The sequence below is a fragment of the Panthera onca genome, chromosome A1 (genome assembly GCF_046562875.1).
Source record: "Panthera onca isolate mPanOnc1 chromosome A1, mPanOnc1 haplotype 2, whole genome shotgun sequence".
In the NCBI taxonomy this organism is placed as follows: Eukaryota; Metazoa; Chordata; class Mammalia; order Carnivora; family Felidae; genus Panthera; species Panthera onca.
The window spans coordinates 32,871,703-32,924,173 of NC_138339.1; the positions used below are offsets into that span (position 1 = coordinate 32,871,703).

At 37.9% G+C, this 52,471-nt stretch overlaps 1 protein-coding gene across 6 annotated transcripts; it reads right to left on the minus strand.

Annotated features, from left to right (window-relative positions):
- Positions 1-1,812: 1,812 nt before the first annotated feature.
- On the minus strand, positions 1,813-47,535 carry PRKAA1 (protein kinase AMP-activated catalytic subunit alpha 1). Of its 6 annotated transcripts, XM_060637657.3 has the most exons (12): positions 47,424-47,535; positions 36,769-36,892; positions 36,381-36,471; positions 20,869-21,010; positions 19,164-19,257; positions 18,686-18,730; positions 15,082-15,226; positions 12,722-12,809; positions 10,911-11,135; positions 9,122-9,608; positions 8,883-9,009; positions 1,813-4,746 (listed from the first exon to the last, which is right to left on the minus strand). In XM_060637657.3, exons 3-12 carry the CDS (start codon positions 36,391-36,393, stop codon positions 4,502-4,504), a joined length of 1,611 nt encoding a protein of 536 aa, XP_060493640.1. In that variant the 5' UTR covers positions 36,394-36,471; positions 36,769-36,892; positions 47,424-47,535; the 3' UTR covers positions 1,813-4,501. The 6 variants fall into 6 exon arrangements, with proteins under 6 accessions (XP_060493640.1, XP_078301245.1, XP_060493638.1 ...); XM_078445119.2 differs by lacking the exons at positions 36,381-36,471; positions 36,769-36,892; XM_060637655.3 differs by lacking the exons at positions 36,381-36,471; positions 36,769-36,892; positions 47,424-47,535 and adding an exon at positions 38,322-38,470.
- Positions 47,536-52,471: the final 4,936 nt, after the last annotated feature.

Here is a 52,471-nt window from a genome sequence, read left to right on the forward strand (position 1 = left end):
AATTGTGAGATCGCATTATAAACTGAGGTATACACTTTTTTTGTGTGGGATGCAACTCTTATTTAGAAAACAGCCAGCAGTCCAGCTGGTTATTCAGGATTGGGTATGTGACAGGCCTTATGAAAATGAACAAAAGGAGCCTGTTACTTCAGGAAAACAATGGACAGTGTTGCCAATTATACTGTCCTATCATAGAAGTGTTATCATTTGCAGTATATAACTTCTGACATTAATTATAAAAGATACAAAGGTAGTAGAATGTTTCTTAAGAAGGGTAGAGGTTTACATGACTGTGTTCACTGCAAACCTAAATCAGTGACAATTCAAGTCAAATATTTATGATTTGCACACTTTTCTGTAATGCTTCTTCAAGCCTTTAAAACACATGTGTCTCTCGGACAAGACATTCAGCAGGATTTATGCCTTTATAGTCACATTCTTAGTGCTTGGTTCATAGTAGCTATATGAGGGGATATAATTTGTAGAGTGAATAATTAAGCGGTGCTTAAAGCTGTACTCCTTTCTAGGGGTCTTTCCCAAATCTCCCAAATAACTTTACTCTGATAAAGGCTACCTCCAACACTGAGTTTTCACACTTCACCCACCACTTCCCTACTTACTTTGTCCTATGAACTTGATGTACTTATTAATATATTTAATACATTTCTCAGGCTATTTATTGACAATATGATCTTCCAAGTTGCTAGAAATCCTCTAAATTTATCAGACTTAACATTTATTGGCATTCACAATAAATAGAACAGTCTATTTGCCTACAATAGAACAGTTCAATAAATATTGATTTTTCAAACAAGAGCATTTATTGTACAGTTTTATACAGTCAGGGTAAATAAATATCTAGAGCAATTTATAAGTTCCCTAAAGAACAATCTTATGTGCTATTCATAACATTCTTTAGTACTGTTTTCTTTTGTTACAATTATCAACCTATTTTAACGATTTGGAATGCCAACAATCTGGCACAAGGCCTAACAGTGCCATACGGGATATAAGATTTCATTACAGTTGAATTCTAACAGTAGTGGAATTCTAACCAAATCTAATGTTAGCAACCAAGGAAAACTGGTAACCACTTTGGCTTTTATCGTATATATCTTAATATTTTGTTCAGGTGGTTAACTTTTAGATGAAATCAAAACTCAGTAATTTAGTTGACACAAAAATCACACGTCTGAGTGTTAAAATTTGTTTAAGTACTATATTTTATATTTAGGCACACTGTCAAAAAGGTGCACACATGGTCAGCTAGGAATAAGTGCTTTTTATTTAATTTTTCCGAAAGTTAAAAATTTAAGCACACTGTAACAGGAAAAATTATGTTTTCATCATCCACTTTCTAAATCAAAGTATTTTAAATTATATACCTAAATATACCCTGGTCGAAACATATGCGAACACATCTCAGAAATACTGTACCACAAAGATTGATCTCTACCCTATTACCAATTTATAGTTATGTTGTATGTGGAATTTCATTCATCTTGTCAGGAGAATTCACAATGAAAATAAGACTTCTGCTGTGTATGGAGGAGATGGACAAGAATTAAGGGGAAAAGATTTAAACAGCACACCATTTGTTTTTCATTCCAAGGATGCCAGTCCAAGCATAGATGCATGGAGTCCTACATCTAGCCACAGTCCACCAAGCATTCATTGAGTGTGAATGGTAAAACTACAAGGTCAAAAAGCAGGGATTGGAGGGGGGATGGGGAAGGTGAAAGCACAGGACTTTTTATATAAAATCATTTAAAACTCTGAAAAACTACAAAAGCATCTCAAGAGAAAATATAATCAAAGTAAAAGCAATGGAATTTATTTCAGTGAAATTATTTTAAATTAGATATATTAAGCTCCCATATCCCCCAACCTGGTAGAAAATTTCCTCTTGGTGAGAAATCATTTATTTTAATGGCAAAATTTTTACATATCAGTAAAATCTGTTATATTTAAAACTATGTATACAGTACATTTCTGGCAAAAACCTTATACATCTTTCAGTTGTCAAGACAAAGTAAAAATATGGTTGCATAAATCACAAAAAATATAAATTGCTGAAAAGATAATAAAAAAAGATTAAAAATCATTTGTATTGACTCCCTTACATCTTCAGTTAGTAAGAATTTGCAAACTACAATAAATTTTTGAAAATTCTGATGCAGCCTCGACATATTCAACCAAAAGTTGTCATTTCAAATATCCCAGCTTAAAAAAGAATCTGCTGCAATAATCTGTGCGTTTATCATACTATTTGTACAAGTGCAATATTTAAATATCTTCAAAATAAAACTCAGTAACTAAAAGGAATCACAATAACTTAACAAGCAGCAAAGTTTACAAAATTAACAATTTTTAGAAGGTCCTATTTAATTGGTTCCTCCTTTCAATCCCCCCCCCCCCCGCCCCACCACCTCCCCACAACAGCTTATAGAGACATTCTGACAATGTCTTAGTTCTATGTACAAATCTGTAACTTTTCAAAAATACAGTCTTCTGTTCTTAACATCAGGAACATAATGCTGCATTTAGAGACCCTACATTAAATCAATATCCCAAAAATGCAGGGCCACATACAAGTTATACAGTTTTGAACTTAGTATTTAAGTTGCACTCCTATTATTTTATACAGCTTTCAGATTCTAAGTTGAATAGATAAGTCCTGGACATAAGCAAGATTTTTCTTTTGAATTCACTGCATGTTTCTAGGGGTACTGGAACAAATCTACAACTATAGTTAACTGTGCAAGCTATCAAGACACTTGAGTATATTACTGTCTGGTTACAAAGGTGTTCACTGTATTTGCCAAAAATAGTCCTATAATACAAAAGTATTAAATGAGAAATAAGATAGCTCTTCTGCAATGGAAAAATGATTGATACCAAAGAAAATCAATACCTTGAAGTTAAAATAGTATAAGGCAATTATGGGTGATATAGTACTTTTATTTTTTATTAGCATACACAGGACACCAATTTTAACTGAAGTGACTTTAAATCTTCATTTACAACTATTATGGAATGCTACTAGGAAAAAGGAAGGATCAAGGAAAAGAAAGTATAGAGATCTTACAAAGATTAATTAAGCATCTTTAGGCAGTTCCCATAATGCTACTTTTTAAAAAATGATTAAAATCTAAAACAAATGTGACCATTTAGAAGCACTAACTGATTCGTTCCATTATTTTATTGAAGTAATAATGTCATACCTGGCAATGTCTAAATTTTCACTGAATCCTGGTTTGAAATAGTCAGCTATAAAAGAAATTTGGAAGACAACTGGGGAAACCTAAATATGCATGATTAGATGACTTTAGGGAATTACTAATCTGATAATAGTATTATGTTTTTTTAGGAAAATGTTATTTTTTTTTAGGAGATGCTTGAAATGTTGAGGGTGATAAGTATGTCAGCAACATCCAAACGGTTCAAGGAGAAAAAAACATATATATCTATATACACGTACATATGTACACTATGTCTATATACATACATAGATATAAAGCAAATGTGGCAAAATGTTAACCAGTGTTGAATCTAAGTGGTAGATACACATGTGATCACCCTATAGCCTTTTTATTTTTGTTTTTAAAAATGGTCACGATAAAATTTGGGAGAAAAAGTCTTATCTGAGCATTTAAATGGTAGGAAATATTCTGTGTGCTAAATCAATTTAAAAGATACATAATTGAATGACTAGAAATTTTTGTATACATTCAATACTGACGGACATGAGCAGCGGAATTTGTGAGATTGACAAAAACATGATTTATTTATAGCATATGCAACTCAGCTCTTGGGACAAAAAGAGAAATTTATGTACAGAATATAGTGAGACAAATTTTAAGATTTAACTTAGTGCCTAGAGTATCTGAATATGTAAGTTCTGTGTGTTTTTGGATTTATCAAGCTAAAGAAAAAATTTTAATTATGTCTAATTTAATCTTTGATATGCTTACCGTATACTAAAGAATATTAAGGGAAGAGATATGGAAGAGTTGTCCAGCCTGTCACTACTGGAAAATACCTGCTATGTAAGAAGTTCAGGATCCCCCCAAAACAAATCACCTATAAAGGTCTCTGGGGATTCTAGGCAAATATTTATTGAATAAATTTATGAAGCAATTATAGAACATATCAACTTGTAATAATACATGAAGGCCTTTATGGTAAATTAATATTCTACAAAGCCCTGTATACATTAAATATAAAACAGCCAAAAATCAAGTGAGCCTGAGAGACCTATAATTCATTGTGAAAATTACATTATGCTATATGCCTACTGAACAATGAACAAAATTATCTTAATTCATTTTTGCACGTTAGGCTTTTAACTATTAATCATGTTCCAATTCCTGTGCAAATTGCATTCCAAAAGGCCAATCCTCAGTTATAATTATGTATAACTTGATTATAAATGGAAGCATTTGGCTATGATTTTTTATGCATGCTTATTGCTATCAAAGAAATAAGCAAAGTTTTAGGTTTACTGTGCAAGAATTTTAATTAGATTCGCACACATTTCAAAAAATTCTATCGTGTGACTTCCAGGTCTTGGAGTTAAGTCAACAGGAGAAGAGTCAAGTGAGGTCACAGATGAGGTAAGTGAAGCTTCTGAGGATTTTCCTTGAGCATCAGCATCTGAATCATTCCTTTGGCAAGATCGATAGTTGCTAACTGATCCTGATCTCTGTGGAGTAGCAGTCCCTGATTTGGCTTCAGTAATTTCATCTGGGTAAAAAAAAATTTCAATTTATTATAATCCATTACACCCCATAATTTTTATTCTTTTAAGTTTTGTTTATTTTGAGAGAGAGCGCGCGCACGCATGAGGGAGGGGAGGAGGGGCAGAGAGAGAGGGAGAGAGAATCCCAAGCAGGCCCCATGCTGCCAGTGCAGACACAGCCCAACACAGGGCTCAATCTCACAAACCGTGAGATCATGACCTGAGCAGAAATCAAGAGTTGGATGCTTAACCGACTGATCCACCCAGGTGCGCTCCCACCCGCCAACAAAAGTTGAATAGTATTTAATTTGCTTCTTTGAGTGAGACCACTGACCACCTATCAAGAGCACATTTATTTTGAAAACGTTCTAAAATAGAGGTGATGAATCTGTGTTAAACCATTTGTCTTCTTTACATACAGTACGTATTCTCCTCATGCCTAATCAACATTGGGTATAGCACATAGCTACTCATCAGTATGTAGCTACTCATCAGACTTACACTCCAAAATTAATAGCCCAATAAACTAATAACATGGGGCTCAATAAACATCCTTCCCTAGCAATAAAAATTCATTTCTCTATATTAAAATCATAGAATAAATGCACTTAAAATTTGGAAGAAATCTTGGAAACCACCTCATCCAATGTTCATTCTATTGATAAGAAAACATAAACCTCAAAAAGTGTAGTGACTTGCCATAGGTAATAAAGAGGTAAATCTAGAACCTCCTTTGCCTGTCATCTCACTGCTTTTCACTCTCCCACTTTCTCTTTGTATTTAAGATCTCATGAAATGATTCCAATAAACAAATTAAGGAAAAACTAAAGTTGAAAATACAGTACACAAAAACAGTAAATGTTCATTCAACTGGCAAACCCAGGGGCTAATAAACCTAAGGTTATAAATTTGAGGCCAGTACATTACCACTCAAACCTGTGCCTTTCTGACACTAAGTAGGTACTATTCTTTTGTTTATGAAGAAGACAAAAAATTCATAGGTAAATCTAATAATTCCATAGGATCTTAGATACACAAAAGTGGTAACAGATCTTAATGGAGATGGCCAATGAAGAACTGCTAAAAACTTGTACTTAATTAAAGGCTCTGTTTATGAGAAAACATTTATATATACAGTTATACTCTTGAAATGCTAGGATAGAGTATTTACTTGATATTATGAGTCAAGTGTGCTCTGTCAGGCTTTTTAATAGATAGTGTTAAATTCGTTTTGAGAGTGTATGCATATGAGAAATCTGAATTAATATAAATTTCAAACCATGTTATAGTATCATATCATTTACTAAAAGCCTATTATAGTCTACTCATACAAACATTGGCATAAAGATATTTTTCCCATTTAAAAATAAAAATAAAGTAATCCCTATCAAAATAGCACACTACTGTTCACTGAACTAGAACAAACAATCCTAAAATTTGTATGGAACCACAAAAGACCCCAAGTAGCCAAAGCAGTCCTGAAAAAGAAAACCAAAGCTGGAAACATCACAATTCTGGACTTCAAGCTATATTACAAAGCTATAATCTTCAAGACAGTATGGTATTGGCACAAGATCATTGGAACAGAATAGAGAACCCAGAAATGGACCCACAAACATATGGCCAACTAATCTTTGACAAAGCAGGAAAGAATATCCAATGGAAAAAAGACAGTCTCTTCAGCAAATGGTGTTGGGAAAACTGGACAGCAACATGCAGAAGAATGAACCTGAACCACTTTCTTATACCATACACAAAAATAAACTCAAAATGGATGAAAGACCTAAACATAAGACAGGAAGCTATCAAAATACTAGAGAAAACAGGCAACAACCTCTTTGACCTGAGCCACAACAACTTCTTACTTGACCTGTCTCCCAAAGCAAGGGAAACAAAAGCAAAAATGAACTACTGAGACCTTATCAAGATAAAAAGCTTCTGCATTGCAAAGGAAATAATCAACAAAACTAAAAGGCAACTGATGGAATGGGAGAAGACATTTGCAAATGACATATCAGATAAAGGGTTAGTATCCAAAATCTATAAGGAACTTATCAAACTCAACACCAAAAAACAAATAATCCAGTGAAGAAATGGGCAAAAGACATGAATAGACACTTTTCCAAAGAAGACATCCAGATGGCTAGGAGACACATAAAAAGATGCTCAACATCACTCATCATCAGAAAAATACAAATCAAAAACAACAATGAGATACCATCTCTCACCTGTCAGAATGGTTAAAATTAACAACTCAGGAAGCAACAGATGTTGATGAGGATGCAGAGAAGAGGGAACCCTTTTGCACTGCTGGTGGAAATGCAAACTGATGCAGCCACTCAGGAAAACAGTATGCAAGTGCCTCAAAAAACAGAACTACCCTATGACCCAGCAATTGCACTACTAGGTACTTATGCAAGGGATACAAGAATGCTGATTCGAAGGGGCACATGCACCCCAAAGTTTATAGTACCACTCTTGGCTATAGCCAAAGTATGGAAAGAGCCCAATGTCCATTGACTGATGAATAAAGAAGATGTGGGGTGTGAGTGTGTATGTACACACACACACACACACACACACACACACACACACACACTGGAATATTACTCGGCATTCAAAAAGGATGAAATCTTGCCATTTGCAACAATGTGGATGGAACTAGAATGTATTATGCTAAGCGAAGTAAGTCAGAGAAAGACAAGTATCATATGATTTCGTTCATATGTGGAATTTAAGACAAAACAGAAGAACATAAGGGAAGGGAAGCAAAAATAATATAAAAACAGAAAAAGAGACAAACCATAAGAGACTCTTAAATGCAGAAAACAAACAGAGGGTTGGTGGTGGGGTGTTAGGTGGGAGGGAGGGCTAAAAACGGGTGAGAGGCATTAAGGAAGACATTTCGGATGAGCACTGGGTGCTCATGTTATATGTAAGTGATAAATCACTAAATCCTATTCCTGGAATTATTATTACACTGTATGTTAACTAACTTGGATTTAAATTTAATAAACAAACAATAACAAAAATGTCTGCTTTCTGCAATTAATAATTTACCTCAACTTAATCAATATAAATAGTTAAGATATTCTGGCAAACTATACATAATGGTAATCAGAGATATATTTTCTAAGTATAGGTTTTCACTTTCTAACTATTAAAACAGTAAACCAATACTTATCATAATTTAATGTTTCTTTAAAAATATTCAAGGAGGTACTTTTAAGATTTTATACTGAAGTAAATCATTATTTTGATGACCAATTAAAATACACCTAACTTAAGAAGTCTGAATATTTCAATTTGATCATCAGGCTGTCTCTGATTGTTTATGACTGTAGGTAAATAGAAATGCACAGCAATCTAAAATTAAGGTTAACAATGTCACTTTAACGAATTATGATCATTATCTTGAACATTATCTTTAGTCCCAGGAATCCCTATATCATGCTTTCATACAAAAGTGGTCTATTATTTAAGAACACTTTATTAAGAGATAAAATTGGAATCATGTAACTCACAAAACTAATACAGGATGCATACCTCTGATATGTCTCTAGTGTCAGGCTGGGAGCAAAAGGCTGGATGAGAGGAGAAAACTAATCATTAAGTCCCTTACCTATCCAAAACATTTCTCTCTCAGTCCCCTGTAAGAAACCTTACTTGACAAATGATTTCTTGTCCTATGAGCTACTAATCAAATCTATTCACACTGCCTTATCAATCAACTCTAAAAGGTAATAACTGTACTCTAATTCTTAAATGAAAAAAAAATTTATTAAATATCAGATATAAAAAAATTTAATAAAAAGTCAACATTTATTTCTAAATAAAACATTTTATCTTACCAAAATGAACCACACCAAAAAACAGAAATGTGGCAGAAACTATCATTTTAGGATCGGACTGCATCTGGCTTTAAGGTAATCATAAAAGGACAATACACTGTAAGATTACAGCAAACCTAAGATTCACAAATGCTGACATCACAGAGGCACCAAATCTCACATTTAATGTTCTTTTGCTATTGAATTACTAGGAACAGTTCAAGAAGCTTCGAAAGAATCAAAGACTAAAAAGCCAAGTTAGGTAACAAAGTCTAGTTTGTCAACTAAGTTGTTTTGTGGAAGGTACATACCATCAATACTACGGAAATCCAGTAAGTACGTTCTACTATCCACTTGGTATAACTGTAGACTCATTTTGGAGTATGTACTTGTTACAGGATTCTTCCTTCGAACACGCAAATAATATGGGTTTACAACCTAGTGTGTGGTATGGACAAAAAGAAAGTCAAAAGCAGTTCTTCTATAAAACATTTTATAGACTACAGGTTTAGCAAATGTGCTTAAAGTCAGAATGCCCTTTCTTTTTTACCTTCCATTCGTAATCCAGTTGTTTAATTGCTCTACAAACTTCTGCCATGATATCATTCGGTCGACTTTGACTTCTAATTCCCAAATGCCATTTTGCTTTCCTTACACCTTGGTGTTTTGATTTCTGTGGGTTTAATTCATCGAGGGTGTGGCGTGCCCTTGGCGTTTCAGCAACCAAGAATGGTACTCTTTCAGGATGGGGCCGAGTCAAATGATGATCATCGAGAAAAGAATCAGGTGGGCTTGTTGCCAAGTAAAAATCTTTGGCCTCATTCATTATCCTCCTGTTATCTATTATGAGGTGATAGGCAACTGCCAACGGGTCCTGGTGATTTCTATTATAAAGGCAGCTGAGAACCTCCTCTTCTGAGCATTCAAATTTTTCACACACTTCTTTTAAGGCTTCATCATCAATCATGGTTGAACTATATGATGGATCCTCAGGAAAGAGATATTTTGGAAGATCCTGTTTAAACCATTCATGCTCCCTGAGACAAAGTTAGGAGGTGAGACTGTAAGTAACAGTTTGGGGGATTTAGGATATGAATTCATTTCTATTTATACACATAGGGTATTTTCATTTTTTTTAAACTGAGACTTTCTTCTGGCTCACATTTCATTGTATATATTGGGGGAAATGCTCCAACCTCCCTCAGATTTTAAGAGGGAAAAAGCAGTGCTGCACTAACTGGAAAAGAAATGTCTTCACTTTTATTTAAAGTTTTGGCACAAATGACAATGACAAACAAATGACCAAGACCAGCTTATTTCCAGTTCAGAAAAAAGAATATATTCTGTGGCTTCATTATTATAATATTCTTGATACAATGTTAGGTGAAAAAAACAACAAAGACAACTATCATTCACTGAACGCTTACTCTGTGGTAGATTTTAGGCTAAATACTTCGTATACATTATCTCACCTTATAAAACAACTCTATGAAGATAACAACTCTTCAAATATAAAAGGGTATGTTTGACCTAAACTATGTCAAAGACTGCTAAAACTAAAAACATCATGAAAGGAAAAGAACAACAATTATCTTCTGGGTGATGGAATTAAAGATCATTTTCTGGTGATTTTTTTTTTATTTTGGTTTTGTTTTGTTTTGTTTTTGGTGTTTTCTAAGTCTTCTAATTGTCACATATTGCATTTAAATTGGAAAAAAAACCATGTAAAACACAAATAAAAGCACCTTTCACTTAGATATTTTAAATTTTAAAGAATGATTTATCCTTTTCCACTGGTGGTAAAAGCATGCCCTTCCATATGAAACTTACAAATCAGTAATTCCACATGTGATTCAATGTATAGTACCCAAAAAACAAAAGCATGTCATTGATTAAATTAAAAATTCCTCATTACTTGAGATGAACAAAAGGAAAAAAGGGAGTAATTTATGAGATAGAACTCAAATAGTAACACACAAATTTACTACTGAAAAGCATTAATCCTAATGAGAATGCATAAAAGTCAAATACGAAGCATACCACAGAAAATCTTAAAGAGCCACTACAAAATTTAACATCCCACCAGGGTCTATTTTTATTTTCTTTCAAAAGAAAGACGTGTAAGTGAAAAGTAAAAGCCCTCCCTCCTACTAATCTTCCTTCCCTAAGGTAACCAGTTTACTGTGTATTTTTAAATACGAAAACAAATGTGCCTATATACTGTATTTTTTAACATACAAATGACATGACATTATACATACTGTCCTGCAACTCTTTCTTTCACTTAATTTAAATCATTGAAGCTATTAGATCTGATAATCTCCAAGTTGCATTATTACCTGATATCTTTGATTGTGGCCCTCTTCATGGGATCCACCTGTAGCATATGTTTCAAAAGGCTAATCACAGATGGATTTAAATACTGAGGGGTATAAAAGATCCCATCACATATCTTCTTAAAAAGAGTTGGCACATGATCATCATCAAACGGAAGGGTTCCACATAATAAAGCATAGAGAATAACCCCACTGCTCCATATGTCTACCTCTGGACCTGCATACAATCTGTAACAGGAAATACCAATTGGATTAAATAATCATTAGTAACTTGAGAGTCAATTAACCAAAAGTTTTAAATATGGATACTTTATAAAGAATTATTAGAGTATGGTTTCTACAGTCATTGCTTTACACTATACAGAAAGATTCTATATAATTCTATCATCATTATCTTTGAAAACAAAAGTTAAAAATTTTTTTAGGTTAGACTATAGCTATAATTCTGTTCTTACTCCTTTACTTTGTTCCTCATGATATCAATTAAGAATGTTCTTTAGTGATGAACCCTAAACCCACTCTCCCCCCAAAACCCAAGACTTCCTACCAAGGTAAAAGGGGCCTGAGGCTGTGAAAGAAAGCCAAGCTGACTGGTTCACAAAGAAGATCCTAAACTGGTATTTACAATACACTGTAGCCAACTGACTTAACTACTGCAGACTGTTAGCACAAAGTCTGGCTTTGGGGAAAGGATGTCTGTAAACTGATCAAATAAACTGTTGAACTAATCCATAAATAGTGCTTTGAATACAAGTTCCCACTCATCCAGGGCTCACAGAAAGACCTTTCCAAACTGGAAAATTAGACTTCAGAAATGGCCCATGCATATATGCATATTTCCATTTCTTTCTTTTATTTTTTTTTAAATTAACATTGCCCCCAGAATTGTTTTTTTCCAAAAGAATTTAGATGGCACAAATGAAATAATTTAAAAACATTCTTTGAACATTAAGCTGATCTAAAAAAATAATGATGAAGCTTGATAAATCTAAAATTAGGTACTTCTGCCTTAATCATAGCCATGACTTTACCCAAATATAATTTCTCTGAGCAGGCCAGGCAAGCAAGGTTATGAAAACAGAGAGAAAATACTATACTATTTCTGCATTCTGAATTAGGATATGACACATTCAAACAAAGAAACATGGTTTGAGTGAAACGTTATTAAAAGGTAATTATAAAGACTAGTAACAAACTTAGCCATCTGTTTTCAATTTCAGTAGTACAGTGAAAAACAATTACTCTTTAAAAATTAAATTTTCCTGTCATCTAATCTATTCAAAAAGCTGCACTGTATAAAGATCCTCATGTTCTCAATGCCGGTGGTCAGTAAATTGAGAGATTAGAATTCTTATAATACTGCAGTCTCCAGAAAATAAATGAAGTCTAAAGATTTTATCATACTTCAGTCCAATCCCCCAATCACCTTATCATAAAACAAAAAGCTACTACAAAATGTCTTCTATCTGAAAAATTAAAGGTACACATTATACTTTTAACCCTTCATCTAAGTAAACCATTTCTAAATAGTAGGTATTCCTGTATAATGCAAGTTTTTAATGTCTGACCTACCTTTAAAACTTGCTAGTTTTAAACCTTCAATTTCTTCCACCACGGGGAAAAAAGAATTCTCTTCTATAAATGGAATCCTTAATTCTTATGTTTTATCCCTAAAATATAACACTTTCTGGATAAGAAAAGAATAAGCCCTAAATGTCTTTCCTTTCACTACAATATGACACCACAGACAGACAAAATCTAGGGAAAAAAAGATAATTACAAATGTATTAGTGTGGGAGGGTGTCAAATACTACCTTCCTGAAATTACTTCTGGTGCAGCATAGTTGGGTGAGCCACAGCTTGTTCTTAAAAATTCACCATCTGACATCATGTTTGAAAGACCTGAAAATGTACAAAAAATCAACTATTCAAGATTTCCCAAGGAAATAAAAACAAAACTCCATTAAACAATAAAATTGGGTTTGCATTAAAGTGATAAATCATCACTATATTCTTTGCTTAAACAAATCCTAGTCTTTACTGTTCCCAAATATTTTGTCATTATGCCCTAAAATTTGTAATCTATTTCAGCATTTAAGGTTAGTGCATTATTTGGGGGCAGCTGAGTGCCTCAGTCACTTAAGTATCCAACTCTTGATTTTGGCTCAGGCCATAATCTCACAGTGAGATCCAGCCCTGAGTTGGGCTCTGTGCTGGCAGCTAGGAGCCTGCTTGGGATTCTCTGTCTCCCTCTCTCTGCCCCTCCTCTGACTTGTTCTTTCTCGCTCTCTCCCTCCCTCTCCCTCTTCCTCTCCCTCTCTCTCTCCCCGCAACCTGTCCTCAAAAATAAACAAACATTAGGAAAATTAAGTTAGTGTACTACTGGAAGTTAATGAGTATATATTAAGCTATTTGTTGTTCTGTTTATTAGAATAAACTCGGCATGTTTAAATTTATTAATAAAGAAATTACTAGAAAAAATGTAGATGAGTAGAAAAATTAAAATTCAAAGAGTCTATGACCCTGTTCTGATTCTTTTTTTTTTTTTTTTTTAATTTTTTTTTTTAACGTTTATTTATTTTTGAGACAGAGAGAGACAGAGCATGAACGGGGGAGGGTCAGAGAGAGAGGGACACACAGAATCTGAAACAGGCTCCAGGCTCTGAGCTGTCAGCACAGAGCCCGACGCGGGGCTCGAACTCACGGACCGCGAGATCATGACCTGAGCCGAAGTCAGACACTTAACCGACTGAGCCACCCAGGCGCCCCCCTGTTCTGATTCTTTAAAAAACAAAACAGTAACTCTGAATATCAAAGCTCCCTCCCGCATAGTTTTACTCCAAAAAGAAACCTCTGCCTTCTCAAAAATGTACTAGATAAAAATAATCATGAAAGGAGTGCCTCGCTGGCTCAGTTGCCAGCATGCAGCTCTTGATCTCAGGGTTGTGAGTTTGAGCCCCATGTTGGGTATAGAGATTACTTAAAAATAAAATCTTAAAAAAATAATCATGACAATTAAGGAATAAGGAAGTCAAGTAATTTAGTCAGTTACAACAACAACAATAGCAAATCAGTAGCTCAGAGTTGACTGGCACTGCTTAGTGAATCTCTATAGATTAAAATACATATATTCAAATCTGAGAAAAATACTTATGAAATCACCTCTGATTAGAACTTAAGCTAAGCAAAATTGAGCTGCAGAGATTAATTTTTCTTAAATTTAATAAAATAATATCAATGGCAACTTATATAGAACATAAAAGGAAAATAAATTCATTTTTGACAATGTTCTTCCCAAGGTGAAATTATGCTTTTCTATCATGTAAAATATTTTACTAGTTTTTTTTTAAATAATTCTGTTCATGGGGCACCTGGGTGGCTCAGTCGGTTAGGCATCTGACTCTTGATTTCAGTCCAGGTCATGATCTTACAGTGGCATGATTGAGAGCGCCGGGCTCCAAGCTGAGCATGCAGCCTGCTTAAGATTCTCGCTCTCTCTCTGCCTCTCCCCAACTTGAGTGCGTGCACTCTCTCTCTCCAAATAAAGAAATAAACTTCTTAAAAATAAATGAATGAATGACTGATTTTGTTCATACAGTTTACCTTCTGGCTTTCAGAGTTTGTATAACTCCATTCAGTCTCTTTCATCTTGCTCCATACTTGATCAAAAGAACATACTGGAGGGGAACCTAGGTGGTTTCATTGGTTACGCATGACTCTGGATTTGGGTTCAGGTCATGAGTTCAAGCCTCAGGGCGGGCTCTGCACTGGCATCTCAGAGCCTGCTTATAATTCATTTTCATTCTCTCCCTCTCTCTCTCTGCCCCCCACCCCCCACTTATGCTCTCTCTCTCTCAAAATAAACTTTAAGAAAAAAAAAAAAAACTGGAAATAAAGTTGCTAACTTCTCCTTCACAAATAATAGTCTCTATTCAAATGATGTCTCTAATGCTGCCAATTTATTTACCTATTGTCCTAAAACTAAATTTTAAAGACATAAAGTTAAGAAGAGAATTCATCACTTCTTCTCCTTTCTGTATGCTCATAGGCAAAATGGTGAGGATACACTATTTTGGGATACTTTAGTCCATTGCATAGAAGTAAAACTTATCTGAAGAATGCTTTGATGTTCATTAAACATAATGAATATTCGAAACTATAAAAATCTCCTTACCAAAATCAGCTATCTTTGCATTCATGTGTGCATCAAGCAGGACATTTTCAGGTTTCAAATCTCTATGGACCACCATATGCCTGTGACAGTAATCCACACCAGAAAGGATTTGTTGAAACAGACGCCGACTTTCTTTTTCATCCAGCTACGAAAAGTAGAGAGGCATTTTAAAGGTGTGCTTTTCAGAAGAAATTTTTCTACCTACAACTCTCCAACCTATAAAACCATCAAAACGCATGAAACCTTCCAAATGAAACTCATCCTGAGATACTTTTGAAATGGGGAGATGGGTACAATCAGCACAAAGCCAAAATGCTAAGAGGATCTTGGAACTCAACTTTCTGTTACCACTCTTGTGACTACATTGCTTTCCCCTGTATTTCATGAGCTATTTCAAATAGTTTCAACTTCTCCTTGAAACTAGGTATGTTTTCTCCTATACACTGGAAACATTTAATCCTTCATTCCTTTAACAAATATTTATTGAACATCTTTAGTGTGCCAAGCAGTTCTAGGCACTCAAGATACAGCAATGAATAAAACAAAGGCTCTTAATCTAGTTGATGAAAATAGACAATAAAGAAATAAAGAGACCATTAAGGAGTATTTTAAGAAAAATAAAGCAGAATAAGGGCACAGAATTATGTTGGGGTGGGTGATACTATTTTAGACTATATGAGGAAGTAACATTCAAGACTGTTAATGAATTAGCAAGCAATCAAGTTATATGTCCTGAAATAAAGACTTTTTAGTTTTAACAAAAGAAAAACCTTAATTCATTTGTTTTATAAAATATAAAAACATGTATCTTTAGTCTGTTTTCTTAAAAAATTATCTTATGCAGGAACTAACATTTTAAAAAATATTCTTTAAGAACTTCCATTTATCCATTTATCCATATTGTCTTGTTTTAGGATTTTTTTCCCCAAAGCTATAACCATTATTTGGATGAGCCTGTACCCATGAAGTCATATTTAATAAATAGCCTATTAATTCTCTATAATATGCAATTTTCTAACAGAGGTCACAAATTAGCATTCTGAAGCCAGACTTCTACACTTTAAATGGCATGGACAATCTGGGAGAAAAGGTGAACTAGTAATTTCTTTTGAAAGCAAAATTAAAACTAATGAAGTACAATGAGACACCCTTCCTCTAGAGAAAATAACCTGCTAATAATCTAACACATTTATTTCTAGAAGAAATGTAGGTTCACTTTTTTTAACACAACTTTATATTAAATATACTAAATGAAAAAAAGAATGTGTTCTAAATGTGAAATAAAACTTAATTGATTAAACAAAATATAATAGGTAAATTAACTAAACAGACTACAAAAATGAAAATTATACCATATTAACAATAAATACAGTACAAAAGATGAAAAAGGAGAAGTCTCCAAAGGAAAGTTAGAAGAGTTAAAGCATATTTGCAGTTAAACATGGTAGACTGAATCTTTTGTCTCCACACCTTCAAACATCACTAAAAGGACATTAGCATAAAAAGACGAAAAGAGCAAGAAAAGTGACAACAGAAAATCAGAAGGAGTCACCAAGCTATAGAGTGGATGAACGATGAAGACTTGACCAAACAGAGAAAGCGGAAACCTTAAGCCTGCAGGGTGGAAACCAATAATAAACTAGCCTGCACACAGAACTCTGGAAAAGCTTAGAAATTAGAAACCTTGGAAATTCGTGAAGGGAGAAATGAGAGGTGGACCGAAAGCAGGACAATTGGTTGAAGTTTTAAATTCACCCCTACGGGGGATTAAGACCCATGATTTGCTCTTGAGTAAGACCAAACCAGCTCTGTTCTCAAGGACACCAAGGCAGGCATGAGGCGCCCGAAGGAAAACACAGGGATTAAGTGAAAGTCAACATACTAACTACTGAGACTTGCAGGCCTCTTCCCAATTCAGCTCTCAGAGAACTGCAAGCTAAGCTAATACCCTCAAGGAAATTGGAACATTGCTTCCAGAGCAACCCTCTGATCTAAGGAAAACTATTTGAAATTACTGGTATTTGGTGCACCCTAACAAAATGGACAGATCCCTACCTATTCCACCTATGGGAAGGCTCACCAATCATTAAGTTCCACCTACATGAGCTTGGCATTTAGTACCTCACTCAAATATAAGTGGACAACCAAGAATCACCAGATATCTGAGGAAGGGCCTTTACAAAAGACAGAGACCAATAAAATGAACAGGAAAAAAAAAAAAAAAAAAAAAAAGAACAGGGAGCACAAAAGGTACAGTAACAATGCAGGGAACAGAGGAAAACTTAAATAATAAATAAATAAATAAATAAATAAATAAATAAGTAAATAAATAAGTAAGTAAGTAAGTAAGTAACAACTGTTGACTCTTAGCTACAGAGAACAAACTGATGGTTACCAGAGGTGGGAGGAATGGGTGAAAGTGTGATGGGGATTAAGAGTACACTTATGTTGAGCACTGATTAAGTAAGGTACAGAATTGTTGAATCACTGTATTTTACACCTGAAACAAATATAACACTGCATGTTAACTACATTGGAATTAAAATTAAAACCTTAAAAAAAAAAAACAACTAATTATTATCCTTAGACAGATAAGGTTATTATATCTGTGGAGCAGAACTGGCTATTTAAAAAAGAAAATTTCAGAGGCGCCTAGATGGCTCAGTCAGTTAAGCGTCCAAGTCTTGATTTCAGCTCAGGTCAAGATCTCACTCATCAGGCTCCATGAAACCTGCTTAGGATTCTCTCTCTCCCTCTCTCTCTCTGCCCCTCCCACATGTGCATACCTGCACACTTGCTCTCTCTCTCAAAATAAATAAATAAACTTTAAAAAAAAATCTAAAGAAAAAAGAAAATTTCAGAAAACAAGATCTTTGAAATAGAAAATATGACAGCTGAAATTTAAAATTTTTTAAATGTTTATTTATTTTTGAGAGAGAGGCAGAGACACAGCGTGAGTGGGGGAGGGGCAGAGAGAGACACAATCATAAGCAGGCTCCAGGCTCTGAGCTATCAGCACAGAGTCCGATGTGCGGCTCAAACTAACCAGCTACAAGACCATGACCTGAGCCAAAGTCGGACACAACTGACTGAGCCACTCAGGCACCCCAACAGCTGAAATTTTAATATACCACAGAAGAAAAATGACCAAGAAATGACAAATGGAAAAGATAAGAAAACAAGATACCAATCCAACTTGTGCCTGTTTCCATTTTTCCAGGCATAGCATAGCATGGGGGGAGGGGGTACACTGTATAGAGAAGTGGAATACCTGAAAATTGAAATGAACCATGTTAAAAAATGGTAAAATCAAAATTAACTTGGTTAATGAGTTTGATTTTGATGAAAGTAAATAGATATGCTACATAGAACAAATGAGTGAATGATATAAAGAACTTTAGATTGAGAGGGAAAAAAAAATGGCTTCTCACTGCTAGACACAGCTCTTCTAGAAAGAGGTTTTAGCCATACCACATAACCTGGGTATGAGAAAAACATGGGCAGGAGGGGCAGTGTTTACTTTTTATGTCCGTAACTTAAGAAACTGTTCAAAATATCTTCTAAAGTTCCTTCCAACTCTAAATTCTTTAAGTCTAATTCCTACCTCCTTCATGGAGCCTGTTCTTACTACTCCAGGTACATCAGATTTCTGAAACCAAAAAATGAATGCAATTTAAATGTGGCTAGGGTTGACTAGCAAGGCCTAGATCTTTAATATGTTTTGTAAGGATTAAATATATACTTCAAGATATATATTACAAGTATTTGTATACCCCAACAGCATGAGTTGGAGGATCATGAGTTCTGGGGTCTCAATCCAATTCTGTCATTAATAAATCATGTGACCTTGAGTAAATCTATAAATCGTAAGTCTCAGCTTCCACTTCCATGTAAGTAGACTAAGGAAATAGTCTTTAAGGTCTTTTCTAACTCTAAATCGTCTATGATTCTAGACAAATATATGACTAAGGAAACTGGTTATTAAGTAGACCTCTTAACAAAATTGCTCTCTGACATCTTGAAGCTAGTAAGGAATAAGGGGAGTTACAAAATATATACAGGATTAAATCAGAACTGCTTACCCTTCCATTTTTACAGATATAATCAAATAGCTCTCCTCCTGAGACATATTCCATCACCATGAAAATATCAGATGGTGTACTGATGACCTGGTACCTGGTGAGAGAAAACATTTATCTACCAATATTAAAACATGTATATTCATCATTCAGTAAATATTTACTAAGTGCCTATAATATAGCAGGCACTGTGCTAGAATCCGGGAAAAGCTGCAGGGAACAAAACAAATTCTCTGCCTTCATGGAGTTCATGTTCCAGGAGCCAGGAAACAGACACTAAATAAATAAGCAATATCTCAGGTGGTAGAACTTGCTATGAAGAGAAATAAAACAAACTACGAGGAACCTCTCACACAGGGCATTTAAGGAAGGACTACTGTCCAATAAAGTAACATTTGAGCAGAACCTGATGGAAGGGAGCAAACCATACCACAATCTAGGAAGAAGGTGAGCCAGCAAGTGCAAAGGCCCCGAGGTACAAGTCTGTCTGGCATGTTTGAGGAATGGTAAGACGGCTAGAGCAGAGTGAGCTGGCAGAAAGAAATAGGATGTGGACTCAAAAAGCTAACTGGAGACCAGAGGACAGAACCTTACAAACCACGATGAGGCCTGACTTCTACTCTAAGGGAGATGCAAAGCTATTAAAGGTTTTAAGCAAAGTAGTCATGTGATCTGATCTCTTAAAAAGGAAACTTTAATTTATGGCAACAACATGAAGAACTGATGGGATGGCAAACGTGGAAGCAATAGTCTACTGCAGGAGTCTGTGACAGAGATGACAGTGGCTCAAACTAGGCTGATGGTAATGAAGGAATTGAGGAACACTCGGATTCTAGATAGATTTTGAAGAAAGAAATGGAATGGATGACAGGAAGTTCAGGATGGTTCCTAAGTCTCTGCCCTAAGGAACTGGATATTCACAGAGGGTGACAGCTGTGGGAAGAGCAGGCTTGGTGGAGGGTAACAGAAAGTTCAGCTCTAGCATCCCCATGGGGATGTGAAGTACGCAGTGAGTGAGGGATCTGGAGTTAGGGGAAGAGGTAACAAAGCAGGAGATGTGTATGGAGAAGTCATCAGCATATGGACAGCACTTAAAACTACAGCACCTCAGCAAATGAGAAGAGAGGAGAGTGAAACAAATTTTGAGTCAGCTCATTCAGTACAAAAGCTAAGCAGTTGTCACTGACAGCCCGCATGAGAAAACGGAGCAATAAGTAAGTTATATGGAGACCCTACAATTGGCCACTGTAAAACAACCATAATATCACTGCCCTTCTGAAATACTGGAGTCCTAAAATTTTATCGGTCATTATTTGTTTTCTGAGATATAAGCAGTACAGGGGAACACCCTTTCTACTGGCTAAGTGACATCATGTGGAAATTTGGATGTCAAGAGTTTTTACTAGCAAATCATTGTTGGTTCTACAGCAACAGGGACACAGAAAGTTATCTATCAGAAAGGCATGTCCAGAAGACAAGAAAGAATGAGAAAGGTAACAGCTGATAAGCACAAGGGCAAAACATGAACACAGGCTTAGGTGACCAAGAACAGGGTTAGATATAGATAAATACATGAACAGGCAAAAATCTTTAAATCTTGAGGGAAGATTCAAGAAATGTCAGTCATCCTTCTCACTTGTCAGAGTAAGTTGGTTAACAAAAATTATTTTAAAATGATATGACTACATTTCATACAATCAGTTCTTACAGTTTAATTATATGAGGATGCCTGAAAAGCTTGAGGTTCTGAATTTCTCTGCGGATTTTTCCTACCACATCAAGGCTTCGAATCTTCTGTCGATTGAGTATCTTCACAGCAACTTTGTGCCCAGTCAATTCATGTTTGCCAACTGTAGGAGAAATAATTTTACCAGTTAGTGCCAGGCTTGATTAATAACATATTTACATGTATTCGAAGAGTTTGCACTCTCAGAAAATACTGAGCAAATTTAAGTTCCTTTCAATTCTACCTGATTTGCCTCTAAATGTTGTTTACATGTTCAAGAGTGATTAAGTGGGAGAATACATAAGAAACTGGCAACAGTGGTTTCTTCCAGAAAGGAAAACTGGAAAGCTAACACAGAGAGAAAGAAGAGACTTCCTTTTTGCTATATACTTTTTTGCACTTTTAAATTCTGATTTTTTAATTCTTAAGCTATCATACATACAACCTGAACTTTAAAAAAAAAAAAAAACTGAACTTTTTGCTTTTGGTGAACAGTTCTATGAAGTTGAACATATAGTAACTGGTAAAGCCACCATTAGAATCAAATACAGAATAGTTCCACCATCCCCCAAAATGCCCTCATGCCACAAACACACTCCCCCTCCCTCTCCATAACCCCTTGAACCATTCAAATTTCAGTTCATGAGCATGCCATTTCTATTTTTAAGAATAAAATTTAAAAAAAATGTTAATGTTTTTATTTTTGAGAGAGAGAGAAAGTGTGCACAGGGGCGGGGCAGAGAGAGAGAGGGAGACACAGAATTTGAAGCAGGCTCCAGGCTCAGAGCTGTCCGCACAGAGCCCAACACAGGGCTCAAACTCATAAACCATGAGATCATGACCTGAGCCAAAGTTGGACGCTTAACCAACTGAGCTACCCAAGTGCCCCAAGAATAAAAAATTTCAGTGATTTTATTTCAATTCTGAATGCTATGCCCAGATAATCAATGGTAATAATAGGATTTAGTCTCCAAAATTTTAGCTTTTATTTACCCTTTCCCTAGAACCTACTAGAGAATATATATTCTATCAAAATTAGGAAGAAAATGAAGAAAGATAATATCCACTAAAGAAGGGATCAAATATAGGAGAAAAACTAAGAGATCTCCAATATGGTAATGAAGCAAAGTCCTAGGTAACAGATGTGTAGAAGGCCTAGAGGCAACAAATCCAGACAGAAATGTGACAGAGGAGCCAAGATCGGGGCGGGGGGGGGGGGGGGGTGGGGGGGAGGGGGCAGATAAATTATTTTATAGGTTTGAAAGTTTGGAATGCTGTATTGAGAGAGATTTTACAAAAGCATTTGAAGATACAGGAAATTTAGCCTCAGGTTTAAAGAAAACTAAGAAAATGGACAAACCAAGGTTAACTTAATAACTCCAGGAAAAATGAAAAGTAATGTAAGAAAATATAGTCACAGGGCACCTGGGTGGCTCAGTTGAGCATCCAACTCTTGATATCAGCTCAGGTCATGATCTTGGGGTCATAAGATCAAGCCCCACAATGGACTCCACACCGAGCATGAAAACTGCTTGGGATTCTCTGTCTCCCTCTCTCTCTCTACCAGCCCCCTCTCAAAATAAATGAACATTTAAAAAATATATATAGTCACAGTATTGCCTTGGCAATAGTTTTTACACAGTCACAATTATGAAATGCTAAATGTAGGGTTTTTTAACTATGATATAATTATTAGGAGAATGAGGGTGTAGAGGAAAAGGTGTAAGAGAACTGAAATCCATATCTACTCTAACAGAAACTCAACAACAACAATAAAAATCTGACAAGAATTAAGAAATAGTTAGTACACATTCATGGATCAATTTGAAATATGGAGGTTTAAAAAAAAACAACAACCTAGAGATAAATACAAGAAAAAACAGCTAAGAGTTGAGAGTGTGGGTAAGGAATTGTTTTATAAATACACCTCTTAGCACTATTTGACTTTTTGAAATATACATGTATCAATTTTTTTTTTAATAAGTGGTTTAGGGTTTTAGCTTTTTAGGAAGAAAATGCTGTCTTCTAAAGTAGAACATAGTTTGTAAGACCAAGACCAATAGCTGAGAGCTTTCCCTGGTGATCTTGGTAATTACCAACTGAAAGGCAAAGGTAATGATAAATAAGAAATTCCTTCTTAGTTATTTATGTATGTTATGTGCTGAATTGTGTCTCCCCCCGAAATTCATGTTGGAACCCTCCCTCTCAGAATGTGACAGTACGTGGAAATAGGGCCTGTAAAAAAGTGACTGTTGAAATAGATCAGGTAGGTCTGAATACCCCCTGACTGGTGTATCTTTATAAGAGTAAATCTGTACACAGAGAGAGAGAGAGAGAGAGCAGGGGTTCACACGGGAAACCCTGGGAGGACACAGGGAAGAGGCAGCCATCTGCAAGCTAAGGAGAAAGCCTCAGAAGGCATCAACCCTTCTGAAACCTTGATCTCCAATGTTTAGCCTCCAGACTGTAAGAAAATAAACTGCTGTTCAAGCCATTCTGGCTGAGGTATTTTGTTATGGCAGCCCTTAGCAGGTAATTATGATATTTTTTATCATTTCCAAGTTGAAAACTCAATATTGATAATTTAAACTTCTTGTGTTTAGGGGTGCCTGGGTGGCAGTCGGTCAAACACCTGACTCTCGATTTCAGCTCAGGTTGTGATCTCAAGATCGTGGGATCGAGCCCCACCTTGGGTTCTGCACTGACAGCATGGAGCCTGCTTGGGATTCTCTCTCTCCCTCTCTCTCTCTGCCTCTCCCCTGCTCATGCATGCACACATGAGCGTGTGTTCTCTCTCTCAAACTAAATAAGTTTTTTTAAAAAAGATTTAAACTTCTTGTGTTTAAAACATTATTTTAAACAAAGACTTTTTCTCACTATTCCAATCTAAATAGGCTTTCCTGCTTGATCTGGGATTTGGGATGGAGTTGAGCTTGCCCACCCTTTAGAAACCCTCAAGGATTATGAACCACTGCATGTTTTTAAGCAGGGGAGCAACAAGATAATTAAATTAGCTTTCTAAAGACAAAACTCACTGATTGCTCCTCACTTAATAGGTGCTCTTGGTGACTTAACAATAAAATTTTAGAACTAAAGAGAACTTTACAGATCATCTAGTCCAATGGTTTTCAATAATTCAACATCTTCCCCCCACCAGGCCAACCAAGACAATGAGTGATGGGCTTCTCTGCCCCCCACGCTCCCTTCAGTTGAGAAGGTCAGGGGATGGGGTAGTTTCTAATTACTTCGAATTTTTTTAAGCATTTGCTATTTTCCTTAAATGTTTTAATTAATAATATTAAATCCAAGGTAAGTTATACAGGTATTTCACACTTGCAGAAAAAAGCATTAAGACTCCAAGAAAACTGTTTAAGTCACAGTAAGTCTCAGTCCTTCTCAAAAATACAATTTATCACCTAAATTCACCTCCTACTTTGTCCAGATTCTTTAACCTGCACAATACCTCTGGAATGTACATCTTCCCAGCAAGTGAACAAATATACAACTGCAACATAGTCTACCCTAACCCAAAGCATTATCACAGAATCAAAAATGCCAGTTTCAAACTACTACAATGTAAATGGAATCTCTAAATTTTCTTATAACCACCATTTGTATAGCTTGACTAATCTCAAAACCACCCACGGCTAAGAAAATATAGAACTTTCCTGAAAGATGGTAGAATAGGAATACACTGGACATACTTCCATCAAAAACTAATTAAAATACACATGAAATCAGTAACAAAGAAAAACCTATAATCACAGCTGAAATGGGACTGAAAATTGGAAGCACATTCTAATTTTGGATAAGGCTTTCTCCAATCTCCTACACCAATCAGATGTGATTAAGTGCAGTCAAATTGACTGTTAAACCCTAATTCAGGAAGTATCTTAGTTTGTTGAGACCTAGTTTATTGATACCTGAAGTAGTAATCTCATCTGTCTGAACTACCCCCAAAATCTCCAAGCAATGGCTTAGTAGAAACTCTCTCCCATTAACTGCATAGCTGAAACAGGACTGGGAAATAGCCACAATACTGGATACTACTGGCAGACTCTGAATCAGAAGGAATGTTAAAGCAGAATCCATTTGGGACTGAACTCCCAATTCATCACAAATTAACCAGTCTCCTCTCATAGGATACCCTGCTCAACTTAATCTCAACCCAGATTAACTATGCAACAACAGAGTCTTTTTTTTTTTTTTTTAAAGAGAGCATGCACAAAGTAGAGGGGCTGAGGAAGACGGGGAGAGAATCTTAAGCAGACTTCACACTCAGTATGGAACCTGACGCAAGGCTTGATCCCATGTCAGGGATCCCATGACCCTGGGATCATGACCTGAGCCAAAATCAAGAGTAGGTCACTCAACCAACTGAGCCACCCAGGCACCCAAAAAACAATGGGTCTTATCAAAACTCCAGATGTGCATTCTATCATTAAAGAAGGAACTGCAATAGAGACTCAAAGTATTCTTTCAAATTCATTTCATGTACTGAACATCTGCTACATACCAGTTAACATTGCCACAGAAAACAGAACTGACCAAAAGCAACCTGGGTCCCTGGGACCTTCCTGGCCTCTGAAGATGACCAAAATAACTGTAAGGTAGGAAAAACCAAAAAGTTTTTTAAAGTACAAAAGAATAAAGCAAGAAGAACAGACATTAATTAAAACATGAACATTTAAAACATGAACCCAAGAATACATGAATGTTGTAGAAAAAATGAACTATCACAAGGTGATAAGAAATACAGAAGTTACAGAGCATCTGGCTGGCTCAGTCAGTAGAGCATGCGCCTCTTGATCTCAGGGTTGTAAGTTCGAACCCACATTGGGTGTAGAAATTACTCAAACATTTATGTTTACATTATTTTAAAAGATTTTAATCTTTTAAGGAGTGCCTGGGTGGCTCAGTCAGTTAAGCGTCCTACTCTCCATCTCAGATCAGGTCTTGATCTCAGGGTTTTAAGTTCAAGCCCTGCACTGGGCTCTGCACTGGGCGTTAAGCCCATTTAAAAAAAATAAAAATAAAGGGGCGCCTAGGTGGCTCAGTCAGTTAAGCGTCTTACTTCAGCTCAGGTCATGATCTCACAGTTTGCAGGTTGGAACTCCACCTTGGGCTCTGTGCTGACAGCTCAGAGCCTGGAGCCTGCTTCAGACTGTGTCTCCCTCTCTCTCTGTTCCTCCACCGAGACATTCTGTCTCTCTATCTCTCAAAAACAAATATTTTTAAAAATTTTAATAAATAAAATAAAATATTTTAAACAAAAAAGGAAATATAAAAGGAAGAGCAGAGCAAGATGAATTTTACAACAATTAGAAAGCAGTAAGTTGTAAAAATATGAGAAAATTTTATTGTAAACATACCAAAAATTAGGAAGAAATCAAAATTAGCACTCAAAGGATAGATGCTGATAGACAAAGAACAGGAAATCAAGTGAAATTCAACTCATGAGTAATAGCGAGTAGAGAATAAATACTATTCCACCTATGAATAATAGAAGTCCCTCCCCAGTAAAAGAAGAGTAAGTAAACAGAACGAAATCAATAACCAAAGTACGACTAAAGACATTGTTCTAATACCTGAGCATTTCATCAAATTAGAGATTACTTAGAAGAAATAGAGGCATATCTTCATTTCTGAAACAACAGAAATCACAGAAGTATGACTGTACAAATAGTATTCAAACAAAAATTGAACAGTAACAGGGAGGAGAAAGGTGTCGTAACAGCCACCGTAGAGATCAAATTCAACCTCTCTGTCTCTCTCTCTCTCACACACACACACACAGCTAAGTAAATAAGCAGGGTACACGATCAGTTTGTTTTTTTAAGGGAAAATTAGTGCACTAATTCCTTTTTCATGGCTGGCAAACCAATAGAAACATTTCAGGGGAAGAAAAAGACAGCTGATATACTAGACGGCATTAAGAGTGATTTTGGGGCACCTGGGTGGCTCAGTTGGTTAAGCGTCCGAGTTTGGCTCAGGTCATGATCTCACGGTTTGTAGGTCTGAGCCCTGCGTCAGGCTCTATGCTGATAACTCAGAACCTGGAGCCTGCTTGGGATTCTGGGTCTCCCTCTCTCTCTGCCCCTCCCCCACTCATGCTCTATCTCAAGAATGAACATTTAAAAAAAATTTTTTTTTTTAATTTTTTTTTTCAACGTTTTTTATTTATTTTTGGGACAGAGAGAGAGAGAGCATGAACGGGGGAGGGGCAGAGAGAGAGGGAGACACAGAATCGGAAACAGGCTCCAGGCTCCAAGCCATCAGCCCAGAGCCTGACGCGGGGCTCGAACTCACGGACCGCGAGATCGTGACCTGGCTGAAGTCTGACGCTTAACCGACTGCGCCACCCAGGCGCCCCTAAAAAAAATTTTTTAAGAGAAAGAGTGATATATATATTTTTATATAGTTCCTCGGAATTTAACTTAGAATTAAGTACATTTTAACATGTACATAATTATTTTTATTATAGTGTTTTATTTAAGAAAAGACTAAATGACCAATTTTAGAGAACAGTTTAATACATTGTTATTCCAACTCTCTCTCAGAGGAAGACTATAGAAAATGTTCTTATAATCATGAAAAGAGCAAACAAAAACATATGTATTCTACATTGTCTACCTATACCAAAAATATTTCTATGAAAATGACAATGTGCCTGGAAATGCAAGCTGGTGCAGCCACTCTGGAAAACAGTATGGAGGTTCCTCAAAAAATTAAAAATAGAACTACCCTACGACCCAGCAATTGCACTACTAGGCATTTATCCAAGGGATACAGGTATGCTGTTTTGAAGGGGCACGTGCACCCCAATGTTTACAGCAGCACTACCAACAATAGCCAAAGTATGGAAAGAGCCCAAATGGCCATCGATGGATGAATGGATAAAGAAGATGTGGTATATATACACAATGGAAGATTACTCGGCAATCAAAAAAATGAAATCTTGCCATTTGCAACTACGTGGATGGAACTGGAGGGTATGATGCTAAGTGAAATTAGTCAGAGAAAGACAAAAATCATATGACTTCACTCATATGAGGACTTTAAGAGACAAAACAGATGGACACAAGGGAAGGGAAACAAAAATAATATAAAAACAGGGAGGGGGACAAAACATAAGAGACTCTTAAATATGGAGAACAAACTGAGGGTTACTGGAGGGGTTGTGGGAGGCAGGGGTGGGCTAAATGGGTAGGGGGCATTAAGGAAGCTACTCCTGAAATCACTGTTTCACTATATGCTAACTAATTTGGATGTACATTTTAAAAAATAAAAAAGAAAATTAAAAAAAAAGAAAATGATAATGTACCAAAATTAAAAGTTATTCTATAGTGTTTTTTTTTTCATATTTTACGTACTGTTTTATATTCTTTACAATTCAAAAATCCCAAAGGGAAGAAAAAAAAGAAAAAACGATGGGTGTTAGATTCACATTTTTCAGTAACAGGTTGAATGCCCCATTCTCCTTTCACATAAGAAGGCAGTCTGTGTACAAAGCATAGACTTTGTAGTCACACAGACCTGGGTTCTGTGTATGAAGGTATTTACTAAATGTTTGACCTGGGAAAGTTAAGTAACTTCAACCTTCTATTCAGTTGTCTGTAAAAATAAGAATACCACATACACAAGGGTGACTATAAGGAATACATGAGGTAGGGTTTGTAAAGCACTTTCCATAGTGTCCAGCACAGTAAATGCTTGATGAATAAATGGTGGCTATTACCATTTAGGGCTACTTATTTTCAATCGCTCCCAGACCTGCCCCCTCTACCTATCTAATCAGCTCTAAAGTTTCTGGTTTAATCCACACACGGCCAATTATCTCAGCTCTTTGATTTGTGCCCCTTATCCACTTAGAGTCAGTAGCATCCCTTTAAGCACATAAGTGCTAAATAATTAATAGCTATGATTTCTATCCATCTAGCTCCCATCTTCATAAGCTTCAATTCCACCAACCTGCTCCATCCTTCCCCCTTCCATCAACCATCAATCCTGAGATTTCTAGCTTCCAAAGTTCGACCCTTTCCTGACTTTGGTTAATTTTCAACATATTAGTGCTAGACATATACACTTGGCACCAAGTCCTTGACGGTGATTTCACCTAATACCTAAAAACTATAGGAACGCTTATTCAGTCATAGAAGAGCGCAGAGTAATTTGACTCAGCTTAAATCACATTTTTGTAAACAAATACTATTTTTAAATATAAATCTAATTGATTTTCAACACATAACAATTTAATTAAGATACACAACTTAGTAATTAATAGGCATGATGACACAGCCACTTTGTGTCCAAACCTACTGACCCTCTAACTCTAACCAACTCTGGAAGACTGATATTATTAGCAACACTTGACAGGTAACTGAGGCACAGGAAGATGAAATAACTTGCCCAAAGGCCTATAGCTGGTGGTTAGTAAAATCAAAACATGAACCCAGATCTAGCTCAAAAACTTGTGCTTTCCCCAAAACAGTAAGTGAAATGTGATAACTTTTTAATTTTTTTATAAAGCTATTTTTAAATTTTTTTAAAATGTTTATGTATTGTTGAGAGACAGACAGAAAGACAGACTGTGAGCTGGGGAGGAACAGAGAGGGAGGGAGACACAGAATATGAAGCAGGCTCCAAGCTCTTAGCTGTGAGCACAGAGCCCGACGTGGGGCTCGAATCCAGGAACCGTCAGATCATGACCTGAGCCGAAGTCGGACACTTAACCAACTGAGCCATCCAGGTACCCCATGATAACTTTTTTAAAAAGATAATCCTTTTTTTAAATTTATTGTTTTATTTATTTTTGAGAGAGAGAGAGCGAGCATGAGCAGGGGAGGGGCAGAGAGAGAGAGGGAGGAAGACACAGAATCCTAAGCAGGCTCCAGGCTCTGAGCTGTCAGCACAGAGCCCAACGCAGGCTGGAATTCACAGACTGCAAGATCATGACCTGAGCTGAAGTCGGACGCTTAACCAACTGACCCACCCAAGCACCCCTAAAAAGATAATCCTAAAAGGGCATTACATAGTATAATAATACAGATACAGATATCCTTTTAATAAAGGATAAGTCTAAGAAGTTGAACATATCAGAGGAATCCTTAATTTATAGGCTCACAGTTTTGAAAAGAATAATAGACTGAATTCTCACATGCCAATAAGAGTTATTCTAAAACTTTGTTCATTAAGAAATAGTTGAGTACCACTCAACATGTCTCTGGAGGCAAGGGAAACAAAAGCAAAAATGAACTATTGGGACCTCATTAAAATAAAAAGCTTCTGCACAGCGAAGGAAACAATCAGCAAAACTAAAAGGCAACCAACGGAATGGGAGAAGACATTTCAAACAACATATCAGATGAAGGGTTAGTATCCAAAATCTGTAAAGAACTTCTCAAACTCAACACCCAAAAAACAAATAATCCAGTGAAGAAATGGGCAGAAGACATGAATAGACACTTCTATACAGAAGACATCCAGATGGCCAACCAACACAAGAAAAAATGCTCAACATCACTCATCATCAGGGAAACACAAATCAAAACCACAATGAGATACCACCTCACACCAGTCAGAATGGCTAACATTAACAACTCAGTCAACAACAGATGTTGGCAAGGATGCAGAGAAAGAGGATCTCTTTTGCACTGCTGGTGGGAATGAAAACTGGTGCAACTACTCTGGAAAACAGTATGGAGGTTCCTCAAAAAATTAAAAATAGAACTACCCTACGACCCAGCAATTGCACTACTAGGTATTTATCCAAGGGATACAGATATGCTGTTTCGAAGGGACACGTGCACCCCCATGTTTATAGCAGCACTATCAACAAGAGCCAAAGTATGGAAAGAGCCCAAATGGCCATCGATGGATGAATGGATAAAGAAGATGTGGTATATTTGTACAATGGAGTATTACTCAGCAATCAGAAAGAATGAAATCTTGCCATTTGCAACTACGTAGATGGAACTGGAGGGTATTATGCTAAGGGAAATTAGTCAGTCAGAGAAAGACAAAAATCGTATGACCTCACTCATCTGAGAACTTTAAGAGACAAAACAGATGAACGTAAGGGAAGGGAAGCAAAAATAATATAAAAACAGGGAAGGGGACAAAAACATAAGAGACTCATAAATACGGAGAACAAACTAAGGGTTGTGGGAGGGGGGATGGGCTAAATGGGTAAGGGGCATTAAGGAATCTACTCCTGAAATCATTGTTGCACTATATGATAACTAACTTGGAGGTAAATTTAAAAAATAAATAAAAAATTAAAAAAAGAAGAAATAGTTGAGTACCTGCACCTACTATGTGTCTGGCACCGCTCCTGTGATCTTTTTCCTGTACTAGAAAATTAATTCAGTCTACCAAAAACCTGCCTCATCAATTTCAACATTTTAAGACAAGATACCAAGAACACACTTTATTCATTCTAGCAAACCAATTGAAAGTTTCTCAAAAACTGAGGCACCTGGGTGGCTCAGTCAGTTAAGCGTCCGACTCTTGATTTTGGCTCAGGTCATGATCTCAGTTTGTAACATCAAGCCCCACGTTGGGCTCTGTGCTGACAGCATGGAGCCTGCTTGGGATTCTTTCTGCCCCTCCCCTGCTCACAAGAGCACACGAACACGTGTGTGCTCGCTCACACGCGCACTCTCTCTCTCTCAAAATAAATAAATAAACATTGTTTTCAAAAAGTTTTAAAAAGTCTCTCAAACATTAAAGTATTATAAGGGAGAAACCAAGATCATAAAACCAAAAGCATATAAAATGGCAAGTGTAGTGGGTTGAATAGTGCCCCTACAGCCCAGAATGTGATCTTATGTGGAAATAGGGTATTTGCAAATGTAATCAGGTGTGGATCTCAAAATGAAATCATCCTAGCTTTAGAGTGGGTTCTGTATTTAATGAATGTTGTCCTAAATAAGAAGAGAGAACACAGACACACCTACAGGAGGCCACTGGAAGACAAAGGCAGAGACTACAGTTTTGCTACCACAAGCTAAGAAACACCAGGAGCCACCAAAAGCTGGAAAAGGCAAGGAAAAGGTTCTCACCAAGAGCCTTCAGAAGGAGTATAACCCTACAAACCCCTTAATTTCGGACTTTAGGCCTCCAGAACTATGAAAGAATAAATTTCTGTTGTTCTAAACCACTCAGTTTGTGGTACTTTGTTACTGCAGCCCTAGGAAACGAATAGTTTTTTCTCATATTTGAAATTCACCATTAAAATTAACAAGTTAACAAAAGTAATCTTTTCTGAAAACAGGTTTTCTAATCTGTACTACACATGCCCAGAATTCTTAAATGGGATACACTGTACAAAATGAATGGGAACCAAGCAAATGTTCACCTTGTATGAGCGTCATTTACTCCCCTGTGCCTTCACACAGTGACATCTGTGGGAGTTAGCAGGATAGGACTTCTTACTCCTAGGCTATTTGTTCCAGCTCCATGGTTTTCTGCATTTTGAAGTTGTGTCCTCCCCTTCACAGCCTATCAGGAGTCAACTCTTACAGCCCCCTCTCCAATGTTCTAATTTGGGAATTTGAATTTTCTATAGGCTAGAAAAATCATAAAACTAAAATTATCACAATGAATTTTATGAAGTATGCCCTACAATATACTAGGACAGAAGACACATTTGGGACAGGATGTATGTTCTCCCTTTTGGGAAAGCACTATGAATATTAACACAATAATGGCTCTGAAGCACCGGGTAGAGAAACCAATTAAACATTTTTAATCTGTCTTCTTTGGATACAGGCTTTTCCCTCTGAGGTTTTCAAATAATGTCCCAACACTGATGACTCAAATATTTTCTCTTTTAGAGTAGGCAATAGCCCTTCTGAATATTGTCTTTCTTCCTCTTTCTTCCCAGCAAAAGCTTGGTAATTTAAAGCTATGATACGGTAATCTGTTCTTTTCCTTAATTATGGGAACAAATATTTGCCTTGAACCCAATTACCAACAAACTTCAATATTAGAACTTCAGTAGCATAAAACTTTTGAAAATATAGTATATAACAGCTTAGGAAAAAAACACATTATCACATTTGAGCCTCACAACAAACCTATGATACAGGTAATTAGGAGGCTCTGAGCGATTATGTAATTCGATGAAGTAAAGCTATTATAGGATCAAGTTGGGATAGGTCTTCTGACTCCGAGTCTTAAGACCTACGTATTCTACCATCTATCTCTGCAGAACTGGGAAAAAGGTTTGGCACAGTATCAAACTCTGAACTGCTTTCTCAAAACTAAGCAAAAGATTCTGCATTGACTAAACTCAGTTGCAGCCAAATTAACTGCTGCTACACAGTCAGTCAACAGTAACAAGCGGACCCTATTGTCGGCAAAATAGGCATCAAGTCAACCACACCCCCCTCCCAAAGCTCAAAATTTGCTCTTGAGACTGTCACTGCTTTCCAGTAGTGCTAAGATACCGTTTTTGAACAAAATGGAAACAGGTATTTCTGCCATGGAAGGCTTGTAGGCTCCCAGAATTCACATCTCCCTCACACGAACAGCAGATTCGTCAACGATTAGCTACCAACTCTAAAATTCTAAGAGTCAGAAAATCTCGTATCTTAAAGCAGAAGGGAAATAATCCTAGAGAGGAGTGAGTTTTAAAAGGTGGAAATGTGAGAAAGGTAGGTTTTCTTAACAAAACACTTCAAGCATCCCAAACGGCAAACCAGATGTCCGCCATGTGCCACCCACCACCAGTCGGCCAACACAACACTGCAAAAATGCAAATGCAGGAGAAGCTCTGAACTCCTCCTCCTAGATCCCTTGCTCCTCTCCCCCTTCCCAGAGGTAACCACTACCTTAAATGTTTGTCTGCTCCACATACAGGAACACATAAACAATATTTTAACAATGTTTTCCCTATGTTTATTTCTACAAATTTTATACATTCTTTTCAAAACGTAATACCTGCACCAGACCATTAAACACTACAAAAGGATATACAGTGAAATGTCCCCCTGCTACCTAATGTAGCTGTTTTATGTGTATCTAATATAATGTAACTGACCAACTAATGTAACTGTTTTACGTGTATCTTTAAAGGAACACCCCACACATATGCAAGTAGTTACACTTAAATACCTTTTGGCTCCTGTTTTTTTATACACAAATGGTAGGTATACTATACACATTTGTTTGACTAGCCGTATTTCTCCCCCTAAAAATACACCTTAGAAATTGTTCCCGAAATTATATAAAGTCTCCTGCTTTTGTTTTTAACGTTTGCAGGATGTATCACTGCACAGCTAACCATAATTTAACTACTATCCTATTAGAAAAGTTACTTTCAACCTCTTGTATCTATAAACAATATATCAATGAATAACTCATTATTTCACACAGGAGTGTATCTATAAGATGAATTCCTAGAAGTTGAATTGGTGGGTTAACTTTAATAAACACTGTACCAATTTACTCGCATTAGGAATGTCTGAGTGTTTTTGCATGACTTTAAAATTTATATGGGGAGCCTGAGTGGCTCAGTCGGTAGAGCATCCAACTTAGGCTCAGGTCATGATCTCACAGTTCGTGGGTTCAAGCCCCAAGTCAGGCTCTGTGCTGACAGCTAGGAGCCTGGAGCCTACTTCGGATTCTGTGTCTCCCTCTCTGCCCCTCCTCTGCTCGTGCTCTCTCTCTCTCAAAAATAAACAAATACCCCCAAAAAAGAATTTAAAAAAATTATATAAACAGCATGACTGTACATGTTCTTCTACTTCTTTGTTTTTTGTGGCCTACCCTTATAAACTTGAGATCTACCGATGCTGGGGTGTGTGTGTGTGTGTGTGTGTGTGTGTGTATACATATATATGTTCTTTGTCCTTAAAGATTTTTTTTTTAGTAAGCTCCATACCAATGTAGGGCCTTAAACTCATGACCCCAAGATTAAGAGTTACAGCAGACACACCCTCCTTAAATTTTTAAATAACTTCTACTGTGATTCATTCACAAAGTGAACAGTGGCCTATTTACCTGAAACTGCAGTTTTATGTAGAAAAATACCAACTTAATTAATAGATTATATGTATAAACAACTCATTTGCTAGAGACCACCTACACCACTAAAAAGACCATCTTCTCTTCTCTTGGAAAACTTAACAGAAAGTGCCATTTTAATTTACTGCAACAATAACATGACTGTGCTCATCTGTGCTTTTATAATGGTTGTACCTGGGGAAAAGTGAGTGGACTCTGTGCGGGAATGGAGACTAACACCTTGACAACCAGGAAAAAGAAAGAAAAAAAAGAGAACTTGGAAATAAAAAAGATAATTCAAGCGTAATCCCAAACCAGCCCGAGTTGTCTGTTTAAACCTTCCCCTCAAAATGCTGGCATTAAGTTACCAAAGGACTTTTTTAGACTGTAATAAGAAACAAAATAATCACTGCAAATTCACAGTCCCTCTAAGCATGAAATATCATATCAGGAATTTTTCTGCATATCAGTATCACATCTTCTATTAGATTCCTTTTCTATGTTAAATTTACCAGAGTGTATAACTAATTTTAAAAGCTGCATATACTCTGAATTAACTCCATTGAAATATATGGCTAATTGTAGCAGTCATAAAAATTCTTGTCAAATTAAGGCTAGTGAAAGTTGCCAACATCGCCACTGTCATAGGTTATTTCTGCCTGCTCCCTGAGCATCTAGGCCCCCTTTTCTTTCTCCTAACAATTAATACCCATTTCTGTGTAAAGTATTTATTCTGTCTCCCAATAAGTACTTCAGAAGAAGATAAGAAGATGCCCCCACCACACACACACACACACACACACACACACACACACACACATATCTAACAGTGGGCCACGGTCCTCCCAAGAGTAATGCTATCTCCCTTGCTGGTACCTACTTAGGAACACAAGCACCTGGCATCCCCGACCCCAGGGACTGTATGAGCCAATGAGACTCATGAGAGGTAGGCTGAGGTTTCCTTGCTTTGGAGAGAGAACACAGAAAGAGAGTGGCTCAGTCAGTTAAGCATCTGACTTCAGCTCAGATCATCGTGATCTTATGGTTCGCGAGTTCGAGTCCTGCAATGCGTGAGCTTGAGCCCTGCTTCAGGTGCCCCGCTTTGGGTAAAAAAAAAAATCACAGGCCCACTTCGGATGAGTCCTGCTTCTCTTTTCTCTCTCTCTCTCTCTCTCTCTCTCTCTCTCTCTCTCTCTCTCTCTCCCCTCCTTTCTCTGCCCATCACTCATTTATGCCCACTCTCTCTCTTAAAAAAAAAAAAAAAAAGAAAAGAAAAAAGCACTGGTTGAAGATTTTGACTAATATCAACTTATATATTTATGAACAAATTTAACCCTATCTATGAGACATGTGATTGTTTGACTAATACTGGCCTTTCTACATTTGGCCAATATTAGTCCATTTGGAGAGGCTGACTTGGGACAGTATTTTGTACTTCAAGACAGGCACATGTGAGAGAGTGAAGGATAAAGAACAGCACTCACTGGAGGGATTCATGTTACAGCCACATCACAGATCAAATCCAGAACATGAACATTTTCCTCTTGCTCTCCTATCTGCCATGCCAAAAGCCATCTAGCAAATAAGAAAATGAGAACTGACGTTGCACAGTTCTACATTAGAATGATGAGCATCCTAATCCAAGCAGAGTCCTGGGAGGAGTGAGGGTATCAAGACTATTTTGGGGCATTAATGACCATGTCTTACAAATACTTGAAAAGGAAAAGCAGTTTGCGATTGCTAACAAGTAAAGAAACAGCATAGCCCAAAATAAGTAACTTCAAGGGCACAGAGACATCTTACTGGCCTAATACAGACCCACCCTGATGGCTGTTGTTACCCTATTCTGGCATTTGCTTCTTACTTTCTTACATTGTTGGCCTTGCTGATTTTCATAAGAAGACTTAGGCAGTTGCTTCCCTGTGGGCTATACAGCAATTTTCCAGTTCTATGACTCAGAAAGGGCAAGAGAAGGAAGGGTTCTCCTCTTCCATCCCTAGATAAAATCAGAAAATGTTTATTTTAGCTCCGGTAAAGCAAGGCTCAGTTAGTTAATTCACTGCACAGACTTTCACAACTTTTTTTTTCTTTCAACTCAAATATTTACCAAGAGCTCAGTATATGCAAGTCACAGGTTATTATCTATCCAAAGCCAATGCATGAATTATATTTATCAGTTCCATGCTTTCTTCCTCTACCTCCCTAATAACAAAGTCAAATATTTTAAAGAAAAAAAAACTTATGTCTCACAAGGTTTGCAATTAAACTTTTTGTGCCATGGGCACCTGGGTGGCTCCATCAGTTAAGGGACTCACTCTTGATTCCACCTCAGGTCATGATGTCAGGTTTGCATGGAGCACGTGGCTCTGTACTGACAGCGTGGAGCCGGCTTGGGATTCTCTCTCCCCGTGTCTCTCTCTCTCTCTCTCTCTCTCTGCCCCTCAAAATAGATAAATAAACTTAAAAAGAAAAAACAAAACAAAACACTTTTTGTGCCAGAATTGGTGGGTTGGAGATCAAGTTTGTTATTTCCAGAATATTGTGCTGAAACACAAGGATAAGAGATTCCACTTTCCTTAAAAAAGTTCAAATGATGGGCACTAAGTTGTTAAAAATATCCTGTGCAAATAAATGGAAACGAACTACATTAATGAGCTAATAAATACTATCTGCAGGCAACATCTGCACTACCTACCAGGTTTGGCACACAGAGACTGCAAAACTGATAAATCAGAAACACTAAAGGCACGGAGTCTGCATTCAAAACATAAACCATGCATCGCAAATACAGGACCAGTTTATATTCATTAACTGCTTCGAAAAAAATTAGTCATCCTTCCGGACGAGATGGCCCTCTTTTTTGAATTCCGTAAGCTAAGCCCAAAGCAAGCTTAGCTGGGAGGGGGCGGGGGCGGAGGAAGGCGGGGAACGACACATTTCACACTTGAGAATCAGCCGGGGCAGGTAAGTCGAGAACCTCCTAAAGAGGACGGAAATACGGACAATACCGAGGACTCCTGGGGAAACGATGGGCCGGCCCTGAGCCCGGGGAGCACAGCCCCAGCGAACAGGAGGCCCTCTCGCCCGGGCTCGGCGCCGAGACCCCGGCGCCTGCACCCAGCGCCAGACTGCCCCACCTGGGAAAGTTCGCACCTCCGCATCCCCGCCCCTCGCACGGGCGAGCCCCTCCGGCCGCGGCGCCGTCGCCATGGCGACCGGTCCCCTCCCCACCCCCACCCCGCCGGGGAGGGTCGCGCCGCAGTCCCGCGGCGGGGCCGCGGGCTCCGCTCCCGCTGGAGCCCGGACGGGGGCTGCCGAGCCCGGCAGAGGAGGAACGCCGGGGCGGGGGGAGGATGAAGAGGCGAGGAAGGCGGAAGTGGCCCGGATCGCGGGCCGGGGCCCGCCCTTGCCGCGGGGGTCCTCACCCTTCACTTTGCCGAAGGTGCCGACCCCCAGCGTGTCCCCCAGGATGTAGTGGCCGATCTTCACCCGCCCGTCGTGTTTCTGCTTCTCGGCTGTCGCCATCTTTCTCCAGGAACTGAGTCTGCGCATGGCGCCGCGGGAGGGGGCGGAGGGGGCGGGCAGGGCCGCGCCGGGGGCGGGCGGGGCGGGGGGTGGGGACGCGGGAGGGCAGCCGCGCCGCGGGGCCGCCGCCCAGCGCCGCCCGCCGGGTCCCTGCCGCCGGCCGTCGGGCACAGACGCTCCCCCTGGCGGGGCGGGCGGGGGTCGCTGCGAGGGCCGCCGGGACCCCCTGCCTCGCGCGGCTTCGTTTGGGCCTGGGGCGCCCGCCCACCTGCGCGCGGGCGAGGGCCTCCTGAGCTGCAGGGGCGGGCGGCAGCCCCTCGGCTCCGCGGCGGAGTTTTGCCGGCAGCGGTCTCCCCCGGTCGTTCCTCCTGGGCAGGGGGACCGATCTCCTCGTGATTCCGAGGGGAGAGTTGGGCGCTGAGGAAGCCCGCCCTGGTGAAGCAGTTGCGTGGCTCGTTACTAGCGCAGCGTGAATTGAAACATGGCAGGGGACACCGCCCTGCCACTGCTTTCTAACCTTTTCATTTTTCCTGTTCGGATGGAATCTAAAAGCCGCTGGGAGTTGTCAGTTGCATCTTTGATGGAGTTTCCCGTTTCTCCACCCACCTCCCCTTGCTCTTTGTTGTTGTTGTTGTTGTTACTTTAAACCAGTAAGTTGTTACTGGGCACCTCGACAGCTCAAGTAGCGTTGTTGGTCTTTCCTCCTTCTGGATGCTTTTTCTGAAATTTCCTTCCCCAAAGCAAGCTCTGTTGGAAGGGATTAGGTTGCGAATATTGTGAATGTGTGTTTGCTCAGGAATGGGATGTTACAGACATAGGAATTAATATTTTTCGGGTGTCGGTAAAATGTAGACTCTGAACTGAAAAAAGGCTTACAGTTGCATCAACCAGATCAGTCGACAAATATGCATTGTACCTGCAATGAGTAAAATTTACTCTATTATCTATACAGACGTGATCGTGCCATATCACAGAGGAAGTAGAGAAAGTATGCTTATTCATATTAAAATTGTTAAGCCAGTTCACTACTCAGTTGTATTCTGCTGACACGGGCAAAATCAAATGTCTAAAAAAACAAGATATCTCAATTTTGCAGAGTCATAGCATTTGGGCCAGTGTCAGTGGGCAAAGAGTTGAGCTCTTCAAGAAAATAATATAAAAAAGTAAGACTAAAAATGTTATCCTTTTTCTTCCTAACCAAAGCTACCCGGTTCCTCAGATTTTTATATGCTATTTATGAAATCAAAGTAACATGCATTAAGCACGGCTTTGTTCCAACCGAGGCACCGCAGAAGAAGCAAAAGCTTAAGCTTAGATCAGATAAACAGAATAGTTAACAACTAGCCCTGGATAAATTTTTATGGACAGTACATATTCTGAAGGACCAGAAACTTGAGAAGTCTTTGACTATGACATATTTGTGGGGTGGGCAGTGGTCACAGTTGTAATTTTTGCTGTCTGGTTTCTTCACCTTTACTTGTTTGCCTTGTGAGTTTCTGCAGCTCAGACATTTTGGATCTTTACAAAGCAGAAATAGTTTGCTGGATTCTCTCAGGGAAAACACACACACACACACACACCAAAAAACTTTAATCCCCTACCCTGAAATATCATCTTAAATTACTTTAAATTTGCATCATGTCTAGAATTCAGCCTAGCAAAATTCTGTTATTTCTTTTAACCTAAAAGAAAAAAATCACAAAGTACCTCAGCCCTTTGTGGTTAAGCCACAGAGGATCTTACAAGGGAGCAAACTGAAGCTGAATTTTGCAAACCAATTGTCAATCTCCACAAAACTATGAAAACCCAATTTAAAAAGTAATACAAACTTTTTTTTAACAGAAAAATCAGTTTGTTTCTGCTATAATGTTTTAGATTATAATTTTATTTAATAAATATTCATTAAATGCCACTGTTTACTCAAAAGCATTGTTGGGGAAAAAAAACCTAACATCTTAGATCAAAGAATCGAATAGGAACTTAGAGGTCGCCTTATTTGGTCTCCCATAGTCTCTGTTTAAGCAGCTTTTATTGCTGGGTTGTTGTTTTTTTGTTTTTTTTTCTTTCCTTATGTTGAGTTAAACACTGAATTCAGTTAAGTTTCTAAGAAAGTAAATAATAAGTCTCCTTTAATCCTTTGGTTTTTCTCTTTCCTTCATTCCTTTTAAAAAGTTTTTTGTCACCTTTTCTTCCACCCTCTCTTCCTTTGATTCTCCCATTGATCCATCCACAAACCCTCCTCCTTTCTTTCTTCAAGCACTGCCACACGGTGGATAAATACAAAATGAAAATCCGTGGCCCCTACCCTTGAGCTCATAGTCTAGGGTAACAGTTCTCTATATTTCTCCCACCCAAGACAGAAAATATTCACATGCTCAATCAACATTGTCACAGGGTAGAAGTGAAGATAAGGCAAACTGTGGCTCACCCCCAGTTTCCAAACCCATCAGTTGTAACTCTGCCCCTATTGTCAGCAGAGTATATTGGAATATAAGTGGACAGGAGTGACTTTACAGGAGCAACCTTGATTCCGCACTAGTTTAAGAGGGAGGGAAAAGTAAATTGTTTTCCGATTTCAGTACTTCAGCTTTTATTAGTACAAACAAGTTGCATACATCTCGGCACTGATGAAGACACACCACAATGACCCAACACCACGGTGGAGAACCGCTGGTATAAGGAAGCTAAGTAATTGTCGACTGTTTCCTTTTTGGCACTTTGGAGAGTCTAAGGGAGCTGTGCATTCTCTTGGTCTTTTCTTAAGGCCATCACAGTGTTAGTAAACCATACACTGTCAGGTGGATATTACACTTCTTCAATCTCTTTCTCTAAATATGGTGGCCAGGGGGGGCCTGGGTGGCTCAGTCAGTTAAGCGTCTGACTTCGGCTTAGGTCATGATCTCACGGTTCGTGGGTTCAAGCCCCACATCGGGCTCTGTGCTGCCGGCCCAGAACCTGGATCCTGCTTCAGAGTCTTATGTCTCCCTCTCTCTTGCCCCTCCCCTGCGCACGCTCTCTCTTTCTCTCAAAATAAACAAATAAGCAAACAAACAAACATTAAAATTAATTAAAATTAAAAATTAAAAAGTGAATATGATAGCCAGAAATAAAAATTCTAAGACCACACTTCTATTAATGCAGCCTAATATGTCCTTAGTTTACTTGTAGTTATACTGTAACTAATATTCAATAACAGCTAGGTATTAGTTTGCTAAACTCTGAGGACTCAAAAAACAAAGGAACACTGTACTGCCTTCAACAAGGCAATGTGATAGGTGCTATAATAAAAACACATACATATATTTCTTTTTTAAAAAGGTTTTTTTGGGGTTATTTTGAGAGAGAGCGTGTATGTGCACACGCAAACGGGGAAGGAGCAGAGGGAGAGAGGGAGAAAGAGAATCTTAAGCAGGCCCCACCCTCAACACAGAGCCTGACGCGGGGCTCTGTCTCTTGGCTGTGAGATTGTGACCTGAGCTGAAATCAAGAGTCAGTCATTTAACCAACTGAGCCACCCAGGCACCCCAAAGATTTTATTTTTAAGTAATCTCTACACCCAACATAGAGCTTAAACTCACAACCCCAAGATCAAGAGTCGCATGCTCCACCAACTGAGCCAGCCAGGTGCCCCTGTATATGGTCCTTTCAAAAGAGTTTCATCAAGGGAAGGCATACATAACCTTTATCTTTGCAGGTTCACAAAGGCTTCAGCCTGAATATAGTTAGGGGAATAGTAAGGGATATTGCACTACACTCAAAGAAGGGTGGCGTTGTGTGGGGGAGCATGGGGATCCCAGGTAGGGGGAAGAGCATAAGTAAAATCACAGACGGAAAGAAGCCTTAGGCTTTTGGAGAAGAACAAAGTAGTTACAGGGGATGAAATCGACATGTACAGAGGGACTTACTAGAAGAAACAAAAGAGAAACAGGAGTAAATCCTGAAAGACCTCATTTGCACTTCTCAATTTGGACATTATGATGAGGCACAGAAGATGTGAAGTAGATGCATTTTAGAATTACTTTCTTTACCAAAGAAATTGATGGCTATCTGTACCTTTGGTAGGAGGGTGACCAAGAAGTCAGGTGTAAGGGGCACCCTTTTCCCTCTGTACCCTTCTCAACTTTTTGTTTTTGAACCTTATGCATACATTACAGAGTCGAAAACTTTAACTGTTAGAAAAAAATTGTAAAGTCTGAATTCAGTGTGGAGGATGGATTGGAAAAGAGCAAGACCAAAGTGGTGATAAAACAGTAGAATTGGTGATTATCTGGTGAAGAAGTGATGAGATAGGCACTATTATGAAAAGGGGAAAACTCCAGACACATGTAGACATGAAATGAGCAATGTACAGAGAGATTGGTGTGGACAGAGAGGATAAGGAAGGAATCTTAGTTACCTCCTAGGCTTCTGGAGGGATTATTAGGGGACTGGGATGTTACAATTCTATTTGTAACATTAGGGCATCCAAAGACATTCAGGTAAAGATATCCAGGGTGATACTGGTAATGTACGCCTATTACTGCAAAGAAAGGTCAGTCTAGAGATATAGATGGGGTGTCATCACTAAACAAATGGCAGATGAAGTAGGGCAATGAGTATGACAGAGATCTCCCCAGTTTGTAGAATTAAGAGATCTAAGGACAGAAGACTTACTAAGATAGAATATGGATAATTACAAGGCTCCAGAAGCAATATAAGCCTATGGGAGAGACAGAAAGAAGAGCAGTCAATTTATATTAGAAGCTCCCAAGAAGTTACAGTGATTAAAATTAGTTTGTGGATAATTATCCCGTTTATGTAGGGTAGATGATTCCTAACTCCTAGTTAGAAACTTTTTAGGCAAAAATGTCTCTCTCATGAGAAATTTTAAGCTTCAGTTACCCTTGTAGATATAGGCCCAGAACAGTTTTCTAGGGAAAATCTTGGTACTCTTTGCAAGGACTCACTTGGCCCATCTCTATGTACAGGTGGTTGGTTGATCCTTGTTGGATTACTTACTATTAATGAGAAAACATCAGCCCTGCCCACCTCCAAGTTGATTCTCTTGAGTACCAGGCGTGTGGATCTATTCATGATCAGCAGCATAAAGTGCATTCATTCACCAAGAAATGTAACTCCAAACTTTGTTGCCCTATTCTTATCAGTTAAGGGAAATAATATCCTTGGGAATATTAGGGAGAGAGAAAGAGATAATTGGACTGTCCTGTTTTTGGTCACTATTAGACTTGTTTTTACTCAATTTGCTAATACAAGGAGCTGATAAACACTTGGATATCTTGAATGGGCTAATAATTTGGCTCTCCATTCAGACTACTCATTTGGTTCCCCTCAAAACGATATTCTTTAAAAATATATTTGACATTGGGGCACCTAGCTGGCTCAGTCAGAAAAGCGTGCCACTCTTGATCTTGGAATTGTGAGCTCCAGCCCCATGATGGATGTAGAGATTACTTAAAAAAATAACAAAATCTTAAAAAAAAATTTTTTGTGGAACATTCACCTAAGTGGAAGGGTACAAAATAGAAGATTGCTGGAACAATGTTCCAGGGAGCAAAGACACTGCCGTTCCCAGACCCTCACTTCTTAGCAGTCAACAGACCGACCAAGCACACATTCTGTAGGGTGGGGGTCTTCTCCCACCCCAAGTAATTTATCAAAGTAGTTCTTTTTCACCATCCCTTTCCAAGAAGCGCTCAGATAGACAAAAGTTTGAGTGATGTCTTGGCACCCCAGAGATGTGCAGTATCCCTTACAGACTGAGTCCTGTGCAGCTGCCCAGCTTAGATCCCTCTAATCTTGTGCTACCAACCTGTCCTCAGTGCAGATGTAGTGTAAGAACGTAAGGGATGCGATAAGAAGCAGACATACAAAGCCTCTTCACTTCTGCTTGTCCAGATTTACAGCCTGCCTCTAACAAAGATAGTTACTAAAGGTGTGCACTTTAGCGTTCTAACCTCATACCTGGGCTTGTCATATTTGTCATATGTCATAACACATATTTCCCCTGTGTGCCTTATTCTTCGGTTATTTATTCTTTACTTTCAGGGAAATATTACTCTTTAGGCTCCCCAGATGCTTTTTTTAGATTTTTTTTAAGCTATAAAATGTGGTTGATAGAATCTTATTTTTTTTTTAATTTATTTATTTAAATTCAGGTTAGTTGACATACAGTGTAGTCTTGGCTTCAGGAGTAGAATCCAGTGATTCACCACTTACATATAAGACCCAGGGCTCATCCCAACAAGTGCCCTCCTTAATGCCCATCATCCATTTAGCCCCTCCCCCCCACCCATCTCCCCTCCAGCAGCCCTCAGTTTGTTCTCTGTATTTAAGAGTCTCTTATGGTTTGCTTCCCTCTGCTTTTATCTTATTTTTCCTTCCCTTCCCCTATGTTCATCTGGTATGTTTCTTAAATTCCACATGAGTGAAATCATGTGATACTTGTCTTTCTCTGATTTATTTTGCATAGCATAATACACTCTAGTTCCATCCACATTGTTGCAAATAGCAAGATTTCTTTCTTTTTGATTGCCAAGTAATATTCCATTGCATATATATATATATATATATATATATATATATATATATATATACCACATCTTCTTTATCCATTCATCCATCGATGGACATTTGAGTTCTTTCCATAGTTTGGCTATTGTTGATAGCACTGCTATAAACATTGGGGTACATGTGCCCCTTTGAATCAGCACTCCTGTATCCTTTGGATAAATTCCAAATAGTACAATTGCTGGGTCATAGGGTAGTTCTATTTTTAATTTTTTGAAGAACCTCCATACTATTTTCCAGAGTGGCTGCACCAGTTTGCATTCCCACAAACAGTGCAAGAGTGTTCCCTTTTCTCTGCATCCTTACCAACATCTGTTGTTTCCTGAGTTGTTAATTTTAACCATTCTGACAGGTGTGAGATGGTATCTCATTGTCGTTTTTGATTTGTATTTCCCTGATGATGAGTGATGTGGAGCATCTTTTCATGTGTCTGTTAGCCATCTGGATGTCTTCTTTGGAAAAGTATTCATGTCTTCTGCCCATTTCTTCACTAAATAATTTTTTTTGGGGCGTTGACTTTGACAAGTTCTTTATAGATTTTGGATATTAACCCTTTATCCAATATGTCATTTGCAAATATCTTCTCCCATTCTGTTGGTTGCCTTTTAGTTTTGTTGATTGTTTCCTTTGGTGTGCAGAAGTTTTTACCTTGATGAGGTCCCAGTAGTTCATTTTTGCTTTTATTTTCCTTGCCTCCAGAGACATGAGTAGTTTTTAAACAAAAAATTTTTTAAGTTTATTTAAGTAATCTCTACACCCAATGTGGGGCTCAAACTCACTACCCTGAAATGAAGAGCTCTACACTCCTCTGACTGAGCCAGTCATGTGCCTCTAGTAGATTTTATTTATTTATTTACTTGTATATTTATTTGCGAGAGAGAGTGCATGTGCATGTGAGACAGGGAGAGGGACAGAGGGAGAGAAATCTTAAGTAGACCCATGGCCAGCGTGGAGCTGTGGGGTTTGATCCTATGGCTCTGGGATCATGACCTGAGCCCAAATCAAGAGTCAGATGCTGAACTGACTGAGCCAGCCAGGTGCCCTAGTAGACTTTATTTTTTAGAACAGCTTTAACATTACAGAAAATATGTAAAGATAGTACAGAGTTTTCATAAACTCCACAGTGAGTTTCTACTATTACCAACACCTTACATTTGTAACAATTAATGAACCAATGCTGATATGTTATCATTAACTTAAGTCCACAATTTCCTTAATTTTTACCTAATGCTCTTTTTCTGTTCCAAAATCCAGAATACCACATTACATTTAATTATCATGTCCGCTTCGGCTTCTCTTGGCCATGACAAGTATTTCTGGTTTTCTCAGGTATTCCGGGTTTTGATGACCTTGACATTATTGAGGTGTATTAGTCAGACATTTTGTAGAATGCCTTTTGTGGAATTTGGTGTTTTCCTTATGGCTAGACTGGTGTTATGGGTTTGGGAGGAAGAACAAAGACAATGGTCCATTTTAATCACAGTATATCAAGTGTTCATACTATCCACATGATTTGTTCATCATTGTTGATGTTGACTTTAATTACCTGCCAAAGGTTGTGTTTGTCAGGTTTCTCTACTGTAGAGTTACTCTCTTTTCCCTCCTTTCCATACTGTACTCCTTTCTGTATTCTTTGGAAGGAAATCACTAACCACATCCCACATTTAAGGGTTGGAGAGTTATGCTTCCACTCCTTCACAGTATGCTATCTACATAAATTATTTGGAATTCTCCACAGGAGATTTCCCTCTTGTCTCCCATTCATTCATTCATTCATTCACTCATTTATTCAATAATTTATTTATAGCAGTGTAGACTCATGAATATTTATTTTATAACTGGGTTATAATCCAATACTCCTTCATTTTATTGCTCAAATTGTTCCAGCTTTGGTCAGTGGGTGCTTTTTCAGTTGGCTCCTGTGTCCTTTTGACATACCTCCATCAATGTAGCCTTTATTGCTTTTTTTGTTTACTACTTTCTTACTTTCTGGCACTACAAGATGCTGCAGGCTCATCTTGTATATTTCCTGCCCCAGTGCTAGGATCAGCCATTTCTCCAAGGTGTCCTGATTACCTTTTTTGGAAAGTGGTATTAGAACACAAGATTTGGTGTGTGGTGTGTCATTGCTTCTAGAACCTCTCAGCTGACAGAGCAAGGAAATATATGTGTATATACTAACCAATAAATATACCCATATCTCTAAATAATTCTATATGTAGAACTGCCCCTCTCCGTAATAAGCTAACCATGATTTCATACAACCAACTCTAATTCGTTACTGCATAGGTTATCCTATCTTCTTCCCTTTGCTTACCTATAAATTCCCGCTCCAACAGTGAGAACCTAGCTTCCATTACTTAACATCCATTTACTTAATTGCTCAGCTGGAGTAGCATATATATTTATGGAAGTATCAGAATTGTTAACCTTACCCCTGTGGATAACAACTGTATCAACTTGAGTCCAGTGCTTGTGTGCAGTTCCTTTTGTCTTTAGTCGTATAGACTCCCTTCATTTCCAAGTCCTAGTCTGGACTCCACCATTTCCTTAGGTAAGCACCTTTTCCCTCCACCCCCTTCAGTGAGGTCATTTCATACACGCATAATACCAGGAGATTATGTTGTCACAATTTGCATTCCTTCCTGGGACGCTCTGGCCTTTGTTTTAATCTCCTATGCACCATGTTGGGGATGGAGAAATTCCCTCCTTTGGGTTATGGAGATGGCCAAACACACAACACCCAACACAAGACAGATGTGTCAACAGCAGTCTATTGGTCACTTGTATGCACAGCCTAGCGGAGGGGGGCACCACATACCATTTGGGCCACACAGAGGTTGCACTCAGGAACAGAATGAACAACAGTGGCTTCAGAAGGCAGTCCTTATAGTATCACGAGGGTGGGGTGCCTCCTGGTTCCTATGAAGAATGTGATTAGTTGTTTGAATAATTCTACAAGCTGACAGGGAACTGAACCCACTAGTCAGGGATTAGCACTAACTATGCCTGGCCTCTTGGTAATGAGGGTTGTTTGGCTACAGAAACTTCTCTGTGGGAGCAGAATGGAGAGGGGAACTTAGAGCTGGGCCATTTGAGGCCCTCTCAATATTACCGGATGTCAAGGCAACATATAATATTGAGACTTAATATTTGGCCTTACACCACAACCTTGCAAGTGACTTTTTAAAATTTGCATACATTAAGGTTCACTTCCAGCCATAGAGTTCTGTGGGTTTGGGTTCAATGCCATGTATCCCAATATTAAGGTATCAGAATATTTTCACCATACTTGAGGTGCGTGGTTGGCTCAATCTGTTAAGTGTCTGACTTTGGCTCAGGTCATGATCCTGCAGTTCATGGACATGAACCCTGTGTCGGGCTCTGTGCTGACAGTTCAGAGCCTGAAGCCTGCTTCAGATTCTGTGTCTCCCTCTTTTTCTGCCCCTCCCCTACTCATGCTCTGTCTCTCTCTCTATCAAAAATAAACAAAACAAAACAAGAAAAAGGATATTTTCACCACCCTAAAAATCCCTTGTGCTTCCTGTATTCAACTCTGTCCACTTTTTCCTGTTTCTATCATTTCGCCCTTTTCAGAATGTCGTCTAATTGCAATCATATAGCATGGGGTCTTTCCAGACTTGGCTTCTTTCACTTAGCAATAACCATATGAGTTTTATTTCTATCTTTTCTGTCACCCTTAAATGCTTTTGAAGTAAGGAAAATATAAAATGGTTAAAAATCTAAGATAGGTCTCCATTCTAAAATATTTTCTTCAGATATTTAAAATATCTTATACTTTTTAAAAGAATCTTACAATGGTACAGCTTTGCTAAAAGTTATGGTGAATGTATCAAGAAGAGATTAGATAGGTAGATAGATAGATGCACGCTGTTATTTAGCTTTGGTGGTTTCCTCAGTAACTATGGAGGAAAGAAAAGAGTTCAAGACCTGATTTTTTTCCTGTTTTAGTAAGGAATATTATTCCTTATATATGTAATCAGTACATGGTATTACTAATTTAATTCTCATATTCTTTATATATATTATTTTTCTTATATAAAGTAAAGCACAGATTCAAGTACATTACAAAATGTGTGGAGGGGCGCCTGGGTGGCTTAGTAGACTTAGCATCCAGCTCTTGATTTCGGCTCGAGTCATGATCTCACAGTCCTGAGATCGAGCCCAACATTGGGCTCTGTGCTGGGTGTGGAGCCTGCTTAAGATTCTCTCTCCCTTGGGACACCTGGGGGGCTTAGTCGGTTGGGCATCCTACATCGGCTCAGGTCATGATCTCACAGTTTGTGAGTTTGAGCCCCCACATTGGGCTTTGTGCTGACAACCCAAAACCCACTTTGAGTTCTGTGTCTCCCTCTCTCTGCCCCTCCTCCTGCTTACACTCTGTCTCTCTCAAAAATAAATAAACATTAAAAAAAAAAAAAAAAAAAGATTCTCCCTCTCCCTCTGCCCCTGCATGCGCTCATGCTTTCTCTCTCTCTCAAAAAGGAAAAATGTATAGAACTTTTAATTTCAGAAATTAAGATGGTTTTATGTGGGAATTTTGTTCTGTTTGTGTTAGGCATTTGGTCTAAATCTAGCATGTTTTATTTTTACTGAAATGGTTCTAGATTACTTGACTCTATGAAATTCTTCCTTGGAGAATCTTCTAGGTGTCTTATTTGATTAGAGACCTTTAGTAGAAGACTGTTTTGCCTGGAACTAATATTTTGTCATGTTTTTTTCTTGGTTAGATTTCTATATATTATCATAAATACAACCCAAACTCTCTACCAATTGTCTAAAATATTTTCTCAGGACATTAAAATGCATGAAGTGGGGGCACTGTGTGGCTCAGTTGGTTAAGCGCCCGACTTCGGCTCAGGTCCTGATCTCACGGCTCGTGGGTTCGAGCCCCGCATCGGGCTCTGTGCTGACAGCTCAGAGCCTGAAGCCTGCTTCAGATTCTGTGAGTGTGTGTCTCTCTCTCTGCCCCTCTCCCACTCACGCTTTGTCTCTCTGTCTCTCAAAAATAAATATTAAAAAAATTTTTTTAAATAATATGCATGAAATGTATGACATGCAGAAAGTATTAATTAATGCTTTGTCATGTTTTTTACTTGCTTAGTTTTCTATGTACTTATCATCAATTCAACCCCATTCCAATTGCCTAAAATCTCTTAAGACATTAAAACATGTGTGATATATATTATTAGTTTGATCTTCTTGAACACAACTCTCCTAGACAGAGCTTTCTTACCTTATTTGCCTTCTACACATGTGTCAGAGTTATCACCCAAGAATCCCCCTTCACCATCTTCCTAGAGAGTCCCTTTACCTTTGTCCTGTGTTGGACTTAAATTGTTTCATGTATACAAAACAATGGTTTCCTTTTTTTTTTTTTTTTTCGCCTGTTTTTGTTTCTGTTTTCCCTGGTTTGTGTGAAATCTATTCCACCAGTATCTTTAAGAAAAAGGCACAGGGAAGTAAATTTTTCTGAGAGCTTATGTATTTGAAAATGCCTTTATTCTACCTTCACACTTGGTAGTTTGATTGGATATAGGGTTTTAACTTTGAGAGTTTCCTTGAGAATTTTGAAGATACTGCTCCATTGTCTTCTGACCTTCCTTCTTTTTATTTTTAAACACGTTTATTCAAGTATGATTGGCATTTAGTAAAATTCACCTTTTTGTAGGTGTAGAATTCAATGAGTTTTGAAAAAAATATATATACAGTAACCACCACCACCGTTAAAATATAGAACACCTCCACCACCCCCTAAAATTCCTTCATGCCCTTTTGATTTCTGGCCACATAATTTTGCCTTTCCCAGAATGCCATACAAAGAAAATCATACAATATATAGGCTTTTGCATCCAGCTTCTTTCACTTAGCATAACCCTTTGGAGATTTATCCAGGTTGTGTCATGTGTCAGTAGCTTATTGCTACTTATTACTTAATAGTATCCCATTATGTGCATATAGCAAAATGTATTTACCTATTCTCCAGTCGTGCTGTTCTGTTTGCGTTGTTTCAGTTCGGAGAGCAGGAATAGCCTGCTATGCACATTAGCATACAATACTCAAGAGACAGATTGCTGGGGTTGCACGGTAGGTATATGTGTAACTTTATAAGAAGCAGCCAGATTGTTTTCCAAAATGGCTATACCATTTTTCAATTCCACCAGCAACGTACAAGCATTTATTAGCACTTGATATTATCATTTTTTATTTATTTGCTTTTCATTTTAGCCACTCTAGTAGATATGTGGTGCTATGTCATTGTGGTTTTAATGTGCATCTCCCTGACGACTAATGGTGTTGAGTATCTTTTCGTGTTGTTTATTTGTCATACTTAATTATTCTTTGGTGAACTGTCTGATTCTTTTGCCCATTTTAAAAAATGGGAAATTTATTTTTTTAATTACTCACTTCTTCTAAATACAAGTCATTTGTCATATATGTTTTGCATATATTTTCTTCAAGCTCGTGTCTGGTCTTTTTATTTATTTTTTAATTACTTCTTTTGGAGAACAGGAATGTTTAGTTTTCATGAAGTCCAATTTACCAGTTTTTTGTTTTGTAGGTTGTGCTCTTTATGTCATATCTAAGGAATTTTTGCCTAACCCAAGTTCACAAAGATCTTCTCCTGGTGTTTTTTCATAGTATTGGGTAGTTTTAGGTTTTACATATGATCCATCTTGATTTCATAGTATAAGGTATGGCTTGAGATTCTTTTTATTTAAAAAAAAATTTTGGCATATGGACGTCCAATTGTTCCATGACCATTTGCTGAAAAGACTATTCTTTCTCCGTTGAATTACCTTGGCACCTCTTTTAAAAATCAATTTACCATATATGTGTGGGCCTATTTGTGGACTCTGATATGTTCTACTTATTTATATCTGTTCTTATACGAGTACTACACTACTTTGACTACTGTAGCTTTATAGTGAGGCCTTGTGTGTGTGTGTGTTTAACAATTGCATTACTATTCCACTGTAAGAATGTACTCTAATTTATTTAACTCAACCTCTACTTAGGGGACTTAGGTTTTTAAAGTATATATTATAAATAATGCAATAATAAATGCCCGTGGGCATAGAACTTTGTGCCCTTGTGATAGTGCTTCGGTAGTATACATGTTTAGAACTGGGAATATTGGATCAGTGTTTCCTCACACTTTTCCCTAGTAATTGCGTCTGCTTTCAGGTCCAGACCCACTTGGGTTGGCCTTAGAGTGGAATGAATTAGACTATCTTGGCTGTGTTCCAAGGCCCTGCATCTGATCTTAAACCATGTCTTTCAGCCTACTAGCTCTTTGTTAAAACAAGGATTTCCTGCTTTCTTCTTTGGTCAGTTCATGGAAGCTATGGAAAGGTGCTCTCTCAAGAACAGAAAGATAAGAATGCTCTTTCAGAGTTGAAGAAAGTGTTTTTTGAGACTTCCAGAGCATTCTACCCTTTTGACAGTTATATTTTTGATA

What these genes read in the sequence shown, in the direction of transcription:
- PRKAA1 (XM_060637655.3), bottom strand. Translation starts at nt 38,448, where the DNA reads ATGCGCAGACTCAGTTCCTGGAGAAAGATGGCGACAGCCGAGAAGCAG. An exon ending in CATCCTCATATAATTAAACT is followed by an intron (nt 19,258 to 20,868) that starts GTAAGAACTGAT and finishes TTCTCTCACCAG; the next exon opens with GTACCAGGTCATCAGTACAC. An exon ending in GCCACAATCAAAGATATCAG is followed by an intron (nt 9,609 to 10,910) that starts GTAATAATGCAA and finishes ACTTTGTCTCAG; the next exon opens with GGAGCATGAATGGTTTAAAC.